Genomic DNA, 60,948 nt, shown 5'->3' with positions numbered 1-60,948 from the left:
ATAATGCAGAAGAAAGCAACCTTCAAAGTGTAGAGCTCCATGGGGTTGTCTTTGTCCGCTGGTGTGGAGGTAGAGTGGTCCGGGCAGCTGCCCTGGTGTCAGGGCTCGGCCAGCTGTGGTCGCGCCCCCGCCGGAGGCCGATGGAGCAGGTGGGACCGGCCGGGCTCGCAGGGGCGGGCTAGGTCTTCCGGCGCCGGCACCGCCTCTTGCCGAGGTGATCTGGTCCTTTCCGGGAGGGCCGTTTCTTGCCCCGCGGGTCCCAGCCGGGGTTCTGGGAGGTGGGAGACAGTTCTAGCCGAGTGGCCCTTGTTCTGTGCGAACGCGGGCGCGCCTCGAACTCCCGGGCCTGGCCAGGCTGGGCGCGGGGCTCCGCTCCTCCCGCGTCCCTGGACCGTGGAGTTTCGCCGGCACTGGCGGCGGGAGAAACTTAACCCGGCCGGGAAGTCATTCCCGCGTCCGACAGGGTCTCTCGATGCGGAGCCGAATAACTTTGTGTTTTTGCGTTCAGCCTGTGTCTTGCGGCTCGTGGCGCGCGGGGAGGTTTCGGTGTACCTGCGGAGGGCGTACCTGTGCGTGAGGAGGAGAAAGGGCAAGATCCAGCCTGAGTGACCCGCGTGCCAGCCTCTCCGTGTAAGGTGAGGCTGGGGGAAACCCTGGGCTCCGGGCTGACTCAGTGGTGGCATCAGTCAGCGTCTGCCCCGGTACTCTGCAGACCTGGGCCTTGGGGGCACCGAAGGGATGAGACTTCCCAGGCACTGCCCTGGCAAAGTCCCCTGCTCACGGGGGGGGTCGAGGGTGAGGGAGCAGACAAGCCCATCACAGAGCAAAGGTGGCCGCATTGGGAAGGAGGCTGGGGTTGGTTCGTGTTGACTTCCTGAAAAAGTGGAATCTTGAATAGCACTGAGAATGAGGGAAGAACCTGGATTGGGGGCAAAAGTGAGAAGAGGGATGGCCTGTTTGACGGCTTGTGGGGGATACCAGAGGGGGTTTGTGGAAGGAAAGAGAGTTGGACCAGAGCTGGGAGTTTTCAGATGGGAAACTGCTGGATGGAGTTAGACTAGAGGGCAGAAATGAGCAAGAAGCCCTGCTCATCCTAAGAGTATATATAGGATAAATCAGTCCAGCAATCCTTTCAGGATGAATTGAGCAGTTGCTGTGTACTGGGAACCAGGTATACTGAGATCCCACTGATAATAGGATACAGTCCCTGCCATTAAGGAATTGTTTACTAGTAGGAGAGATGTGGCTCAGATGGTAGAGCGTCTGCCTGCAATACGGGAGACCTAGGTTTGATCTCTGGGTTGGGAAGATCTTCTGGAGAAGGAAATGGCAACCCACTCCAGTATTCCTGCCTGGAGAATCCCAGGGACGGAGGAGCCTGGTAGGCTACAGCCCATGGGGTCGCAAAGAGTCTGACAAGACTGAGCGACTTCACTTCTTCAGGAGAGACCAGACAAGATTAACACCTGTGAAAAGATAACTGATGATACAGGCAGTCTTGGGCTGACCGCCAGTGAGAGGCAGAGCCAGCTTGATCTCCGAGTGGTCTGTGGACTGCCTCCCTGACTTCAGGCGCAAAGAGACAAACCAGTACGCTTTGAAGAGAGTTGCCCGCCCCTCAGGAATTAAGATGTGATGTGAAGCTGGAATGTTTCTGGGGACTGGAGACCTTTAACCTGTAGAAGGAGTAAGGGGGTGATGGCAGAGTTGCCTTTGAATATCTGAAAGGCTTCTTTGTGGGGAAGGGGTGGGACTTACTCTGTGTGTGACTCTTGATATCAGAATTAAGATTAGCAGTTTAAAGCACTGAGAGACAAAGGCCTTCCATAGAGGGAGTCTCTGGGTAGAACTTTGAAAAGACTGGAATGACCTGCTGGGAGAGGTGGTGAATTCCCTGTCAGGGGAGGTGTGTAAGCTGAACCTTCTCTGCTAAGAAATTTGGCGGTCCCCTCTCCTTCCCAGCTCATACGCAGTCACTGGTGAAGTTCTGGTTCTCACGTCTGTCCTTCCCTTCCCACTCGCTCCTCCAGTCCTGCTGTAGCCTTTCGTCATCTCTTAGCAATAACAACGTAGTAATTAGAGCAGCTCGTGCTGAGTGCTTAGTGCTTGCCAGGAACTGCTTCACGTGCTTTACAGATGCCAGCTCACCCTACTCTGGAGAGGACACCTTCAAGGTAGCCATTGTGAATATCCCTTTTTTATGGATTGGGGAACTTGAGGCACTTAGGGGTGAGGCAACATGCCCTGATCACACAGTGAGCTGATGAGAGAGCTGGGGTTCCAACCCAGGCAGTCTGGCTTTAGAGTCCCTGCTCTTAACCACCAGCCTGCTGTGTTTACACGTGTCATTTTATTCCATATTTACAGATAAGAAAGTAGGCTCAGAGACTGAGTGGCTTAAGGTCAGAGCGCAAGTTACTGGAAACCTGGGATTCAGACCCTGGGCCGTTGGATGTGGAAGCACCACACTCTGCACATCACTCTGCCACATCCCACTGCACTGGCTGGAAGTGGCACGACGGTGGTGGCCTCTAACTGGACTCCTTGCCCAACCCTTTCTGCCTTAAACTAACAAGCTTTTTTTTTTTGATATTTATTTACTTGGCTGCACCGGTTCTTGGTTGTGGCACGCAGGCTCTTCGATCTTTGCTGGGGCCTGTGGGATCTAGTTCCTTGACCAGGGATCGAACCCAGGCCCCCTGCATTGGGGGCACACAGTCTTAGCCACTGGACCACCGGGAGAGTCCCTTAAATTGGCAAGTTTTTACCTCGGAGTATGTGAGATTTGGTGTGTCTGTGTCAGTCAGGTTTCAAGTTCAGTCTTCTTAGCTTTCACTGACTTCTCAGAGCAGTCTGTGACCCCTCAAAGAGTGACGAGCCATTCTTCATCTGTCGGCCGGAGTTAACTTTCTGATGGGCAGATTCAGTGTTGGACAGAGATGAGTGGACTCTCCACCGCCCTCGGGACAGAGTCCGGATGCCTGGTCATTCAGGGTCCCGGGAGGTCAGATTCCAGTCTTTCTTTTCTTCTCACTCCCATCATGGCGTCTCACTCCTCTGGTGAAGTTTACCTGCCTGTCTGTCCTCCATCCTGGCAGCTTTGCAAGGGCTGGGGCTGGCAGGGGTTCACAGTGAGCATGTACTGTAAACCACCCTGGATACCGTCACGGAATTCAGGCCAGAGCTGGGTGTTTGGACTGGTAGCTGTGAGGCTCTCCCCATCTCCCATCCCAAGAGTCTGCGGCCCTCTGCCAGCAGAGAAGGGCCGCGATGGCAGGGGACAGGGCTGGGCCTGGAAGGATGTGAGCAGGTGACACGCCGATCAGGCAGAATGTGTCCTCATTCTGACCTGGCTCCTCTGGCAGGGTGGCCCCTGGGTGGGGTGAAGCTCCACCGTCTCTCCTCTGGTCCCTGACGTCAGCGTGGGCCACCGACTGCAAGATGAACTGCCGATCGGAGGTGCTGGAGGTGTCGGTCGAGGGGCGGCAGGTGGAGGAGGCTATGCTGGCCGTGCTGCATACGGTGCTCCTGCACCGCAGCACCGGCAAGTTCCACTACAAGAAGGAGGGCACCTACTCCATCGGCACCGTGGGCACCCAGGATGTGGACTGCGACTTCATCGACTTCACCTACGTGCGTGTCTCCTCAGAGGAGCTGGACCGCGCTCTGCGCAAGGTCGTCGGGGAATTCAGGGTAAGGTGGGGTGCAGTGGGCGGCAGGTGGCTGCTGAGTGTCGTCACCTTCTTGCTGCTGGACCAGCTCGCCCTTCCTAGGTGGGCCTATCAGGTTCTTGCAGGTTTTCAGGAACAGGCGTGTTCAGAGCTCCTCTGGGTGAGGAGTGCTTGGTAGGCGGGTAGATGAGGGGGCCTTGTAAAAGTACCAGCAAGGAGGGCAGGAAGCCCCTGGAGCACTGGTGGCCAGGGCCCCTGGGCTGATCATCGCCTCTGCACTCTTGACCTCCTCTCTACTGACACCTCTCTGCTTCCACATTTGGGCCTTTCTCATACGAGATTCCCTGAGAGGGAGTGCTGCTGGGCTCAGGCAGTGGCTGTCCCAGAGAAGGGTCCGTGGGCGGTGTGGCAGGTGTCTGTATGGGCCTGTAGGGGCCAGGAGAAGGGTGGAAGGGACACGCCAGGCTGCTCACATTGGTCATCTCGGGACGGGAATGGAGGTGTGATTTTTAATTCTGTCTTCATTCAGGGTTACAGTGTTTCACTGTTTCAGTGAGTGCATAATTTTAAAATTTAAAGTAACCAAGGAAATCTCTCGTAAGGTGCCCTTCCTAAGATCGGAGGAGGAGGGTTGTCTGTCTGGCTTCCATTCTATAGACGTGTGATCCTCCTAAGGGGTGGACTCTACCAGCCACAGGATACTCCCCACCCTCCCATCGCTCCAAGCCTAGAAAGGGCACGTTCATGAGTTTCCCAGTCCCCCTTCAGGGGAGTCAGAGGTATTCAGACTTCTGTCCTCCAGATGCTTATGAGAAGCTCATGAAACAGTGGACTCTTAAGGGCTTGGAGTCGAGCCAGCTCTACCACCCACAAATGTGTGATCTTGGGCAGGTGACTGCTCCTCTGGACTGCAGTTTCACTATATGTAGATTTGGAACAAAAGCTGTACCCATCTCATAGGATGTCTGCACCACGAGGATTAAGTGAGTCAAATATGTCAAGTGCTGGAGAGCCATCACACGGGAGACACTGTAGAAGCGGTAGCTGTTGTTACTGTCAGCAGAGGGAATGGGAGCTTGGTTTGTCAATAAAGGAGAGACTTACTTCCTGATGGGCTGTTAAGGAGTTGAGGGAGGCATCCTTACCTTTGGGTTGACCCTAACTCAGAGAGAAAGGTAGACAGGTGCTTTGGGGTCTTGGCTACACTGGGAGGAAGCGTGTGGGCCATCGCACCCCATGGGGGGACGGGCAGATTTATTAGACCAGGTGGCCCCATTTGCTTCTCCGAGGAGAAGAGGGAGAAGCTCTAGATGTGGCCTGTCCTTCCCCTCTCAGCCCGCTCTGTCCCTTGGCTTCTGTCTCTCTGTTCAAGGATCGCCGGGCTTTTCTTGAGAAACTGTGAGTTTAGGTTGTCTTCGAGGGAATGAAGGAGGAGTCTGCTTAAGAGGAACCATCTGTGTCACTTCACACAAATCCTGTACTCTCTGGGTCTCGTTCCCTGCCCTCCCTGGAGGTCTGATAGAGAGAGCGATTCTCTGGGGCGTAGGAAGCTGGCCCTTGCAGGTGAGAACCCAGGGGAGGCCTTGGCCTGCTCACTCTTGCTCCTCCTTCCCCAGGATGCTCTGCGCAACTCCGGGGGCGACGGGCTGGGGCAGATGTCCCTGGAGTTCTACCAGAAGAAGAAGTCTCGCTGGCCGTTCTCCGACGAGTGCATCCCCTGGGAAGTGTGGACGGTCAAGGTGCACGTGGTGGCCCTGGCCACGGAGCAGGAGCGGCAGATCTGCCGAGAGAAGGTGGGGGAGAAGCTCTGCGAGAAGATCATCAGCATCGTGGAGGTGATGAACCGGCACGAGTACCTGCCCAAGATGCCCACGCAGTCAGAGGTGGACAACGTGTTTGACACGGGCTTGCGGGACGTGCAGCCCTACCTCTACAAGATTTCCTTCCAGGTCACTGATGCCCTGGGCTCCTCCGTCACCACCACCATGCGCAGGCTGATCAAAGACACCCTGGCCCTCTAGGTCTCTCCAGGGCCTCGGTGCTCCTTGACGGCTTATGGACCTTGGCTTCTGGGGATCGTGCTGTTAGGCCCCTGGGGCTCTGGAACCCGCTCCGGGTCCTTGATGAGACTTGGAGGGGCCTCCCTGGCTTCCTCACAGTGTGGTTGCCAGTCCTTGGTCGTCCTTGTCACCTTCACTGACGGTCAAGTCTGGCCTGCACTGTCTCTCCATACTCCTGGTTTTCGGGGGGTGGGGGTCCCCTTTCCTGCACTGTACAGAGCAGCCATCACTAGGATGGTGAATAAAGCTGAGAATGTGAGTTTGGGTTGAGCTGTCTCTCCCTTGGTTGGTGTTCTGCCCTGAAACATTTTAATGCTTTCTGGCAGAACTTCGAGGAACACATGAGTGTGTAGAGGGCATTATTCCAAGATGGGGGTGCATGATGGGATTGAAGATAGATTAAAGTTCATCGATCTTGTACTTTGTTAGACATTCACATAAGCAGGTGTGACCACGGTCAGTCCCATAAATGATGACACAGATCAGGATCTGCTGCTTTTGGAAATGGCTGTGCTATTTCTCCTCCCTTCCGAAGGAAGCTATGACCTTGACCTGCCTTTTATATTATCAGATGACCCCAAAGAATATCTCCTCTTATCCATAGAGCACACACAGGCCCCCACTTGACAGAAAGCTCATTTGACTTGGTGTCTTCTCCCTCTGGAGAGAGATTGGCCACCTTGAGACTGGTGTCTCGTGACACTTCTGGTTTGGGCTGACATGGGCTTCTGTGGTGGTTCAGACAGTAAAAAATCTGCCTGCAATGCAGGAGACCTGGGTTTGATCCCTGGGTTGGGAAGATCCCCTGGAGAAGGAATGGCAACCCACTCCAGCATTCTTGCCTGGAGAAGTCCATGGATGGAGGAGCCTGGTGGGCTACAGTCCACGGGGTCACAAAGAGTCAGACATGACAGAGCAACTAACGGTTTCACTTGGTATCTCACATCCGTTTCTAGGCAAACATTGTCAAGATGAGTGTGCTTTTCATTGATTTATTCTTCCATATTTTACAATGCTTTTTGTTACCCAGGGGCAAGCTCTAACCAAACTAAATGAACAGTGTGTAAGCAAGCAGCAGTGCTAAAGGAGAAATGGCCAAGGTCTGGGGGTCTTGTCCATGGTCCTGGAGGAGATAGGTGCCAGGATGGCCAGGAAGTGTTTGCACATTTTTCTCATTTCAGGCTGCTTTTTGGCCATGTGTTATTTCATGAGGAGTTTTGTGATGTCATACCCTTGGCCTCTGGGGCACTGGTGAATTGGAGAACTCAGGAGGTTCTCAGGGATTTGGAGATGGGGAAGGCCCATTGTCAGCAAGTCCTTAATGAGATGTGATCCTACCTGGCTTGCTGTAGTCTGGGGGGCCTTTTTCTCCTTAGACCAGCTCATTTCCTCTGAGGAGTTGGCTGACTCAGCTGTTTACTAACAGTGACTGTTTTAAACAGAGCTCAGGGTTGTTACAGGAGTTCTCAGGAGACCTGGGCAGGAGTGTCTTTCCTCCATCCCAGCTTCCCCAGACTTCATGCTTTTCTGCAGCCAGGCTCTGCTCCAGACTTTCACCCTGGCTTGGCTGTGGCACACCCAGTTGGCAGCAGGCTCCCTTTAGTGGGCAGTTCAATAGCACCTCTATCCCCTTTGGCACTGTGACTTCCCAGGGCTAGGGGACTGGTTTATTCAAGGTCAGGACAGGAGCCCTGGTGACTCAGATCTTTCCCCTTGATCTGTAACTCTCCTTGACCTCAGACCTGAGCAGAGGAATGGGGCAGGCCTTAAATTCCTCCTCCCCTCCATCACACCTGGGACCAGTGGGGTACTGGCCTGCTTAGCCAGACCTAGGAGAAAGGGGTGATGAAGGCTATGCATCACTAAGGTTCTAGACACTGCTCATTTGCCTTCTGTCCCAGTGGCACCTAGGTCATTGGTTGTTTTTAGTAGCTAAATTGTATCTGACTCTTGTGACCCCAGGGACTGTAACCCGCCAGGTTCCTCTGTCCATGGGATTTCCCAGGCAAGAATATTGGAGTGGGTAGCCAGTTCCTTCTCCAGGGGATCTTCTGACCCAGGGATCAAACCCACATCTCCTTCACTGGCAGACAGATTCTTTTCCACTGAGCCACCAGGGAAGCCCAAGCAGCATTTAACTTTGGCCCTGGGACAAAAAGCCTAGGAGCAGGGATGGCCCTTGCTTGTCCTGTGTCTTGCTCAGTGGGGCCAGCACCGTGGCCAGCACCTGGAATGTGGTCTAGAGTGGCTTAAGGGTTCTGAGAGAGGGCTGTCTCCTGACCTTTTCTAAGCGGGAGGGAGAGCCCTGGGGACAGGACTCCTGGCTTTGTCTGGTTGGGTGCATGGGCCGGTTCACATGAATAGGCGTGTGGGCCTTTGGGCTGAGAAGTACACCGGCCCCCGGGATTCTGGGCGGTAGCTACCAGTCCTTTGTCTAGAAAGAGCCTCCTCGCTCGGCCCCAGGGGTGGGGGCTCACGGCGCCTGGGGTCCGCCCCTTGGGCCCCTCCCCGACGCAGCCGCCGCCCACCCGCCGGCCTTGGGCTCCCGCACATCTGGCGGTCCTCAGCGCCTCTGGGCAGCCGGCACCAAAGCATGAACAGCTCGCAGGCGGGCGCCACGGCCCGGGGCGCCTGGCAGAGCTCCTGCTGCAACCAGTCGGGGGTGCCGCTGGAGCCCCCCGAGGGGCCGCGCGCCGTGCAGGCGGCGGTGCTGGGCGTGCTGTCGCTGCTCGTGCTGTGCGGGGTCCTCTTCCTGGGCGCTGGCCTCCTGCTCCGCGCCCAGGGTTTAACGGCGCTGCTGGCCCGAGAGCTGCGCTCGTCCCGGGAGGGCGAGCCCGGCGGCGCCAGCGTCGATGACGACGACTCCTAGGCGCCCGGCTGCGTTCGGGGGGTCGCGGCCTCCCGGCGATCCGTGGACTCCATGCCAGACTTTGAGGGAGCGGTCCCCCAGCACCCGACGTCTGCAGCGGGGAGCCCTGCCCGATGCTGGTGCGCTCGCACAGGTGAGAGTGCTCACAGGTGACAGAGACGCAGCCATCCCAGGCCCCCGGCTTCTTCTTTCTCCCCTCCTCTCCTTCCAGAAGCCTTTCCCCCCAGAGGAGATTCGAGTATGATTCCTCACTGTGGCCTCCCTCTTGAGGCAGGGATGGGGGTGTGGGTTGAGTTTAGGGCAGAACCAGGGGCCTGGATGACCCTGGGGGATGGAGAGGTGTGCTGCCCCTCCCCCTCAGGTTGGGGGGAATGCACGTGGCCCAGAGCAAGCAGCTTTGGGGTGTGCTTGTGGGGGTAGGTGACAAGGCTCCTAACAGCCGCGAGACCTCAGAAGCACGTTGCTCCAGGAGGCTGGAGCTGAGGGTTCCCAGCTGTAGGGGCTCCATCTGGCCCTCCTGCCTTTCTCTCCCCAAGGACAGGAACCATCTGGAGGGAAGGGCCTGGGTGGCCTAAAGACAAGGTAATTCTAGGCCAAGGCTGTCTCCGGCCGAGCCACAGGGGCCAGTGAGGGAAGCCTTCTCTGCCCTTCTCTATTTAGCGTCGCACCTAGGGGTTCCTGGGAGGTTTTTCTGGGCGCGGCTGTTCACTGGAGGTGCCCCTGATCTCACTTGCCCCTTCCACTGTAGAGCTCTGCTCCTGTCTGCCAAGGCAGAAGCAGGGTCCTGGCTGGCCCCTGAGAGGGGAGGGCGGGGTGTGTAAGGAGGGGCTGGTGGGGGTGAGGGGCCTGAGTGGGCAACGTGGAGCTAAGCAGCTGTGAAGGCGACGACGTGTGATCCCTCCGCAGAGGAGCCCAGGATTTGGTGTTAATCCCGGGCAGCTGTGCCGCAGTGGACTTGCTGAGCTGTGGACTTCTCACCTCAGGCACGCCGCCCCCACCCCCTTGGAGAGAGGGCTGGCCAGGGCAGTGAGGGGTGTGTGTGACTGCTCCTGGCCCAAGGGCAGCGGGGCTGGGTGCAGGGACATTCCCCACCGCCCTTTGCTGTGTCCTGGGGGAGGGGCTGGAACTGCTTCTCTTTACTGTATCCAGTTCACCTGCCCCCTTGCCCACAACATTCCGCTGTATTTCCGTCCTGTCTCCCATCTCCAGCCTGTGCACTTTCCTCCTTCTCCAGCTGGGCCAGAGTCTCCATGTCTGCTGTGAGGCCTTCGTTTTACAAATGGGAAAGCTCAGAGGGAAGAAAGTGACCTGCTCGAATGAATGACAGAGCTCAAACTGGACCCTGGGGCTCCTGATTGATTTCGAGCGTCTGGGTGGGAGTGGTATCCCTGAGCGAGGACCCTTTGGGTCGCCCCTTTAGCTCTGTTCTCTCTTGCCCTGATTTTTCACCACTGTTTGAGATGCTGATGCAAAATATGGCCTCTCTCCCCAAAAGAACGAACCTTCATACCACACACATGGCACCCCAAACACCCCTCCCCCTTGGTGTCCTCTCTCCCATCCCTACTTCCCCCGCAGCCTTGCTGGATACCTTCTCGCTGCTGCGAATGGCCTTCCAGGTGCCACAGCAACTCCCAGGTAGCTGGGCTCAGCTTTTCTGGCCTGAGCATGAGGGTGGGGTGAGCTCAGAGGGTCAGCTGGAATATGCATCTAAGGAAATCCAAGTGGACAGGGCAGAGGGACCAGAGGTCAAGATGATGACTTGGATTGGCCTTTGGGTTCAAGTCCTGGTGGTGTTAGGGGTGTAGGGAGATTTGATGGCAGGAAAGGCTGTGTCCCCAGCATCATGGTGTCCGCCCACAGCCAGGCAGGGCTGGGGACGGTGCAGTGGGGGTGAAGAAGAGGGGGTAGGCAAAGACTTTCTTCATCCAACTTCCTGTCTTTGCTGTCCCTTCAGCTCAGTGCCTGGGAAGCTGGCCCATGGTGTGTGCTGTGGAGGACCTCAGTGTTCCTGGAGGAAGAGCCTGAGATGTTTACTAAGAAACTCTGACTCTGGTCAAGGCTGTCAGACTGAATGGGGAGGGAAAGAATTCAGAAAATTGGGAAATGGGTGCTGTCGTCACGCCATCTGCCAGACTCAGGTTGGGAGTGGCAGGGATGATGACTGCAGGTCGGTGTGCCATGGAGTGAGGCCAGGCGTTTGGATCCCAACAAGCTCCATTAGCCTGCTCTGTCCTTGATGGAAAGCCTGGGTCCACACATGCGTGGACATCTTGGCTTACTCTTCCTCTAAACCCTGAGTCTCACCCTGAGGTGGAAAGAATTGTCATTCCTTGGCTCCCTCTCCAGCAAAGATGGGGGCGGCTATCTAGTACAGATTCCCGAACCTCGCATGCTGTGTGTCCCAGAGCGCTTTCCTCCAGGCTACCGGCCACACAAGGAACCTTTGATCCACATACAGTACAGATGACAGCCTGGGAGACGCCTGGACTGTGGCGAGACCGCAACCTGGGATTCCTGCACGCAGCTGCTGCCTCTGACCCGCTCCATCCAGCCTCCTGAAGTGCTCACGGCACTGGCCTGGGTGGCCAACCCGCCTCCTGGCAACTGCTGTGCGTCCTGGGCACTGAAGTGGCCATGCCCTCAGGATGCTCAGTGCTTCAGACGCTGACAGACTCGTGCCTGCTGGGCCTAGTGCCGTCTCTGGTACTGGGTGGCTGTGGACTGACAGGCTAGTGACTTGTCCCTGCTGAGGGCGGTAGGCCCGTGTCCCAAATTTGAAGGTGTTGGGTGCCCCAGCAATGCCTCATCACTGCCCCATCACTTCCTGTGGCTTGTTATTAAATATGCTGGTAATGTAAAGTTGGAGTATACAGTCAGCGTTTGCAGCTCCTGACTCTTGGAATTAGTGGTAAACCTGGGCCAGTGGTAAATAACCTGCCTGCCGGTGCGGGAGCCATAAAAGATGCAGGTTGGATCCCTGGATCGGAAAGATCCCCTGGAGGAGGACATGGCAACCATTCCAGAGTTCTTGCCTGGAGAATCCCAGGGACAGAGAAGTCTGGTGGGCTGCATACAGTTGCAAAGAGTTGGACATGACTGAAGCGACTTAGCACGCAGCATGCTGGGCCCACTCCAGCTTGAACTGTTTCTGGCAGATCCTGAAATAGCAACCCCAGCCACAGCCCCTCTCCCTCGGTCTCTTCTCAGTGCTAGCTTTTCCCTCTCCACACCCAGGTCCACACCTACTGGGAGGTAGGAGGTGGGGCAGTGACTCTCACACCGACACTCTACTGCCTCCCTGTGGTCAGTGTGGGCAAGGCTGCCGGGAGAAATACCAGTAACCTCAGATATGTAGATGGCACCACCCTAATGGCAGAAAGTGAAGAGGAGCTAAAGAGCCTCTTGATAAGGTGAAAGAGGAGAGTGAAAAAGCTGGCTTAAAACTCAACTTTCAAAAAGCTAAGATCATGGCTTTCAGTCCCCTCGCTTCATGGCAAATAGATGGGGAAACAATGGAAACAGTTACAGACTTTATTTTCTTGGGCTCCAAAATCACTGCGGATGGTGACTGCAGCCATGAAATTAAAAGCCTCTCGCTCCTTGGAAGAAAAGCAGTGACCAACCTAGACAGCGTACTAAAAAGCAGAGACGTTACTTTGCCAATAAAGGTCTGTCTAGTCAAAGCTATGGTTTTTCCAGTAGTTGTGTATGGATATGAGATTTGGACCAGAAAGAAGGCTGAGCACCAAAGCATTAATACTTTTGAACTGTGGTGCTGGAGAAGACTCTTGAGAGTCTAAAGGAACTCAGTCCTGACTATTCATTGGAAGGACTGATGCTAAAGCTGAAGCTCCAGTCCTTTGGCCACCTAAGGCGAAGAGCCAACTCTTTCAAAAGACCCCGATGCTGAGAAAGACTGAAGGCAGGTGGAGAAGGGGATGGCAGAGGATGAGATGGTTGGATGACATCACTGATTCAGTGGACGTGAGTCTGAGCAAACTCTGGGAATTAGTGAAGGACAGGGAAGCCTGGTGTGCTGCACTCCATCGGGTTGCAAAGAGTTGGACATGACTGAGTGACTGAACAACAACAATTGGGGGTCTGATCACAGTTTGGCCAGAGCTTGTGCCTCAACGTGAGAGTGAATTTTGTGAGCATATGCATGGAATTCTATACTTCATGGAATACTTATAGGTTATAGGTTCATTCTATAAACCTCCATGAATCTCAATCTCTTCATCCCTAAAATGGAGGCAACAATGTCATAAGGATCAAATATATAGCGTGCTTGTCCATAGATAAAAGGCTTTCTACACTGTGATTATAGTGTGATGTTATTTTTTTCTCCAAACCTGACCATCTCCAGAGAAAAGGTGTAGAGACACCCACCCACCCTGTTTCTGGGAACATGTCATTTGTCTTTTCCATGAGCTTTTTTTTTTTTTTTAACTTTTTATTTTGTATTCAGGTATAGCTGATTGTTAACAGTGTTCTGATAGTTTCAGGTGAACAGTGAAGACAGAGAAGAAGATATATGACTTCACTTATATGTACAAACTAAAAAGAAATGATACAGATGAACTTACAGAAAGAGACTCAGACTTAGAGAACGAACTTATGGTTGCTGGGGGAAGGGATGGGGGGAAGGGTAGTCAGGGAGTTGGGGATGGGTATGTGCACACTGCTATATTGAAAATGGAAAACCAACAAGGACCTACTGTATTAGCACAGGGAACTTTGCTCAGTGTTCTGTGGCAGCCTGGATGGGAGGGGAATTTGAGGAAGAATGGATGCAGGTATATGTATGGCTGAGTCCATGAGTGTTTATTTATTTATATTTTTCTCTACGGCTTTTTTTTTTTTAATAAGTGGTTACATTGCGGGTTCAGTGTTAACATGTTCCACCAAACATTAAACTGGTGTTTCCTGAAAACGGGGCCCCTGGCTAAAGCGTGTCTCCAGGTTCCTTGGTAATTGACAAGGTAGTCGCTTGAGTATTGAATGACTGCTCTGTGCCAGGCCTGCTCTGGGGCTGGAGATGAGATGAATGAGACAGAGGTCCGCCTTCAAGAGGCACACAGTCCAGTAAGAGCACTGCTCACAAGACTGAAGTTAACACAGACAATAAGAAGTGCCGAGTGTCGACAAAGCCAAGAGCAGAGAGTGACTGGCTCGGCTCCTAGAGGAAGTGGTACTGAGTGAACATTCACCGGGCAAATAAGGGGAGGAAGAAAATTCTGGGCAGAGACACAGAGGGGCGTAGGGCTGGAGGTGCCCTAGAGGCAGGTAGGTAGAGTAGGATGTGAAGAGGCGTGAGACCGGAGGGGTGGCAGCCTGGATGGGAGAGTTTATCCTGGAGGCAGCAAGGGGTCTGCAGGGGTCTAGAGGGTTTTAAGCTGGAAACGACATGGTAAGATCTGGATCTTAGGGAATTGGGGGTAAGTCTGTGGGTGGGAGCAGGCTGGACATAGAGAGACAGCAAGGAGGCTGTGGTCACAACCTGGCAAAAATGATGATGCCCTGGACTAAAGTGGAAAGAAAGGGGGACAGATCCAAGTGATGTTTGGGATTCAGGCTTTGGTCACTAGCTGGATGTGGAATGAAGTGGGGGTGGAGGACGAAGCCCCAGCTCCTGGAATTAATTACCCAGGGGGTGGTGACGCCAGCCACCCATCGAGGGGCTGTGTTATCAGTTAGGATATTTTTGGTCTGAGTTTACAGGAAACCCTAAAGATATTTGGCTTGAGCAGAGGGTAATTAATTGGCCCACATAACTGCAGAGCCTAGGGGCAGTTCTGGCCTCAGGCCGGCTGTGACTCAGGTCTGACTGTGAGCAGCCCTGGTCTCTCTGCCTTCCATGCCTTGGTCTGCAGCCTCTGTCAGCCTCTGGCAGGGTGGTCTAAAGGTTGGGGCAAGGGCTTGAAATCTCGTGGCTGGACTTGAATGCTGGCCCCACGTTTTCTGGCTGTGTGACCTGGGCAAGGTGTTTAATCTCTTGCGGGAGTGAGGAGAAGCAGGGCGTTAGGATAAAGTGAGACCCATATGTGTAGAGAGCCTGGCCCAGTAACAGTGCTGTTATCAGCCTCAGCCTCCACGTGAGGCAGGAGGCATCTCAAGTTCAAATCTATCAGGGAAGGACGGGTCATCTCCCAGGTCCCTCAGGCCAAACCCTGCAGCAGTTGTGACTGTGCTAACCCTGGGGTCTTGTGTTGCTGGTATGGAATGTTCTAGGCCTAGGTCACATGCTCTGCTCAGACATCCCAGACCACAGGGCCCAAAGGAGAAGGATGTCTCCTCCCTAGATCTAAGCCTGTTTTAGTTCTGGGGTGAACAGAGGCTGGGTGTCCATAAACTGACTCAAGGGGGGCCGTGGGCAGAGGGGTGGTGGGTGAGTCCAGTTTGGGTGTGTTGAGTCTGAAGCACGGCAGCGGGGTCATCCAAGGTGTACAATTAGTTATGGGACTGGGGCTCACCAGAGAGACTTCCAGGCCAGGGTGTTGCTAGAGGCAGAAAATGGAGCTGTGGGAAGGGCCCGGGTAGGGCTGAGAAGAGAGGGGTCACTTAGAGGTGGGGCAGGGTCCAGGGAGGTGGGAGGGAACACGGGGAGCCAGTTCTCTTGGGAGTCAGGGAACAAAGGATTTCAGAACTGGGGAGTGTCCATGCTCCCATAATTCTGGAGTTAGAAGGCTTCTTTCTGGACCACCTGGCTTCCCTGAGCTACCCACCCCAACTCCCACTGCCTTAAACCTGGGTGATGGGGAGGGGTGGGAGGAGCCCCCATACGGAAGAAAGTGGGAACATGGTCCCTCTGGGCTGGCAGACGCACTGTAGGGAGAGAGGTGGCTTTCTTTTCTTTAGTTTACTGCTCTGTATGTGTGAATGCTCTAACACATACATACACACACGCACACGCGAGTGCACACGGCTCACCTAGGCAAAACAAAACAACACAAAGCCCACACAAATGAGCTCATCCACTCCACGGCTCCTGAGCCTCCCTTCCAAGTGCAGGGACCTCTGCACTTGCTGCATCCTGCTGGGCAGGCAGAGCTTGCAGCCACGCCCTCCATGCCCATGGTTTCTCTGTTTACCAGACCCCACAGGACCCTCTCCTTTGTCTGGCTGCTCTCTCTCTCCTCACGTACTAATTGCTACTAACTGCAAAATCACAACCACTTTCAACTCTGCCTCCACGTCCTGCCTCCCATCTCCCATACTCTGCTCAGATGCCCTCACCTCCTGCTGCTCACAAAAAAAAGGTGCCTTCAGACATGACTCCCTCCGCTCTGTCCCCAGACCTCCTGTGGAGCCAGGGGCTTTCCATGTGTCCCGATGAGAGGACCACCCTCCCACCCCACCATACCACACACACTCTGCATGCTTTCTCCACCTCTGCACCATACCCCCTTCACTTTAGTTTCTTTAATGCCCCTTTAACCACTCCTTCTTGGCTGGCTCCAGCTTCAAAACACTCAGGTTTCTTCCACCTTAAAAATAGCCCTTCTCTGCGCCTGGTGCGTGCGCCTCCAGTAACTACCCCGTGTCTTGCTTCATCTTTACAGCCAACCTTCTCCAAGGTTATCCACACTGGCCGCACCCCTCCTCCCTTCCCCCTGCCTCCTTTAACCCTCTCCCACCTGGCTTAGTCTACACTGGCGCTGCCTGGTCAAGATCAGCCCCGGGATGGCTGCTTGAGCCTGCTTGTCCGTTCTTTTCTCAGCTGCTCTCCTGGTCCCTCATCCTGCTGCTGACTGCTCCCTCCTCCTCACAGCGTCCCGGTGGCTTCTCCGACAGCTCCGGAAGAAGCTCAGAGAGAAGCTTGGTGACATGCAGAGGAGAGGCTGAGACGGTGGGCTCCAGGACAATACTGGGTCCACACCCTGGGTCCGCCACTCACTGGGTAACTAAAACCCTGTCCCTCGTCAGTGAAGTGGATAACACTTTGGGAAACCCCTGAGATGAAGTGGATTTCAGAGGGTGGGCCCAGGGCCCTGGAGCACCTGCCTGGGTTGAATCCAGGCTCCCCGGCTCCCAGCTGGATGCCCTTGGGGAGGTCTCGCTTGGCCCTGTCCCTGCCTCACCTCTGTCTGGGGGTCCCATGCCAGCACCTCCTCTCTCTTTGCCCAGGGCGTGCATGCTGAGTGTCTCAGAATGGTCTGAGGGCTTCCTCTTTCCCCGCCCTCTTGCTCTGGGTACTCTGTACCCTTTCCTGGCACTTGAATCGCCATATATAAACCACGGCTCTGAAAGCTGCAGCCCCAGCTGAACCTGGGTGCTGAAAGTTGCATTAATGACTTGATCCATTCTGCAGTGATTTCCTCAGCAGCTAATTCTGGCGGCTGCTGGAGAACATGTCGTAAATGAGACAGAGGGGCCCCTGCCACAGAGCCTCCATCCTGGTGGGAGGGGATGTTTGATGGACCTGTGAGCAAATCCATGAATGAGGTCACCGCAGAGGGTAATACAGCAGGGTGATGGGGAGGAGACCTGTGTGCTGACTTTAGGGCAAGCCTTGCCAAGGGGGCGGCGTCTGGGTCAAGACTTGGCCAGGAGGAGGAGGCAGCCAGGCCAAGGGCTGGGGCGCGGTGCTCCTGCCAAAGGGACCACGGGTCAAAGAGTCCTGCTGTGGGAATGAGATGGGCCTGTCTGAGGGTCTGAAAGGAGGCTGGCGTGGTGGGAGCTTAATGAAGCAGTAGGAGAAGAAGGCCTGTGCTCCGGGTGCACCATCCTTGCTCCTGGCCTGACTCCTGGCTTGGGACCACCTCCTCCCCAGCAGATGTCCTCGAATCGCCCCCCTCCTTCCCCTGCACAGCCCGACCACAAATGTGGTCCATTCTACCCCTGAGAAAACTTTGCTCCGTCTCTGGCTGCTGGCCTTACCTCTCACCTAGCCCCCATGTCCATCGGTCCTTCTTGGCCCCCACTTCTCACAGGAACCAGAGTGGTTCTTTTACAAAGGGGAAGCTCGTCAAGCTATTCCCTGCCAAGCTGGAGTCCAAAACATGGTCCCCAAGCTGCTGCTCTCTTGGGTCTCTGCCCCCTCTCCTCGTTGTCTATGTCCTCATTCCATCATGTCTTCTGGGCCTCTGATCGCCCTCCTCCCATTGCCCAACTGGCCCCTTCCCCTCCTTCAGGCCCGGGGCTTCCTGTCAAGCAGTCCCACAGCTCCAGGCTTGCCCCTGATGGTCTTTCCCCAAGTGTTCAGTTACACATCCCGGGTCCCCTTGTCAGGCCAGGGCTGCAAGAACAAGCCTGAGTGTGTTCATTCCTTGCTGCCTTTCCAGTGCAGTTGTAGTGCTCAGCACATAGTAGGTGCTCAGTCAGTACGTGTTGAATGAATGAAAGGTTGAGTTCTACAGAGAGGCCGTGGGAGGAGAGGATGGGGCGTCTGGCCCACCCGGCCCTCAAAGCTGCCTGCCCACCTGTGCACCCACACAGGCACCTCGGCCTCACCCAGCAGCGTCAGCCCTGCCCACCTGACATTCTCTCTGCCTTTGTCTGAACCCGTTAGGCCCTGACCCCGTCCAGCTCCGATTCCCTGCCTGCTCCTGTTCTACTCCACCCGCTTGGCCCTTTGACCTGCGGGTGCAGGAGGCTGCTCCCCTGCCCCAGGCCTGGGCTCCTTCTTGACTCATTTGTCCTCACTTATCAGATTACAGTAGCTTCTCTGGGAGTCGTCTGCACCCGAGACAGCCAGACCCGGGTCTAGCCGGACGCTGACCCAGATGGGGCAATTCCAGGTGATACGAAGTTCAAGGGTGGGCTCAGGTAGCTCGGGTAGCGTGGACAGCAGGTGACTGGAGTTTCATCAAAGGGCAGTGTGTTGGAGGCTTATCCATGCTTCACAGAAGGTACCCAGGGGTGGAGAGGGAGAAGGAGAGGCACCCACGTGCCATCTTCACTGGGTACAGAACATCAAAGGTTTCATTCAGTCATTAACTCGTTCATTCCACTAAGGTCATAAAGCAGTGGTCCCCAACCCCTGGGCCATGGGCTGGTACCAGTCCCGTGGCCTGTTGGGACCTGGATCGCACAGTAGGTGAGCGGCAGGCGAGTGAGGGAAGCTTCATCAGTATGTACAGCCGTTCCCCACTGCTAGCATTACTACCTGAGTTCTGCCTCCTGTCGGATCAGCAGCAACATTGGTTTCTCACGGGAGCTCGAATCCTACTGCGAATTGCGCCTGTGAGAGATCTAGGTTGCGTGTTCCTTATGAGAGTCATCCTGAAGCCAACCCCCTCCCCACCTAGCCCATGGAAGAATTGTCTTTCATGAAACCCATCCTTGGTGCCAAAAAGGTGGGGGCTACTGCTCTAAGGACTTACCCCCATGCCAGGCGCTGCTCTAGACCCTGAGGACGCAGCAGTAACAAAGCAGATAAAAGTCCCTGCTCCTGTGCTGCTGGCCTTCTTGTGAAGGGAGGCAGAAGATGAACACTGCGTGTAATATCAAATAGATATAGAATAGAATCCCGGACGTGTGTCGGTTCCTAGAGCTTCCATAACCAAGTTGCTCAGTTCTAGAGGCCAGGCATCCAAAACTGAGGTGCTGGAGAGCCCTGCTCCCTCCATGACTTTCCAGGAACCTTCCCTTCACTCTTCCAAGCTCACGTGGCTTTCTGGCACCCTTTGGTATTTCTTGCCTGGTACCCCCATAACCCCAACTTCTGTCTGCAGTGTCCTGTGCCGTTTGCCACGGGACACCCGTGTGCCTGGCTCCAAGTGTCTTTTTTCTTAGAAAGACACCAGTCACATTGGAATAAGGACCCTCCCTAGTCCAGTGTGGTCTCACTTTAACTTGACAGATTACCTCTGCAGTGTAAATCGGGTCACGATCCAGGTACAGTGGCTTAGGACTTCAGCACATCTCTTTCTGGGGGGGATACGGTGTATAACAAGTGGTAATAAGCAGGGAGAGTGCATGGAGGGTGTGGGGGCAGGGTGGAAATGATCAGAGAGGTCATGGGGAAGGTGATGTTTAAACGAGGAAGACTGGAGTGAGCAAGAGCGATAGAGCTAAGTGGGGAAAGGGCTCTGGGTGGCAGAGCAGCAGGAGCTGGCAGCCTGAAGAAGGAGGCCCCCCAACCTACCCCACCCCGAGTGGTTGAGGAACAGACATCGGGGAGGCCCAGGGAGCAGGGCCGTGGTGAGGACCGAGGTCAGGGCTAGATGAGGCAGGGGTGAGTGACAGGCTGACCAGGTCTTCCACAGAGACCCAGGACGTGCCCCCTCTCCCACGCTTTCTCAGGAAATCCCCAAAGAACATGCCCTATGCAACCAGAAGACAAGCGGGAAATGATGGTGCAGGGGTGAAGGAAGGCGAGTTCCCCACCAGCAGTGTTCAGGGGGACAGGGATGCCTGGGGGACTGGGCTCCCCAGCTCTCAGGCCCAAGCATCTGTTGACCGATGCTCTTCTCATCCGAGATGGCCAGCAAGTCACACAGCCTCTTCTGGAATGCTGTCCATGTCCCTGGCTGCCACCCTCCCCGGCCCAGATCACACTGGCCTTTGCTGCAGGCCGGAGATATCTCTATATTTTTACAATCTGATTTATTTAGGCTGCGCTGTGTGTTTGCTGCTGTGTGGGCATTGCCTCTAGTTGCGGGGCACGAGCTTCTCCTTGTGGTGGCTTCTCTTGTTGCAGAGTGTGGGCTCAAGGGCAAGCAGGCCTCAGTAGCTGTGGCTCCCTGGCTCTAGAGCGCAGGCTCAGTGGTTGCGGTGCACGGGCTTAGCTGCTTCGTGGCCTGTGGGATCTTCCCTGATCAGGGATCGAACCCATGTCTCCTGCATTGGCAGGTGGATTCTTTACCACTGAGCCACCAGGGAAGCCCTTGAAGATACATTTCAGCAAAGCATGCCGTTAGGGTTCCAAGCTGTGGGGGTAACGTAACCCCCTTGGTGCCTTGTTACCGCGTGAGGGTCCCTGATATTCTCGCCTCACTGGGCACCCTCTGCGTTCTTCTCCGATCATCTGTCTTGTGCAGATCTGCTCCACCGGCTCCAGGGTGCTGTCATGGAGGTGTTCGCAGCCCAGGCCTCTGTAGCCGCCACAGGGGGCGGGGGAGATCCCAGGGCATTCCTGTGCTAGGGTCTCTCTCCTCAGCAACCCGGACCCCTCAGCCCTGAGATAGCGGCTCTTCACCCACAGTTAACAGCACATGTGAACGCTCCTATTTTCATGGCTGTGAACCTCTTCCTTGCCAAACAACAACCTAGCTAAAGGTAAATTTACTTCCTTCCTGGACCGACTCTCATGACAAGAGCCGCCCTCTCAGCCGGAAAGTTCTCTGCCCGAGCCATCTGCTCAAATGTCAGCTCCAGTAGCGTAGGGATTTTTGCTGTTTCGTTCACTGCACACAGAAGGCTATGAGGAAATAGAGTCTGAACGAAAGGCATCGTCCCTTAAGTTTTTTCTTTGATCATGGGGTGGGGAGGAGGGAAAAGCTATAAATGGACCCTAGCCCCTTAGTTTTCTCAAGTGAAAGATGTGATAGTTTCCAGCAATGTGCTAGAACTTAGCTGAGGCACCTGGGAGTGGGACCGGGTGCTGTGCTGCTGGCACGCACAGGAGCTTTAGAGAAATGCCAGCAAAGTTTAAGGGGGACAGTGTGCAGACTTTCAGCTATTGTCATATTCATCTTTTGGATTTAGCAGCAATGAGGTTTTGTGAGGAAATCCAATAACTCCAAAGTGCTTTCAATGCTGTTTGTTTTTTAGACTTCACTGTTTGTGGGTTTGCAAAAAAAAAAAAGAGAGAGAGAGAGAGAAGTGCATTTCTTCCTCTGTGTGCGAGCAGGGTGTAGAGGGCAGGGCTGTGTGACTGGTTGAAGATGGGAGCAGCATGTTCCAGCACCTGGAAGCTCGGTCCAGAGGCTGTGGATACAGCGGGAGCAGAACCCACCATTTCAAAGGCACAGGTGGCGACGAATAGGAGCATCGTGCTGCCAGTTGGGTCCCAAATCTGAAAGTATCTTTTCATTTAAAATGTCTTGATTAAGCACCAAATGTTACAGGAATAGTAGGAGAAATGAATTAAAAGTAGAAACAATAGTTTATCCTTTTGTCATTTGAGAGAAATTATGAATATTTCAAAACCATTTGGTGGGAACCAGGGACTGACGCCCCAGTTCCTTTCCCCCCAGTGGCTAAGGCGGTGTTTCTTAAAGTGGGTGCCATGGTTTTCCAGCTGCAAGGAACTTTAATTGGTGTTGCTTGAAAACAGGGTTCTGTGGTCTAATAAATTTGGGGATTATTGTGTTAGGCAAAATTAAAGAGATTTCTTTATTGCAGTTCTCATAAGAGGCATTGCTATGCCAATATTATGATGAGTCTAAGAGAAGCGCGGAGCACTTCCCAGCAGATTTGACCAAAGAATTGATTTTTTCCCCCTTCTACTCCTCTTTTTTTTTTTTTTTTTAAAAAGAAGCCTCCCATGGGATCACCATTCCAGCCAACAAAGCTCCAGGGAAACATTGAAAACCTTCCTTTTGGAGGAGAAGAAAAACTTTGGAAAAAACCATAGATCACGCCACTTTGGATCATGCATTTCTCTTACTTTGTCAGAACAACAGTATAAAATTAATTTTATTTCCAAGGACTGTAATGCCACACTACTAAATTTAAATTCACATTTTTTTTTTTCCAAAGAGAGTTTTAAAAAACATTTCAGAACTACTACTTATGTGAAACAAATCTCTGCATGGAGCAATGGCCAAATATGTACAAGAATTTTGTACAGGATGAAAATGTGATGCCGGAATTTCAATTTGCCACAACTATTTTACCCAAAGTTCACCATGCTTCATGGTTCTTGTGACATGATAGATCTTGGCTGGTTTCCCTTCAGCAGGATGGTCATGAAGGAAGACCATTCCTCGAAGAGCTGCTTTGCTTGCTTTGGTTTAATCATTCTCTCCTGCCGGTCAGGTACCTTGTTGCCTAAAACGGATTGACTCAGAGATTGGGGTCAGCGGCCTGGGCTGTTGGCTGAGGAGTGGGGATGCGGGGGTGGAGGGCGAGGCTCAGAAGCTTGAAGGCCTGGTGGGCAGGCTCCGTGGGGGAAGTTGGCTGCCCTGGTTGAGAGATTGGTAATGTTTCGTGGGATGAATCTGAGCTTACCCGGCTACGTCTTTTCACCATGTTAAACGTTCTGAATGTAAATTTCAGAGGTGTAACTCTGGCTGCTGTGGTTATGTCTGGCGGTTGTCATGTTGCCTCTGTGGCTGGGCTAAAATAATGGAAGTGAAGAGATTCTGAAAGAAAGGTGTGGCAAAGTCATGTTGTAAAGGAGCCTGTGGGATTGCAGGACTGGTGTGAATTTCTTTCGGAACAATCTATTGTAACTACCAAATATCCTATTGGGGGATCAAATACAATACCAAGAGGGCTAGGCAGGAAAACTAGGGTGCCCCTCCAAGTGACCTGAGATGATTGTTGCATGAGGAATTCAGGCCTGATGGAGTCAGATCTTCTGACTGTTCCAGAGGAGATGGAAATCCAGATTTGGGGGGTATTCTTTGGCTGTGCCATGTGGCATATTTCCCGACCAGTGAGCAAACCCATGCCCCCTGCAATGGAAGCGTGGAGTCTTAACTGCTGGACTTCCAGGGAGGTCTGAAATCCAGATTTTTCAATAAATTCTACTGATTTTAAAATGGAGGTTCCATTAAAGAAGTGGTGTGAATCAATCCCACTTCCACCTGTGGTCTAAGCTGGCCTGTGGGCTACCAGTTAGTGACCAGTGGTGACTGACAAATCTCTATCCCCAGCACTAATTCTTTCCTGAGTGCCGCAGCCACATACAGAACTGCCTACCAGATGTCCGTACGCCTGGATGTCCCAAGGCATCTCAATTTCCCATCGTCCGAAGTTGACCTTGTCATCTCCTCCATGCCTCTTCTTCCTGGGTCCCTGAGCTCAGTGATGATACAGTAAGCCTCCCATCACCCAGGTCACCCTGGGAAGCCTCTTAACATCCATCTCTAGCATCCGTGCCCTCCCCTCCATTTCCTTGCCACTATCTTTGGCCGCTCACCCTCTTTTACCTGGACCACTTCCATAGCCACTTAACTGGTGTTCCCTGACTCTCCATCTTTTCCCTTCCTGTGGAGCTGCACTGTGTGGACACTCTCCAGCCTTCATGCCTGGCCACCTTTGGTCCTGCAGCCTGGAGCCCCTTGTTTACATGCGTAACCCCGGGTTCAGCACAAACCCCGCTCCTGTTTGTATCGGCCACCCCAGGGCCCCACACCTGCCTGCATCACTGTAGCTTCGCATTCTGGTGACCATCTGTCACCAAATTGTCTCTCTTTGTGAGTCTGGCTGAGGGGGGGTGATTAGGGGTGGGAACAGAAGAGACTGGGGAACACCATCCTGAGAAGCACCTGGAGTTAGCAGGAGGCTTTGCCTGCAAGGACACACCTTACTCACGCTGGGATAAGCAGTAAAGAGGGCTTATCAGCTCAACCAACTGGTCAGTGTGGAGGAAGGATGTGCCCCAGGGCTTGTTTGATGCAAGTTCAGTCTGTCAAGCAATGGCACCCCACTCCAGTACTCTTGCCTGGAAAATCCCATGGTCGGAGGAGCCTGGTAGGCTGCAGTCCATGGGGTCGCTAAGAGTCGGACACGACTGAACGACTTCACTTTGACTTTTCACTTTCATGCGTTGGAGAAGGAAATGGCAACCTACTCCAGTGTTCTTGCCTGGAGAATCCCAGGGACGGGGGAGCCTGGTGGGCTACCGTCTATGGGGTCACACAGAGTCGGAAACGACTGAAGTGATTTAGCAGCAGCAGCTGTCAAGACCTGGGGAGTCAGTCTGTCTCCAGGCAGATGTGGTGGCAGCATCCACCCGAGGCTGGCGCCCCCGTGTGACCTAAGAAGGCACAGCAGCCTCCTGGGCTGTGGCTTCCCCATCCAAGTCATGCGAGAGGGAAGATGGTTTGGGAGGCTCTCCTAGAAGGGCGAGGAAGCCACTTTCCAAGGAGCCCGGCAAAAGTGTCCTCGTCCCACGTCGTTCCCCTTACCATGTTCCCCCGACCCCTGTGCCCCCTTTACGCATGCAGTGGTGGAAGTGAGGGAGGGCCATCTGTCTCAGTTTGATCTCCCCCGTCTAAGCCCCAAACTCTGCAAATGTGGAACTGCTCTTCCTCTAAATTTCATTTGTGTGAACTGGTCCCAGGAGCTGCTTCAATTCTTCTGGGCTGGAACCACCAGCGACGGCACTGGTGAATGTCTAGCTCCCTCTAGTGGGGGTTCTGAAAAGGAACGGAATGAGAGGATTGCTGTCGCGGTCAGGTAGCACGGTGCCCCAGCTGCTCCAGCTCCCTCCGCAAGGGTGTGTTGCGACAGGCAGCCTGGCAGTGCCTCCTCTCCCTGCCCCACTGAAGCTGAGGGCGCTTTTCAGGGCTGCAGAACCCAGACCTGAGGCCCTAGGAAGGAAGGCACAGGGCTAGTGGGGTGGGTGTGCAGGGAGGATCCTGAGGGAAGGAGTAGATACCCTTAAGGAGAGGGAAGGACAGGAGGGAGAGGAAGGGGGAGGGAAGGAGAGGGAAGGGGCATTGGGAGGGGGAACTCTCTGGGAAAGTCCCTTCCTTGGAAAGGCTGGGTTTTTAGGTGCATTCCTTAGTGATCCACAAGGGAAAGTCCAAGTCAATTGGAGAGTTAACGGTTTTCTCTCAGAGAAGTTAATTCCCTTTTACCCAAACACTTCAGAAAAGAAATTTGCATATGGAGTAAATGTGCCTTTGGGGGAGATTTAAGGGACATGGTGGCAAAGGGAGCTGGTGTCACTCCCTCTCCTTCCAGGAAGTCCCCAGGGCGACTGATGGCTCCAAAGACGACACAGCAATAGCAGGAAAAATAAGCCAGAGGACATGTGCTGGGGAGATGAGAGACCCCACCTTCTGATGGCTCCCTGAGAGAAGGGGATGCCTCCAGCAAACGCCTGCCTTTTCATCAATGCTGGGGCTGGTGCCCTGGATCTCAACATCTGCTCCCTCCTCCTTCAACATGCCCTTTGCACTGCTGAGGCCAGAAAGCCAGAAATCACCCTCCTCAGACTCCCTTGCAGCTAGAGTGTACCGTGTGTGTGTGTGTGTGTGTGTGTGTGTGTGTGTGTGTGTGTGTGTGTGTGCGCGCGCATGTAGTCGCTCGTGTCTGACTCTTAGCGACCCCATGACCTGTAGCCTGCTAGGCTCCTCTGTCCATGGGATTTTCTAGGAAAGAATACTGGAGTGGGTTACTGTTTCCTCCTGCAGGGGATCTTTCCAACCCACGGATCAAACCCTGCCTCCTGCATTTCCTGCATTGCGGATTCTTTACCACTGAGCCACCTGGGAAGCCCACAGAGTACATCAGGTGTGGCCAAACAGATGCACTTGTACAGGGTTTGAAAGTGCAGTGAGCCCGTTGCTGCAGCAACTCCTGATCTGTGGATGGAGACATGATGTTATGTGTGTATGTCCTTGAACTCAACAGTTCCATCCGAAGCCTCCAGCTCCCTACCTCTCCACCTGCCAGCTGCTGCCTCCACCCAGGATTTTATAAGCACCTAATTCCCTGAATCCCACTCCTCCTTTTTAAGACCTAGATGGGCTTGTTTCCTACTCTGCTGGTACAGTAAGTATACAGAAGAAGCTGGTTTGAATGGAAAACAGAATGCTGAATCTGTTCCTAACAGAGACCTTTGGGTCTGAGAGAGAGAGGGACACAGTAGATTGGAGGAGAGGAGGTGGAGGACCCTCAGAGGGACAAGGTGGGACAGGAGTCCTGTTTCTTTCAAGTAAGGGGGATGAGGGGCAGTGGATACAGGTGTAGGTGAGGCAGAAGCTTGAGAGAGGACAACCAAATGGTGACCTTGCCAAGTTTACCCCTGGACCTCAGATGCCCCGCTTCTTTACTCCCCTTCCTCTTTCCGGGTATTCAGTCAGGATGGAGTTTTAGTGAAACCCAGTGGTCCAGGCATTCCCTCTGCTTCTCAGCCACTGTTGCTCTCTGGAAAGATCTGGTGGGCTCACCGGCTGACACTGAGGTATAAGAAGGGTCAGGCCTACAGCACAGTCTGAAGGGCAGCTGGGGCCCGGGGGGCTTGTTTTAGAATAAAGTCTCTTCAAGATTAAAGACCTGGAACTTCTCTGGCTGCCCACTGGTTGGGATTTTGCCTTCCAATGTAGGGGGTGTGGGTTTGATCCCCATTCGGGGAACTAAGATTCTACATGCCTCATGGCCAAAAAATCCAAAACATAAAACAGAAACAATATTGTAACAAATTCAATAAAAACATTAAGAATGGTCCCTGCCAAAAAAATCTTTAAAAAAAAAAAGATCAAAGACTAAAGCTCTTCAGGGGAATTTGGGCATCTGCTATTGGAAGAGGAGTTGTTTTTGACATTCAGACACTCTGGAGTCAGAGAGAGACGTCAACTGAAGAGATACCCTCAGGTATTATGGGGCTCGGCCCCTAAAAGTATGGCCTCCAATTCTTTGACACTCTTCCCGTTGAAATGGGACTTACGTTCGTTCCCTCCTTAAAACTGGATGGGCTTGAGACCACTGCACCAGTTGGCGCGGTGGACACAATACCATGTGACCTGTAAAGTGTTAGCCGCTCAGTTGTGTCTGACTCTTTGTAGCCCCATGTAGCCTGCCTGCTCCTCTGTCCACGGACTTCTCCAGGCAAGAATACTGGAGTGGGCAGCCACTCCCTTCTCCAGGGGATCTTCCTGACCCAGGGATCGAACCTGGGTCTCCTGCATTGGAGGCGGATTCTTTACCGCCTGAGCCCTTGTGATCTTTAAAGTTAGGTCATAAAGGCCAGGCAGCACTAGCTGGATCTCTGGGAACACTGCTTTTCTGATGTCCCTCTCTGGATGCTTCCTCTTGGGACCCAGTTGTCATCTGTAAGCAGCCACCTGAAGAGGCTCGAGAAGATCCTCCAGTTGAGGGGGCCAGCCCAGTTCAGCTTTTGAATCATCTGGTCCAGACACATGAAGAAAGAAGCTGGAGTGATGATGGCTCCAGCCCCAGACATCCATCCAAACCCCAGCCTCCACCTCGCCACACACCCTGTCCCAACCCCCTGACCCATAGATTCTCTGAACACAATGAACCAGAAGATGTTTATGCTACTGACATGGAAGATGTTGGAAATGTTGTGGCAGCTGCCTGCAGCCTGGGGTCACTGCCCTCATAAGTGCCCTTCTTCTGTGGGAAACCCCCCCATGTCCCATACTTGGTGCGGTGTTGGGGAACCAGGCCTTGATAGAATCACAAAGTTCAACTGCACTTTGTGAGCCCTGCAGACTGACTGTCACAACCCGTCACTCCGACTTGGGGCATGTGGGCTCGGAGTCCTGGCAGACGTATCAAGACATTTCCTGCAGACGGGGTCTCTCCCACCCAGAGAACAGCTTGTCTGCGTTGGGGTCAGTGGTGAGTAATTCTCAGTTTTGTAGGGGGAGCAGGCAGACCTGGATTTGAGACTGGCTCCACCTCTGCTGCCTTGAGCCCTTGTGCAGATTTGGCCACGTCTCCGAGCCTCAGTTTCCCCATCTGTCAAGTGTGTGGTCCCTTGCGGACCCCATATGTCAAGTGGCTGTGATGTGTGAAAAGCTGCGGTGGGAACAGCCATCCTTCTGCGTGGGAACTGGCCTCAGGGGAGACCGCTTGGTTGAACCCGGTGTCCAGGGACGAAAGGCAATGGCTTTTCCCCTGAGTTCCTGGGTTCGCTGGGGTATTAGTCGGGTTATCCATTCGCCATGCATCAGAGACTCAAAATAACAGTGACTTAAACAGATGAAACATGATTTTCTGTCCTATATCGTCTGGCAGGAACATTCCAGGACTGGTGGGGCAGCTACACAGAACCGGGTCTCAGGCTTTTCCTGTTGCTCCACAGCTGCCGGCGAGCACCATCCATGCTGACTTCCACCATCCACGCTGACTTCCACCATCCACGCTGACTTCCACGTCTGACTTCCAGCCAGTGGAAGGGGAAGTGGTGGAGAGAGGGTGTCCCCCAACGTGGAGGCCGGACTCACAACCTCCACTCACCACCTGTTGGCTGTGCTCAGGCACGCGGCAATAGCCGGGAGCCTGGGGTGCTGGGAAGCACAAGGGCACCCATGTGCCCAACGACAGATCAGGGCTCCACTGCTTCTACAGAAGAGGAGAGCAGGCATGAGGGTGGAGCAAAGAAAGTGTCTACTGTAGTGGGCATGGGGGACGCAGGGCCTGGCCCCCACCATCCTTCTGCCCACCTTTCCAACCAACTCACCTGTTGAGGGCATTGAGCCAGGAGCAGCATTGTAGATACAAAAAGACTAGACCCTGCTCTCAGGGAACATGATTTTTCACAAACCGAAGCTGGTGGAGGATGTTTAGGGCATGGCTTTGAAGGTCCCTGTTGTCCATCCAAGCCTGGGTCTCCGAGTTCTGGCCAGTCTGTTCCTGAAACACGCTGGTCCCTCCCCTGGAGGATGCTCCCTCCCTGAGTGTGGCTGAGTGCGGTGCCCTTGACACTGACCAACAGTTGCATAAAATACTTTCCTTTTCTGCAAAAACAGTTTTTCAGGACATAGGGGACCACATCACTCAGTGTTCCCAATACCCAGGACCACGTGAGCAGCTTTCACTAGAGTTCATTATAAAGGAAAACTGTTCCTACTGAGAAAAGAGCCTGCTTCCTGCAGATTGTAACACATCAGACTTCCCCTTCCGCCCTGGCTGCCCCGAGGCTTAATCACTGCATCTGCGGCCACTCAGTTAGCCTTGTACAATCTCGCTTTCCTGTGGGCCCAGCATTTTAGTTCTCTGTGTTGGTCTTACTGTTCCATCTTTAGTACTTGTTGCCTCCCACGTTCTCTCTAGAAAGAAGTGGGTTATCATTAGTGATGAAACAGAAAGCTGCTGCCTGCTGCTAAGTGGCTTCAGTCGTGTCCGACTCTGTGTGACCCCATAGATGGCAGCCCACCTAGGGCCCCTTAATGGGGAAGAAAATAAAACTGGTGGTTCCGAAGGGTAGTCTTATTGCTGTACCTGAGAGTCAGTGTTGACTCTGGTTTCCCAGCAGCTGGGGCAGAAAAGGGGTGGCTACCAGGCCTCAGAAAGCAGGAAGCAGGGCAGGGTTGGGAGAGAGGCAAAGCAGGGAGCCCTCGGCGGCGCCTGCGATTGCGGCACGGGCACTGATCTCAGCCCCATCACGCAGCAGCTGTGTGACCCTGAGTGAATCACTTCTCTGTGCGTCGGTGTCGTAATAATGATGGCTTCTGGTTTCATCACTTCCATCTCTGCTTCTGCCTTCACATTACCATCTCCTTTTCTATGCGTCCACGCCTCCTCCTCTGTAGCGAATCAGGACACTTGTTGTTAGATTTAGGGCCCACCTAGATAATCCAGGATGATCTCAACTTGACGATCTTTAACTTAATTGTATGTGCAAAGACACTTTAGCCAAATATGGTCAGATTCACAGATTCTGGGATGTGGGCGTACATCTTGGGGGCCACCATTCAATCCACTACAAGGACCAAAGTTTGGACCTGAGCAATGCATCTCTTAGGGTGAGACCAGTCCTTAGACAGGAGATGTGTGGGGGTGTTCTTCTGGTGGGAGAAGTGGGCTCCTAAAACCTCCACCTCATAGAGGTAGCTTTCCATGGAGCCGCTGCAGGCGTGTGGAGATACAAGCTCCTATGGGCGGAGGTTGGGCTTCTTGTCCTGGGTCTCTTGTGGTCCCTCAGGTCCCAGTGGGCGCTCTGTACACACCACTCTGGACTGATTAACTCCCACCTCCTTTGGCAGGGGGAGGGTTGGCCACATGACTCACTGGACAGACTCACAGCAGAGACAAACTCAAGGGGTCACTCCTTTCTCCCGCTCCTCACCCCTCCCAGCACAGGCCTATGCGGCCGGCTCACTGGCCAGCCTCAGTGCTCTCTTTGCTCCTAGCACCTAGCACACAGCGACCACTTTGATGGGGCAATCTCCTGCTCAAACACCTGCCATGGCTCCTCCTGAGTCAAACCTAAACCCGCTCCAGGCCTGCCACCATGGTGGACCAAGCTACTTGTCCAGCCTGAGAATCCAGGATTCCTTTCTGTTTATTCTCTTAGTTATGACCGACTCTTTTTCAGCCCCTATGGACTGCCAGGCTCCTCTGTCCATGGGATTTTCCAGGCAAGAATACTGGAGTGGGTTGCCATTTCCTCCTCCAGGGGACCTTTCTGACTCAGGGATTGAACTTGTGTCTCCTGCATTGACAGGAGGTTTCTTTACCACTGAGCCACCAGGGAAGCCCCCAGGATTCCTTTGTAAAAATTCATCCCTTTCTTGCTGTTCCCCAAGCCTCTGTGCTTTTCCTGACCCTGTTCCTTCCTCCTGGGATGAGTCTCTTCCTTCTAGCTGTCAACCTCTAGTGCTCTTAAAGGCCCAGCTCTATGCCTCTGCCTCCTGGCCACTTTCCCAGCTTTTCCAAGATAGAAGTGATCCCTTTGTCTCCTTCCTCCCTCTTATGACATCTCCCACTCTCCTTCTTGTCCTGTTGTTTATTGTCAGGACTCATTTCCCACAGAGTCACCTCTCTGCTGGAGGGAGCCATGTCTAACTCACTTTTGGATTCCCAGCGCCCCACACAGTGCTGAGCACATAGTAGGTGCTTTTGTTATTGTTTAGTCTTAAAGTCAGCTGGGCTCTTTTGTGACCCCATGGATTGTATCCTTCCAGGCTCCTCTGACAATGGGACTTTCCAGACAAGAATACTGGAGCGGGTTGCCATTTCATCCTCCAGGGGATTTTTCCCGACCCAGGGATCAAACCTGTGTCTCCTGCATTGCAGGCGGATTCTTTACTGTTGAGCCACCAGGAAGCCCTCTTGCTATTTTCCAAATGTATAAAATATCCATTGTAGATTTTCACATTAAACTTTGGTGACTCAAAGCCCAGAGTTCTCAGGACCGAACTGCCTGCAGCTTCTTGATCTTGGGGCTTAGTTCTATTCTCTGTGTGGCTGGTGTGTGGCCTCAAACCGAGATTTCCCTGTGGGCCTGTATCCAGGCTGTTGGTGGTTCCTTGTGGGTACACCTGAGTGCTGACAAAGTAGGTCTCAAACATTGTGAAGTTTGTCAAAAAGAAGTAATATATTTTAAAGAAAATATTTCATATCTATAAAAATTATATACAAAGTTTAACAGAGAATAAATTGAACAGCCACGTCAGTATGGCCATCCTAAGGAAAAGAATGTTGCCAATATTGTGAGTGATACACCCTTACATGCCTCCCCCAACAAGGTCTGTTTCAAGCCTACCAAACTCCAGCGGCAGGGACAGTTTAACAGTGTTCAGGGACTGTATGAAGCTGTCTGGCGAAGCATCAGATTTCAAAACTCTTGAAGTCACCTGTGTTCACATAAAGAAGCAGCAGCAACACAGTTTAGGGACACAGTTCTACAGGGAGACGTGTTCTGGCTGGCAACTAGATGAAGCGGGTGTGCAGTCATACTGCAGTACTGAGTGACACCTGCGTGGTGGGAGGTGGTTCGCGCTTGATGCTTGACATTCTAACAGGCAGTCCTGAATCCCTACAAGGCGGCGGAGGTGGGGGTGGGGGGTGAGGAGGGAGGAAGCTGGGGTTGGGGGCGGGGTGGGGCGGGGTGGGGCGTGTGCTTAAACTGCTGAAGTGCATATTTCTGCCCCTAGATGGCGCCACAGGACCGTACCCCTTCCCACCTGTGCGATCCGTTTGGGGGAGATGACAGAAGCCAGAAACCAGAGAAACCCTTTGCAAGAGAGAAACCCTTTCAACTGGGGAACGAAACACTAGCCCGCAGCTTGCTCTTCTCAGCGTGAACTCTGGTTGACCATAGGGTCTGCAGGACTCTGGGCCAATGCATAGGTGAAGATGACAGAGCCCAGTTTTGAGGACATTGGGGATAACAAAAGGATTTTATTACACGTAAAGTGTGTTCAGACACTGGAACAGTGTCTGACGCATCGTAAATGCTCGATGAAACTCGCTGTTCTTTTCCTTTTCAATTGGTATTGCAGGAACTTGTCATAGCCCCTGAGGGCAGGGACCCCAGCTTGCTTCTCACCTCTGCACCCCAAGTGCTAGGTGGGTGATTAGTTAGCTCATTCTATCTCCACCTGCTCCCATCTCATGGAGAATGGAGCTGCTGTCTACCATGTGGCTTCAGAGAAGACCAGGCTGGGACCAAGGTGGAGGTGGCTGGTTGAGCAGTCCAAGCATAGGCTGGGCTTCCTGGTGAGAGATTGGGCTCCTGGGTTGGGGAGGTGCACAGAAGGCTGCAGGGGGGACCCTGGCTGACGGCTGCACTGGGTGGCCCTGCCTGGGGGTCGTGTTTCTAAGTGAAAAGCAGATTAACCATTGCTGGGGCCTTTGCCGTCCTGCGGTTGTGAGAAGGGCTGGGGAGGTCTGAGGGGTGCAGGAGAAGAAGCTCCCTTGGTGAGGGTGGGAAGGGTCAGGGAGCAGGGAGAGGAGGGGAAGGGGAGGCCTTGAAGCTCCTGCGGCAGCATCTAGGAATGGACGAGCTAGAGGGTGGGTGGGTGGGGTATCTGTAGGTGGGCCTGGCCCAACTCAGCCTGCAGCCATGGGCCCTCTTTTCCCCACCCACTCTGCCCTCTCGTGATGGTCCCTGTTTCGGTTTGTGGGATGGCTCCTCTGCCCACCTGGCTGCCCAAACCAGACGCGTGGGCCTCACCCCTGGATTCTACCGTCCCTCCCAACCCTCAGCCACCAGGTCTACTGGGGAGACAGAGAAGTGTGGGGGGCCCCACCCAGCGTCAGGTGGCCTCCCCGCTTCTGCCGTGGCCCTGCAGGCTTTCCTCAGTGTGGCGGGAGGAGGCTCTTGCTACATCCTCGAGTCAGATCACGACAGCACCCTCGTCTCTAGTCTCTGTACCTTCCTGTCTCACGGTAAAGCCAAATCCTGAGTGACTGGCCCACGGGCCTCTCGAGCCTCGCCCCTTCTCTCTGTCGCCCCTCTCTGGCCACCCTGGTGCCCTGCCTCTCCTCAAAACCAGCCCTGTCCCCTCTGCACTCACCTTGTCTTCAGCCACACAGCCGCTGGACTGGCTCCCTCACTTCATTCAGTCTTCACTAACATCGCCTATGGATGAAGCCTTATTTAAATTTATCATCTCCCCTCCTTGCCACCCCCATTTCTTTTTCCTGTTTCATTTTTCTCCACGGCAACGACCATCTAACATACTATGTTTAGGACTGGCTACGTCATTTGTAGGCTCCATGCAGCATGAACACGTGGGCACCTTGTTAATAAAATTATTGAGAATTCCAAGTTAGGGACAGCAGTGTGTTAAAGTAACTGTGGGGCCCTGGGCAACTGTGTGGGTGCCACACCCATGAAGTGGCCCCCAATAATGCTGTACATATTTGTTTACTGTCCTTTCCCCCCAAATGAAATGCAAACTCCACGAAGGGAAGGCTCAGGCTTGACCACGGTGGTGCTGTAGTGAACAGAACATAGTAGGGGCTTCCCTGGGGGCTCAGTGGTGAAGAATCTGCTTGCCAAGAAGGAGACATGGGTTTGATCCCAGGGTTGGGAAGACCCCCCGGAGAAGGAAATGGCAACTCACTCCAGTATTCTTGCCTGGAAAGTTCCATGGACGGAGGAGCCTGGTGGGCTGCAGTCCATGGGGTCGCAAAGAGTTGGACATGACAGAGTGCACACAGTGATGGTATAGGATGTATTTGGTGTCTGGGATGGCAGGAGGGGAGAGGGTGGTCTGTGCACAAGGTGTCTGGGGAGAGAGGGGGAGGACAGAGTGGATGGAGCAGACTTGGTGCCCATCCCATCATCTGGAGGGCTGCCGTGAGGCCTTGCAGAGAGAGACATTCAGAGGCGCAGCACCAGGGGATGAAGGAGCCTTGGGTTTTGAAGACTGCTGAGATTCTGGGCCAAAACAGTGTGACCTCGAGGACTGGGAAGATGGTGGTTGGAGAGGGAAGCGCTGCTCTATGCCACCCCGATTCCACCCCCTCAAGACCCTGCCGCGGACCCGGGAAGGCTCAGTGGGCTGTGGGCAGAGAGCTCACGGATGACACTGCCCTCTGAGATAGGGCGTCTTTACGTGCTCCTGTCTGGCAAGGCAGTAACCCTGGGAGACCCTGGAAGTACCTTGGGAGCCACACAGGTGGGGCCCAAGAGCCCCTCTGACTTGGCACTGCTGTCTAAGTGGCCAGTTTTCACCCCCAGGCTGGTAAGGCCACCAGCCCAGTGTCTGGCACCTAGTATGTGCTCAATAAATGGGAGTTAGCACTATGTCCTCAGTGTGTTCTTAGGAGGGCTCTGCAGGGGGCTGAGGCCCAGACAGAGGGAGGCGGGGCGGGTAATGAGAAGTACAAGGGCAGGAAGGGACCCTAGGAGCAGCTAACTAACACTAATCCCATTGTGAGAAGAGACTTGCCCAGGGATGAGTCAGCCAGTGAGGGGCGACCCACGCTGTAATGCTGTCCCTGCCTCCCTGCCATGCTCATGGACTCTCCAGACCACCTCCTGCTGGTCTCTGCTGGAAGTCGCTCCGGTCCCTCAAGGCCTGCATGGCCAAGACAAGTCCTTTTGTCGCTGTCCCAGACCTGTAGCTCTGATCTTCATCCAGCCGGTGGCAGAAATCTGAGAGGACCTTCGATTTTCCTTTCTCCAGCCAGGGCCTGCTCCATCACCAAGTTCAAAGCGGGAACCCACGCTCCAGCCACCCATTGGCCTCCGGCTCTGCTGTTCTTCCCCTCCATGTTTGTGTTAATGTGGCCCCCAGACCTGCCCTTCCCCTCTCCTCTGCTCCTCACTCAGCCTCTCCGACTTGGTCCTGGGCACTCAAGAAGGTCATGGAATAGGGATCCTCGCAGGACTCTTTCTGGCCTGGGGTCTGGATGGGTCCTTGTGCCCTGACGGTCCCACACTGGTCAGCTGGGGGCGCTCCTGCGCCACGGAATCCCTTCACGCAGGCTCGCGGTGGGGGCGGGGAGCCTCTGCAGCCTCGCTCAGCGGCGTGGCCGGCCCAGCGGGTCTGGCTGGTCTGGGTGTGGACGGCGGGGGCGGAAGTGGGGGCGGGCGTGAGGCGCGTCGATGCGTTCTGCGGTGGAGAGGCTGTGGTGCTGGGTTTGCACACGCACTCGGAATGTCTGTGAGGTGCGGCCTGGTCGCAGGGCTTGGTTGGCTGTGGAGGTGCCCTGGGGTACTGGCTGCTTCCCCAGACCCCGGGACCCCGCTGTAGGGTTTCAAGGACTTAGGTGAAAGTCTGGTCTTGGCCCTGCCACTCTCCTGATCATTCCCCAGGGGTCCCCACGTCCACATCCACATCCACTTGGGGCAATTTCTCAGTTCTTTGGAGGGTGGACTTTGAGATCTAATATGCTCTCTGCCTGACTCAGAGGGTAAAGCGTCTGCTTGCATTGCGGGAGACCTGGGTTCAATCCCTGGGTTGGGAAGATCCCCTGGAGAAGGAAATGGCAACCCAGTCCAATATTCTTGCCTGGAAAATCCCATGGACGGAGGAGCCTGGTAGGCTACAGTCCATGGGGTCGCAAAGAGTCGGACACGACTGAGCGACTTCACTTTGACCTTGATGTGCTCTGCCACTTGGGCAATCACCCTGAGGTAGCCCAGTTAGTAAAATGGGGACGAGAACACCCACTTCACAGACTGTGGTGAGAACTGGAGCTCCAGGTGGGAAGCACTAGCTTCCCGCTGCTGCCGCCTGGTGTCCCGGCTGGGGAGGTGGGGAGGTGTCAGACAAGACCACCTTGAGCCCCAGGGATGGAAAGTTGTGGCAGATAGTCTGTGCTCTCAGCAAGCTGAAGGTGGAGGGTGGTAAAGGCCCATCACTAAACTGCAGGTCAGGAGGTGGGCCTGCCATCAGAAGGCGCCATGGTCTGGGCTTCTGAGCGGGGGACTGCTTTTGGAGGAGTTGGGGCTCCTGTTGTACCTGTGCCTGAGGGAGATAGGATTTGCTTCCAGTCTGGAAGTGGAGGGGAGGGCTCTCTGGGCTGTGGAGCATTGGAGCAAAGCCAGGAGGCTGAAACTGCAGGGCATCAGGGGCCAGTGTGGCCCGGGGAAGGGCACGTGGAGTGCAGCAGGCGTCCAGTTGTTGGGGTGGGTGGGTTGGCACTTCGTGGGAGTCTGGCTGTGAATTCCACAGCCAGCAAGGGGAGCTTTGGGAGGACTCTGGGCAGCTCGGATCCCTGGAGGCGGGAGGGCTCCCTCTGCTCAGCATGGGGGATGGGGTGGAGGGTGGGCTCAGAACCCGGGAGAGCAGCAGGAGTCAGGCAGAGGTGCTTGGGTGGGGACCTGGCTGGCTCCTGGAGGGATTGTTGCTGGTGTTCAGCTGCTTAGGTCGTGTCCGACACTATGTGATCCCACAGACTTTCAGCATGCCAGGCTTCCCTGTCCTTCACTATCTCCTGGAGTTTGCTCAGTCTTACGTCCATCAAGTCTTGCCCAGCATCAGGGTGAGATGGAAAGGAGGAAAAGCTCCTTCTCCCCTTGGATGGCGTTGAAGGGTATCAGGTTGGGTGACTGTGAGAATTTCCAGGGCAGAGGTCTGGGGAAGCCCTGGCCTAGAGGCCTGGTCCTCCCTTACCGCTACCTGAGCCCTGCCCCGCCTCTCCTGGTCCCCATTGCCTTCACATGCCCTGTATGCTTATCCAGGCTTCTGGGATAGCCCTGGACTGGCTGAGGTCTGAGATGGGGCAAGGCCATTTCAGCCCTAACCCTATTAGGCGATGTCTGATGAGTTAATGACCTCTCAGGGTCTCCTCTGCACACTGTGGTCTGGGGGGAGGTGTGGAGCCGCAGCTCCTGACAGTCTCTGTAGGGGCCATGTCTTCGGACAGGGAGAGGCAGGTTAAGGAAAGGACACACCCAGAATCATTTGGCTGCGGTGGGTGCAGGGCCTCTGGGGTACTGGCCTGCCTCAGAGGGGTCCTGGGGAGTCTGCAGCCTGAGGCCCTGAGGCTAGAGCTGAGGGAGAGACCTTCTCATCTGACTGCAGCAGCCACCTGGGAGTCTGGGAGGACAGCGGAGGAGGGTGCTGAGCTCGGCTTGTTTACCCGAGAGGCAGGTCCTGGCTTGCTGGGAATGCAGCCTGGGCCTGGGGGAAGGCGGTGGGGGCTGATACTAGCCGGCCAGCCTTGCTCCATCCACCGCAGACTGCAGAGGGAGGGCCTCAAACTTGGCCTACTGGGCGTGTAGACCACGGACAGGGCGTAGAAGGTGGGAGCAGGTGTTTGGGCTCCTAGGGAGCGCTAGCACAGGCCCCAAGGCCCTGGGTTTGAAAACTCCCTCCTCTGAGGTGTGGGTACCCCAGGGTCTGGGGTAGAAGAGTGGGCTGGGGGCTGTACTGCGGTGCATTCCTGAGCTGGGTGGGTCGACCACCACCCCAGATGGGAGGACAGGCAGGCAAGGGCCGGCCCAGAGTCTGAATGATCCCCCATCCCCACGCAAGTCCTAACATGGGGCCACTGGGTGCAGGGACTCACGGTGCTGGCAGAGGGCTTGCTGTTCATACTGGGGGCGCATCCTGTCCCCGGCCCCTGCCCTCTTGCCTCACCTCCCAGCTTCAGCAAATGGTCTCTGACCCACCACTGTGGATCTATGCCCCCCTGATGCCCCCAGTCCCAGCAGAGGTCTCTGATCGTCAGACAGTGGACACAGAGTGGGCTCAATGGGAGCAGTTAGGTTAGACGTGGGCTTGTGGGGAGCTTGGGGCTTGGGGAGCTTAGGGTAGTGAACTTAGGGGGTGAGAGTGGACACAAGGTGTGGGGTGCTGCTGAGATGTGGAGTGGGGTTTGGGGTTAGGAGGGAGCCTGGGAAGGCAGAGTTTGGAGGAATGTTATGGGTTTGGAGCAGAAAGTGGGCTGACATTGGCATTTCAGGCAAAAGTCTGAGAGTGGGTGCAGGTCAGAGCTGCGGCTGTGGATGGGATGGCTTTAGGGCTGGGTTTTGAGGATGGGGCAGGTTTGGAGGGAAGTTGATTGCAGGGTAGAGTTGGGGTATGGCTCAGACTTGGACTTTGGGTTGGGGTTTGTGTAGTGTCAGATCTGGCCGTGGGTCTAAGGTCAGAGGACAGGCCCAGGTTAGTATTATGCACAGTTTGGGGTTAGGTTGGATTGGGTCAGGATCAGAGTTTCCATGTTAGGGGCAGGTGTGGTTGCAACTGGTTGAGGGTTTGGGAGATCTGGTTGTCTGCCCTGTGGTGTCCCCCTGGGTCTGTCCTCTCCTTCCTGGTGGATTGCTCTCAGCTGAGACCTTGGCTGGAGACAGGGTCCTCAGGCAGGGCCCCCTCCAACGTCTGCACCCAGGTGGGGGCCTAAGGTGGTGGCATTCTTCAGCTGGGTATCAGCTAAAGCAGGGGCTCCATGTCACACTGGGCTGACCTGGCTCCTCTTTGCAGTGAAAGCAGTCCCTAACTCTAACCCTCTCCCTCCCTTGTCAGTGTGAGGGGCTCCCCTGCTCTCCATGGCAGATCCCTTGGGGTGGGACAGGCCTGGGAGGCAGGGGGCACCTGCCTGGGTGTGTTTGCCTGTGACTCAGCCTGGATGCCGAGGCCCTGAGTTGGTGGCTTTGTTCTCCTACTGGCTGGGCAGGGTACATGCCGTAGCCCTGAGTCACCAGGGTGTGGCCCAGTGGGCCAGGTGGCACTTTGGAGACACACACACAGAGCTTTGTGCACAGATGGCACTGGGGCCCAGACATGGGCGACCTGGGGGCAAAGGGGCCTGCCCAGCATGGGGCTTGCCTCAGTGCCTTTGCCTTGGTGGCGCTGTGAGCCCCTCCCTTGATGTTCCTTGGTGACCAAGGGCCCTGTGCCCCTGCACTCCCTCCAGTTAGGGCCTGGAGGAGCTGAAATGGGGTTTAGCGCCCGCAGTACAGTCAGAGATCCTGGGGAGCACCCTAACCCTTTCCCAGCTGCCCAATAAAACCTGTTTGCAGGCCATTATGTGCAACTAGACGTGGGAGGAAGGCATGGCAACGCACTCAAGTATTTGCCTGGAGAATCCCATGGACAGAGGAGCCTGGTGGGCTACAGTCCATGGGGTTGCAAAGAGTCGGACACGAATAAAGTGACTTAGCACAAGCATATCCAAACTGTCAACCAGTGGAAACAACTTCAGGAGGAGGAAACTATCACTCCCAGTTTACGGAGAGGAAACCAGAGCAGAGGGAGGCTCGCAGCTGCCCAAAGTCACACAGCTAGAGGGCAGCCAGCGGGCCTTAAAGCCCCTCATAGGATGCTCACTGTGCCTGCCCTGTGTGAGGTCTGGGGGGCATCAGTGACGGTGGCCTGGCCCCGGTCCTGAGGGTCAGTGCTGCTCCTCACTGGGACCCCTTGGACTCCACTCCTCACTCAGAGTCAGGCGGGGGTCCCGCACCGGCGGGTGGTGAGTGGGCAGCCCTGTTGCCCCTCCCAGCCTCTAGGCCTGGGTCCTAGGCCCCTCCATGCCTCCGAGGATGGAGACAGACACAGTGGGCAGTGCCCTGCCTGCTTTCTCTGGGCAAGAGGCAGGAGGTCCTGAGGCCGTGAGAGGCAGCTCCCCCCTTGGGGAACCAGGCCTCACTGTCCCCAGGGAAGGACAGGAAGTGCAGTTTCTACGAGAACCAGCCTCCCCGCTGCCAGCGCTGTGCTCCCCTGTCCCACCGCCTCCGGCCCCCAGGCTCCGCTGTGTGCATGCCCGGGTGTGAGGGGCAGGAGAGCCAGACTGGCTGTAAACCAGGGCTGTGGGGGAAGCAGTGCAGGTTAAGGGCAGGTGATGAGGGTGGGAACTCGGGGGTCCTGGTTCCCAGGCCAGGCTTGGGGCCTTAGACGGGCCTGTGTGTTGGCCGCCTTTCTCTGACAGGCCAGGGGGCTGCTTTGGGCCCTGAGGCTCAGAGAGTGCACTTGGGCGAGTGGGTAGGTGCGGCTCCGCCCCTCCACCCACAGCCCCACCTGGTTCTGTCAGAAGCTGTTTGAGGGAGAAGAGAAAGCACCTTATAAGGTAACAAATGCTGTCTGCCAGGTGGAGGCCAGGCTACCTCCCTGCCTCCAGGCCTCCCCACCCTGCTCAGGAAGAAGCTGGCGTCTGTGGTACCCCGTCCGGCCCTGCACCCTACAATGCCGCCCAGCTCCCATGGAGACCCTGGGTCCTGCCCGAGACCTGCTGTGGGGGAGGCCCGGCCTGCCCCACCTGGGAGGCAGAAGAGGCAGTCGGGACTCAGAGAGTCAGCTGTGTGACCCTGGCTAAGTGACTGCTCCTTCCCAAGCCTCAGTTTCCTCGTTCTCACTTTTAGGGTGGTGGGCTAGGGGCTGTGAATTTCCCTGAGGATCTTCAGCCCCGTGGAATGTCCCTTCACTTACAGACACTTAACAAGCCAAGACCATACCCACCCAGTCCTGGCCCCCTTCCCCAAGGCCAGGAGCCTTCACTGGGTGGCCCTTCTCTGTCCCAAGGGAGCTGAGGTTCCAGGGCAGTTCTCCTGGCCAGTTCTCCAGGTGAGGTAGCCTGGCTCAGCCTGCTTACTTCCAGCAGGGGGGTCCGGTGGAGACAGCCGGAGGAAGCAGGTACTCCCTCTTTAGACCCATCTCTGGTCAGTAATGCCCTCCATCTTCAGCTCTCAACCTTGAGGAGCTGACCTTCCCCAAGAGCCCCTAGCCTAGCCCTGGCCATGCGCTCCCCAGCCCAGCCCTGGCCGTGCACTCCCCAGCCCAGCCCTGGCCGTGTGCTCCCCAGCCCTAGGGGCACTGTGTGTTGTATCTTCCCATGCCGCTCATCCTGTTTGTGTCGGATGTACCATCTTGGAATTTCTCTCTGGAGATGAAAGATGAGAGCACTGACTGTTCCTGGAGCAGTTTTCAAGCATTGTCTCATTTGACTCTTGCGACAGCCCCTCTGCCAGGACCCTTTGGCAAGTGGGTTCAACAGAGGGGTTAGAGGCATAGTGGGGGCAGAGCCCAGGCCTGGAGGCAGCCCCTCGGCTGGCTTTGGCCCCCTTGTGGGCACAGTGAAGGGAGTGTCTCTTCCTGTTAGTCCTAGAACTTTCGAAGCTGGGAGTGTGCTTGGATGTTATTGAGTTCAGCTCCTCACTGCAGAGTTGAGGGGACTGAGACCCAGAGCTGGGACTAGAGCCTGGGACTCCTGACTCTCCAGCCCCACCGTTTCCCCAGGGGCAGGCTGTGTGCTCTCCCTGCCCCCTCCCCGTGGCTGGGCCTGGGCCTGGGGGCCTCTGGGGGCCTCTGGGGGCTTCTGGGGTCTGCGCTAGCTGCCCAGTGCACCTGGATGGCCCAGCTGGGAGAGGACAGGCTGAGGGCCGGGTCCCAAGCCTGTGCTGGGAGCAGGAAGGTCTGTGTTCCTGCATCAGGAGAGAGGGCAGAGGGGGAGGGAGAGGCCTGGGGCAGGGCTCCTCCACCAGTGATTGCACAGAGGGTTTTCAGGGAGCTGATGAAGCAGTTTCTGCTGTGTGAAGAAAACAAGGCCAAACCCGTGAGAGTAGCTGAGCCGCGCTCTCCTGTTCCCAACCTCCTCTGCGGGAGCGGCCCTGAGAGGCCTGCCTGCAGCCTCCTGCCTTAGTGCAGAAAAGACCCTCCTGAAACCCCTAGGTGGCTCCCCTTCTTGGGGGTCAGGGAAGCCCTCAGTTGCTTGCCAGTTTGGAATTCAGACAGTTCTAGCAGGAAACTCTCCCTGGTGCCTGGCTCTGGTCTCTCCTGCTGTGTGTTTAACCCCCCTCTCTTCTTATCCTGGAGAAGGCAATGGCACCCCACTCCAGTACTCTTGCCTGGAAAATCCCATGGACAGAGGAGCCTGGTAGGCTGCAGGCCATGGGATCGCGAAGAGTCAGACACGACTGAGTGAATTTACTTTCACTTTTCACTTTCGTGCATTGGAGAAGGAAATGGCAACCCACTCCAGTGTTCTTGCCTGGAGAATCCCAGGCATGGGGGAGCCTGGTGGGCTGTCGTCTATGGGGGTCGCACAGAGTCGGATATGACTGAAGCGACTTAGCAGCAGCAGCAGCAGCTTCTTGTCCTGTCCACTGGAGGATGTGACTGTCCGGTGCTCAGGCCACAGTAAGTTGGAGATCAGGATTACAGGTGTCCTTCCCACCTCTCCACTGTGAGGTCTGGGGAAACCTGAGGCTGTACTCTGAATTCCCACGGGGGTGCCCTTCTCCTTGCCCCTCCCCAGCCATCTGGCCGTGCCAGGGCCTTCCACACCTCAAGCAGGCTCCCCTCTCCAGGAAGAGAACCTGCCGCCTCAGGTTCTGTCCTTGCCTCTGCATCTGAGCCTGTTGCCAGCATTTTCTCTGTGTCCCGCACTAGCCTGTCTTTCCACTGCTTTGAGCAGTGCCTGACACCGGACAGTGCTCTGTAAGTGTCACGAGTTTGTTTAGGGCAGTTTCAAGTATTAGCACATGCTGAAAACCACGGTCAGCTGACTCTTCCTGACTTTCCAAATGGGAAACTCCAGGATAGACCCTGTAGGTCCAACACACAGGGCTTTAGGTTCAAAGTGCTTCACTGGGGCATCTGAACACGTGCTGAACTTGGACTGTCTTTCTCTTCTGGCCTGTAGCTGGTACCAGGCCCTGGAGAGGAAAAGAAGGAGGAGGACGCTGCCAGGCCTGTTCACGGCTCATCACCCCATCCTGTCACTGACTTCTCTGGGCCTGGACCAAGATTTATTAGGAGGTTCTAGAGGCCAGGAAGGCCAGGACAGGGGAGGCAGAGGGCACGGTTCCTCCTAGGTCCTGGTCTCAAAGAGGGGCTGAGAGCGGGGTCACAATCTGTGAACAACTGTTCATGCATTTGGTGAGCACTTGTTGTATACAAAATCCCACACGGGCAAGTCTGATGTGGCCTTCGAAATGGCCTTTTCCTGCAGCTCAGAAACCTGGGGCTCAGAGAGGGTCCTGTGCTGCCCTGGGTCACAGAGCAGTGCGTAATGGCTGGGACTAGAGTCTATGTTCCTTCCTCAGCAACTCAGCCCACAGAGCTGCCTGAGCACAGGGCACAGCGGCAGGGGCAGGGGATTCCAGAGAAGGGAAGGACAGGCAGTGCCCAGTGTTCTGAAGCACAGCTGCCCATGGTGGGGGGAGCTCGATAGGAAATCCACGGAAACCGAGACCCGGGAATGTGAACTTACTGACAGGCACAAAGTGTGTGTGTGTGTGTGTGTGTGTGTGTGTGTGTGTGAGGCTCTGGGCAGGCTTGTTAAATGTATATTTATAAAGCAGGAAGAATGGTGTTTGGTCATAATAGTCGCTGCACAAGTGTTCTGCTGTTGCTACTCTGAGGGGTCTTGGAAAAGACAGGCAAGGACTGCACCGACATTCCTGGCTGGGTTGAGGGCGAGGGGAGGGGTGGGCATGGAGGGTAGCATAACAGATGGGCCTGGAGTGTGAGCAGCTTGGACATCGCGGAGAGAAGGAGCCCCCAGCTCTGCCCACTTTCTGGGCCAGGGAGTCCAGGTACTGGACGCCACTTCTACAAGCCTGGCTGCAGGATGTACAGCCGGTGCAGTCTAGGGAGTGTGGGGCGTTGCCGGGGTGGCTGAGAGCCTTGGCAGGTAGTAGCCAAGACGGTAGAGCGCTAAACCAGGCTCTGGCATTTTTTCCCTGAAGGACCCCCCAGCCTTAGCCCCAGGCAGGAAGTGTTTGATGAGTGACCCAGGCGGGTGGTGGGACCAGCGAGGTGCCCCCTTCTCCCGGACCTGCATCCGCCTGCGGCAGACGGAACGGGGCGGTGCTTCACCAGCTTTGGGAGGCCCCTCCTCCGCGGCCCCCGGGCGGGGCGCCCCGGAATGCGGCGGGGCTCAGATGTGGCGGCGCCGCCCGCGTCCTGTCCCGTCCGGTCCGGGCGGCCCCGAGCGACCTCCCTGCCCGGGCACGCCCATCCGCGGGCGGGCGGACACCAGGTGTCGGCGCTTCGGGAACAGAGGCTTCCGAGCCCCGCCCTGGACCCTGGCGCCACACCCGGCCCTGTCCCCGTCGGGCGCCGTCGGGGGTGGCGCGGAGCGACTGCCGGGGACACAGGCCTGTAGTTCCTGAGGTTCCTAGCCCAGGGGCTCCTTCGCCTGCAGCGGCATGACACACCTGCCCTGATGGTGGGTGGCTGAGGCCCACGTGCTCAGCCCGGTTCTGGTGCCCACCTCCCCCCCAGTCCTGCTGGAGGCCGCTGGAGCTGAGTTGGAGTCCTGGCTCTGGGCCTCAGTTTCCTCATCTGTAAAGGAGCGCCATGACCCTGCCTCGTGGTACTGTTGCACTGACCCATAGGAGACACTCATGGATGGTGGCTCAGGACAGTGCCAACGAACGTTCCTGCCCACCTGCCCCTATCGGACTGACATCTTCCCAGTCTAGGGCAAGACTCCTCAGGAAGGGGCCCCATGGTCCCGGCACCGCACCCCACCGCGGAGAGGCAGGCTCTGGCAGTGGGGGTAGTGGAGGCAGGGAGGGCACAGATCCCACTGCTGTTTCACAGATGGATAAACAGAGGCTCCGGCTTCCCTGGCCGCTCAGTCATAGAGAATCCATTTGCAGTGTAGGAGACCCAGGTTCATCCCTGGGTCTGGAAGACCCTCTGGAGAGGGCAATGGCTACCCACTCCTGTATTCTTGCCTGGAGAATTCCACGCACAGAGGAGGCTGATGGGCTACAGTCCATAGTGTCCCAAAGAGTCGGACAGGACTGAGGACTTAACACTCGCTTTCAAATGGAGGCTCAAGTTCCTGCAATGCGTTTAGAGACAGAAACAAGACCGGAGCCAAAGCCCCCAATTCCCAGTCCAAGACGCTTTTTCTGTGGGTTTTTTTTAATCTCCACATTTTGGGGGATTGACAGCTGCAAAATCACAGTGGTGGAGAGGGTGTGGGTCTCAGAATACATTCAGGGTCCCTCTTTCCAAACCCAGGCCTGTCTGTGGTCACACCAGTGACATCCCTCTCATTCTGGCCATGCTCTAGGCCCCTGCAGTCCCCTAAGAGGCCCTGTGTGGGCATTAGTCCTCCTGTCAGCCTTAAAGCTAGGGCCTAGGAAGAACCTCTTTGCAGCTTGCCCTCCTGGGTGTGCCTCCCCTCTTTGTCTCTCTATCCCAGCAACCAGGCAGTCCCAGGACACAGCAAAGCTCTGAGTGGGAGATTTGCTAGAGCCCCGAAGAGGGTTCGGAGTGGTCAGAAGGCCCAGCTTCACTGTGGGCCTAGAGCTAGGCCCTTGCTCTCTCTGGGCCTCAGTCTCTCTGTCTGTAGAAGGAGGCTGTAGGCTACACTCACGGTGCTGTGTGTCACCCCGGCTGTCTGTCTACCGTCCACACCCCCACATCTATTTTGGAGGGACCTGGAAGTGGGAGGGCCTGGGTGGGTTGCACCCACTACCTTTGGGCCAGTTTACCAAAGGATGGGCCCTCACAGTCCGCAGTATGGGAGTACGTATACCACTGTCATTGCATGACATTGATGTCCCTGCCTGGTGCCCCTGCCTGCCTGGGGGTGAGGACAGGCATGGGGAGGAGTCCGAGTCATCCCTTTGGGGCTTGTCGATAGAAAGGCACACTTGCAAGGGATGTCCTGCTGTGTGGCTGTCCCTGATCCCAGAAGGGTCTTCAGAGCCAGCGTTGAGCCCAACTTGCTCTCTGCTCTGGACTCAATACAGCGAATTCCTCTTCCTCCACCCCCACCCCTGGCCTGGGCACTGTGGTGGCCAGGGGGTGGCCTGTGGGACAGGATTTTTTGAGGGGACTTAGAGTGCTAGGGAGAGGAGCTCACGGGGATACTGGCCGGCTTCCTTTTCCCAGGAGGCCATGTTCAGAGAATGTGTAGGGGCGGGGCCTCCCACCTCTCAGCTCGATAAGGGTATACAGTCTCAGCAGCCTTGGGCATGTGAGGAGATGGAGTTGGAGAGGGGCTGTCAGGCAAGCTGGAGAGCCCCCAGGAGGGCCCCAGGGTCCCCCTGTCTCAGGGAGGGCACCTACAGTACCAGCAACTTTACTGTGGGCAGGGCAAAGCCTTTGGTGGCTTGAGGGTGGGCGGCTCCCTAACTCCTCCATTTCATACCCTAAATGTGGCCAGGAGGAAGAGGGAAGGCAGTAGGAATGCAGGAATCCTCCTCAGGCCCTGTCCCAACAGGCTAGGGTGGTAGGACCAGGCTCCCGTGTGGGTTCACGTACTCCTCAGCCTGGCTGGTAGCTAAGCAGCCTGCACAAACAGCAGGAACACAGAGTGGCTCCAGGGTGCGTGCATGAGTGCGTGCCTGTGCTGGGGGCGTCCTTGCCTCAACCCCCGAGATGGGGATCCTTCTGGTTACCTTATAGTCAGTGTCACACGCAGGCCTGAGGATGGGGGTCCATCTGCTGCCTTTCTATTTGGCAGGCCTGATCCATTTATTAGCTCCTTTAATCCTTGCAACCCGACAGACAGGCACCCTATTACCAGCTTTATGGACTAAGAAACAGAGGCTCCGAAAAGCTGCACACACAAAAGATCGTGGAGTAAGAGTGGTAAAGCCAAACCAGAGTTTAGACAGGTCTTTCTGACTCTAGAGTCTAGTTTTTCCCCAGGCATGTGGAGACACGTGTGCCCATGAGGCAGGTGTGTGTGCCTATGTGTGCAGATGTGGGCTTTGATGGCAGACCTGTATCAGTCTATCTAAGGATGCTATCTCTCTGCACCTATAGATAGGTATAGGCGTGGATACCTGTGCCTAGTCATGGAGGTGTGCACGCAATACATATGTGTGAGCATGTGACTCACATATGTACACACAGGCATATCTGTGCATATGTGTTCACTTATACACACTTGAGTGCACATGTGTGCACACATGCACATGCTATGTACCTGTGTTCACATCTGCACACAGCCGTGAGCCTGCACATGTGAGGTCCTCTCCAAAGGCTGATCTTGCCCTCCTGCTCACCCACCTTGTGTCCCCTTCTCAGGCTCCTGACTCAGTGCCAAGATGGGATGCGTGGGACTTCCCTGGTGGTCCAGTGGCTAAGAATCTTCACTCCCCATGCAGGGGGCCTGGGTTGACCCCTGGTCAGGGAAGTAGCTTTTCTGGTGGCTCAGCTGTAAAGAATCCACTTGTCAATGAAGGAGGCGCAGGTTCCATCCCTGGGTCAGGAAGTTCCCCTGGAGAAGGAAATGGCAGTCCATGCCACTATTCTTGCCTGGGAAATCCCACGGACAGAGGAACCTGGTGGGCTACAGTCCATGGTGTTGCAAAAGTGTCAGACACAATTAGTGACTAAATGTCAACAACAACAAACAGGGAACTAGATCCTGTATGCCATGACTAAGATTTTGCATGCTACAGCTAAAAGATCCCACATGCTGCAACTAGGACCTGGGACCAGCAAATAAATAAATAGTTAAAAAAAAAAAAAAAAAAGAGGGGATGCACCATGGCCTTGTTGATGGCACTATGTCGTCTGGGGATTTGGAAGGAAAGCCATTTTGGGGAGGGACAGGATTGACAGGGATAGGGGTTGGATATGAGGAAGACGGGCGATAAGAGGGATTAAGGCTGGTGGGTGGGGACCAGCCTGGATTTTCTTCAGTCCCAGGGAGGGCAGAAGACCCTCTGTGGGCTGGCCTGGGAGCCCCTGTCCTGTACCTCCTTGCTGGCCTTCTCTACCCTGCTCTCTCAAGGCTCAGCTCCCCACTACCCAGGAAGATGCTCCAGGGGCCCTGCAGGAGAGTACCAGGGCCGGGAGGAGGGGCCTGTGAGGCCTGTGCCCAGTCTCCATACTGCGTGTACCAGGCAATCCCCCCTCAAGCTAAGATGGGACTCCCCTGTGCCTCCTGGGTGTGGGGGAGAAGGGCTGAGGCCCAACCCCAGCCCCAGGAACTGACCACTACACCGCCCCTGCACCGACGCCCTCGGGCTTCTGATCCGCGGACGTGCAGGCGAAGCAGCGGTCGGCAGGGGGCGCTCGGGGTCCGCGGATGGAGATGCGAGGCGCGCCCCGAGGGGGATGGGTACTAGCAGGGCGGGACTGAAACACAGGTAGGACTCACCTGAAGCGGGAGGGGGCAGTGAGAGGGAGAGCACCGACTTTGTGCCAGGAGGAACAGTTCCAAAGAGGGACAGATATACACCCTCTTCATGAAGGATCTGCCCCTCCCCGCCCCCAATAGAAATCGCGACCCTCAGGAGGATAGGCACAGGATGCCCCCTCCGAAGTCTGGCGCCTTCTGGGCTGGTGTTTGAGGCCCCCGGGCGAGCCAGAGGGATGTGGGAGTGACCCACTGGCCTGACAGGGAGTGCTGGGCCTCTGTGGCAGTGAGAAGGGGGCAAGAGCCCTGGACTCAGATTGGCTGTCTGATCCAACTGGGCCCCATGGGGACCCTAGGCAGGGCACTCAAGCTCTACTGGAAAGGGGGCAGTGTCTGCTAGGTGCCCAGCACTGGCCTTAACACAATGGCCATGGAGCTTAATACAAATCGCCAGAGTCTCCCTCGCGGCAGACCTGCACATTTCTTCTATAGATCTTTAATGAGCACTTGCTGAGTGCCTGGCCCTTTGTGAGACCCTCTGGGTACAGTGATGAGCACTGTGGCGTGGGGTAGCACCTGCCTCCAGGAGCTTAGGTTCAAGTGGGTACAGGCATCCTATGGTTTGTCCTTTGATTCTCCAAAATGGAAAGAAAGTGAAAGTCGCTCAGTCGTGTCCGACTCTCTGTGGCCCCATGGAATAGTCCATGGAATTCTCCAGGCCAGAATACTAGAGTGGGTAACCTTTCCCTTCTCCAGGGGATCTTCCCAATCTAGGGATTGAACCCAGGTCTTTTGCATTGTACACGGATTCTTTACCAGCTGAGCCGCCAGGGAAGTAATGACAAAACATAAAGGTTGATATTGAAAGTTCTCTTATTTCTTGTCAAATACCAGGCTGGGAAGATTCCAGATCTTACTGTTCTGCTCTGGTCCTCTGTCTCTGACCAGAGAAGTCAGAATCTGACTCTCTGCCTCAAATTCTCCATATGACTCAGTGGAGGCTAGAGTCTAGTAATGCCCTCGAGGCTGGGCACAGCCTGGCCCCCAGATTGACCAGTCTCCTCTCATTCTACCCCCCTGTCCCTCCACTGCCGCCTCCTCAGTGGCTTCCTTGCAGGTCCTCAAATATGCCAGGCAGGTCCTGCCTCAGAGCCTTTGCCCTTGCTGTTCCCAGGCATTCATGCGGCTCCCTGCTTCACCCCCACGTGCGTTCTGATGAAATGTCCCCTTCTCAGTGAGGCGTTTCTTAATCTCCTATGACTCACCCCACCCGCAACATTTCCTACGCACATTTCCACTTAATTTTCCTCCATGTTGTTGTTGTTATGTAGTTGCTAGGTTGTGTTTGACTCTTTGTGACCCTGCCAGGCTCCTCTGTCCATGGGGTTTCCCAGACAAGAATTACTGGAGTGGGTTGCCATGTCCTTCTCCAGGGGATCTTCCTTACCCAGGGATGGAACTCACGTCTCCTGCATTGGCAGGTGGATTCTTTACCACTGAGCCACCAGAGAAGCCCAGTTTTTCTTCATAGCATTTATCACTTCCATCTGGCCACCTGTATCTTTTATAATATATTTCTTTCTTATCTGTCTCTCCCCATGAAAATGTAAACTCCATGTGAGCAGGGATTTGGGCAGATTTGTTTACGCTGTCTTCTCAGAGCCTAAAACATGTGTGGTACACGAGGTGTCAATAAAATATTTATCAAGTGAGTGTTGAGAGCTGGGTCTGAGTGGCACGCATCTCTTGGTGACAGGGGCTGATGGCAGGGAGGTGCCTGACTTTTAGGCCTCAGCTGAATTGCAGCTGCCACAAACCTGGGGGTGGGGAGGAGGAGAAGGCAGGAGTGTTTTGGTTCTTTCTTGCTCTTTTTGGAACGGAAGTTGAGTGGCTATGGTAATATCCACCAAACACACCTTAGTTGAAACAGGGCGATGCAGGTCTCTCCCTTTGAAAAAAATTAATTACAAAAATACAGCAATGTTTTCTTTGGTGTTTTCTTCCTTTCCTTCCTTCCTTCTTCCTTCCTTTCTTTCTTTCTGTTCTTCCTCAACTACCTCCCATCTCTACCAGCCACCAGTCTAGTCTCTGTTTTGGTGAGTCTGGTTTTCTTGAATTCCTCATATGAGTGAGATCATGCAGAATCTGTCCTTCTCTGTCTGACTTCCTTCTCTCAGTACAATATCCTCATGGTTCATCCATGTTGTTACAGATGGCAGGATTTCCTTCTTTCTATGGCTTAGTATATGTACCACAACTTTATCTCTGCAATAGGTTATTTCTGTATCATGACTGGAAGAAAGTTGTCTGAACTGCAGATATCTCTTCAAGATAGTGATTTTGTTTCCTTCAGATACATACCCAAAAGTGGATCATGTGGAAGGTCTATTTTTAATTTTGGAGAAACTTCCAAACTGTTTTCTACAGTGGCTGAGCCAATTTACATTCTCACCGACAATGCACAAGCTTTCCTTTTTCTCCACTTCTTTACCGACACTTGCCGTCTTTCTGATGATAGCCATTCAGGCAGGTGTGAGACGCTACCTCACTGTGGTTTTGATTTGCGTTTCCCTGATGATGAGTGATGCTGAACATCTTTTCATGTGCCTGTTGGCCATCTGAATGTTTTCTTTGGAAAAGTGTCTATTCAGTTCCCCTGCTCATTTTTAATTGGATTATTATTGTTGTTATTTGCTAATAAAAAATCAGATTGGGGTATAGCTGATTTACAATGCTGTGTTAATTTCAGGTGTACAGCAAAGTGAATCTGTAATACATATACAGACATCCACTCTTTTTAAGATTCTTTTTCCTTATATGCCATTAGAGAGTATTGAGTAGAGTTCGCTGTGCTATATAGTAGGTCCTTCTTAGCTATTACTGTTATCTGCTATTGAGTTTATATGAATTCTTTGTATATTGATAATTCAGATATTAACTTCTTAACAAAGATATGATTTGCAAATATTTTCTCTCATTGTGTAAGTTGCCTTTTCATTTTGTTGATGGTTTTTTTTTTGCTGTGCAGAAACTTTTTAGTTTGATGTGTCTCACTTGTTTATTTTGGGGAAATGTCTGTGTTTCTGAAGAGGGTTCCCAGCAGGGGGCTTGTAGGGTTACACATTCTCCACCGGGTCACACATGCAGTACACCTTCTGGAAGCCAACATGGGCCTTGGCCACCTTGTCAGAACAATAGCCTGGTCTTTAAGTTCCAACTGTTCCCAGTAGAAGGGAAACATTTCACCCGTCCATTCCCTGCCCCATGTCCAAGAACCAGCCTCTAGGGCCCTCACTTGAACTCTTGGGTTTGAGTAAGGCCAACCTTTCAGCCCTAGGGATGATGTTGAATCTGTGTTTCTCTCTTCTCTCTAGATAAGGAAATGGAAACTTATCTCTAGAAGGAAATGGAAACCCACTCCAGTATTCTTGCCTGGAGAATCCCATGGACAGAGGAACCTGGCAGGCTACAGTCTATGGGGCTGCAAAAAGTCGGGCATGACTGAGTGTCTAAACAACAACAACAGTAAGTCCCCTACCTACGAACCTTCAAGTTGCAGACTTTCAAAGATGCGAACATGCATGCTAGCCCCTGTATGCCAGCTGTTGTACCATACTACTGTATTTTTCAAGGTACTGTACTGTAAGATTAAATATATTTTCTTTATTTTTTTTGGCTTGTTTTTGATGTACGTATTGTTAGTGTGAAAAGTATTATAAACCTATTAGAGTACAGTACTATATAGCCAATTGTGTTAGTTGAGTAACTAGGCTCAGCTAAGTGCAGCTGGCCTTAGGAACAAACTGGACTTATGAAGCTAGTCTTGGAATGGAACTCGTATACAAACAAATGCCAGGGACTTACTGTACTTCAGCTTTCTTGTGTTACTCTTTACACCTTCAGTACGTACACTTTCAGTTCTTTGCATTGAGTCCTGTCCGTGAAATGCCTAGTCCTTCTCCAGGGGATCTTCTTGACCCAGGGATGGAACTCATGTCTCCTGCATTGGCAGGTGGATTCTTTACCGCTGAGCCACCAGAGAAGCCCAGTTTTAATCCCAGCTGATGCATTAAAAAAAGGAAAATCAACAAGACAAAGCAGGTTGTGCTAAACACTAGGAAGAGCACAAGGCAGGGTAATAATGGAATAGAAAATGAGAAGTAGTGTGGAGGCAGTAGGGGCTAGGGGCTATTTTCAGCGGGCAGGGCTTTCTGAGGAGGTGATGTTTGAGTCGACAAACGAGAAGGAGCCAGACCTAGGGGGTGAGTATTCCAGCTGCGGTCAGGGTCTCTGGGGCTTGTGGGCTGTGACAGCCTCTCAGTGGAAGCCTGCCCTTGTGGGTGATGATTGAGGGAGTGGCAGCGAAGAGAAGAGATGGCTTAGTTTGTGGCCCCAGCTCGGAGGATTTAGCCCTGGGAGCCTGACATTTGGTTTAAGTATCGGCTTGGAAACGGAGTCACGTCCCCCTTCTTCCCGCCCCACCCTCTCTGGGGGAGGGAAGCCTCTGCGCGTGGCTCCCGCTCCTTAGACGTGCTGATCTTGCCGCGGCCAGTAGAGGGCAGTGGTTGCTGAGGTGCGCGCAAGCTGGCGGCCGACCTTTCCCCTAGTGTTAACTTGGGCGGTCAGCTTTCCCAGGGAACCGGGTTGGGTCACTTCCCTTACCTTCTCTAATCCCCAGTGCCCCTAAACAGATCTCTGAGCCCTGGCCTCTTCTTGGAGGGGCTGGGAGTAGGGGAGGGAGATGCAGGTGAGGCTGGGCCGATGTGCAGACCCTCGCCTAACCATTCCTGGCCGAGTTCCAGTTCCAGTGGGCTAAGGGAAAGGCTCTCACAATTAGCATACTTGCTATTGTTACAGGAAAGGGGGACCCCTTTCCGGGCCCTAGAGTCAGCTCTCGTCTAACACTAGGAAACGAACTGTCCAAGGAGACACACATGAGCTGACGCAGCAAGAGGATTTATTGGAAAGGGTGGCCGGCCAGGATGGGGAGGAGGGTAAGGGAAACCCAGAGGACTGCTCTGCCATGTGGCTCGAAATCTCCGGTTTTGTGGTGATTGGATTATTTTCCAGGTTGCCTTTCACCAGTCACTGTGACTCAGGGTCCTTCCTGGTGGCCCATATATCGCTCAGCCAAGATAGGTCCCAGAAGGACCTTCTCCCAGAAGGATTCTGGGAGAACATGTGGACTGGAGTCTCTCCTGTCTCCTCTTGACCTTTCCCAAATTCTTCTGGTCTGTGGTGGCTTGTTACCAAGATCTCTGGTAGTAAAATAACTCATACCAATGGTTACTGTGGTGCCTAGCCAGGGTGGGCAGTGTCATACTTCCCCTAACACTATTATTTTTATTTTAAAGCATTTAGCATGTGTCAGGCACCTTTCTTTTATCATGCGTCATCTCTTTAAAACTTCACACCAGATTTATGAGGCAGGTACTCAGTCTCCCAGAGGTTGCCCAAGATCACACAGCAAGAGCTAGGATTTGCTCTACTCGCCACGTCTCAATTCCTCTCCTGCTGCCTCCAAGGAGGGCATCTTGCCCAGGGAATTGAGATGAGTAGGGAAGGGATGAGCAGAAGGGGATCATCGAGGGGCTGACCTGCTGGAGCACTCATCTGCTCCTTTATTCTGCAGATGAAGAATCAACCCCAGAGAGGGGACAATGCCTTGCCAAGGGTCCCACAGAGATCACATGGTTGGCCACAACAGAGGGGACTTGGGCGCTACAGGGGACCATGAGTTGGATCCTGGGCAGAAGCTGGAATTCGCTGGAGGGCAAGGACACCTCTATACCCCTTTGTACCCCACTCTTCCCTGCTGTCCCCAGTACAGGGGCAGCACATGGCAGATGCTCATAAAGTCCTCCACAGTGAGTCAGTCTTGCATCCCTCAGTAGCTGTAGTCATCTGCCATTCATGACTTTATTCATGTACTCGGCATTTAGCAAGCTCTGACTGAGTGCTCGGCACCCTGCTAGATGCCAGGATGCACAACTGAATAAAACACGGTGCCTGCACCTGTTGGCTTCTCTCCTGGTTACAGGGGGTTAGTGCGGGTTGCAGGGGTTACCCCCCTTTACGACTCATGCACCCATGGTTTTCCTCATTCCTCTGCTCAGCCTGGCACTTACGGCCTGCTCTCTGCCCTGGCCAGAGGCTGAGCAATCTGCTCTACTTCCTCCCCCAGGCCATTTCCACTCCCTTCTTCTTTGCCAGCCCAGATACTCCCTCCTCCAGGAAGCCCTCTTTGACTGAGTCCCCCGGCTGCTCGACAGACCCCAGTGCTGAGGTCTTGAGCTTTGCCTGGGTATCTTTGGTTCTATCTGTCTCTGTTTCTGTGTGAGGCACTTCCTGCCTCCCTTCCACCATCAGGCTCTGGAGTTTCCCAAACACAGGGACTGCCTTCCTTCCAGCTGTTTCTCCTCAGGCCTCAATAGACCAGAAGAGGCAGGAGGGGAGCTCATGCTGCCAACTTTTAGCACACAGAGCCTGCCTTGGGCTCTGGACCCCAGAGCCTCTTGGAGGAAGAATTCTCTGGAATCAGTAGGGCACTGTCTTGACAGTCCTGGCCTGAGACCCCTGAGCCCTAATCTTTCATGCTGAGCCTGGGGACTCAGGCTGGGCTCCAGCTGTTGGGTACCCACTCAGCCCCAGCACCCTTTCAGTTTGAAGGTTGGGGCCTTTAGTATCCACTTCACCAAGTCCCGGCCTTGGCTGCTTTACGTCCCTGTGGTGGAAGTCTAGAGGTGAAAAATGGTTCCAGTGAACCGACATGCTTTCTTTTACCTGCTGGGTGACCAGAGCTATAGTGCTTGGCCTTTCTGGGCTTCTGCTAATGATACCTGTCCTGCTCGTCTCACCAGTGTTTGAGAGGACTAGAGATCAAGGAGAAGAAAGAGCCAAGCCCACGTAGGGGCTTGTTTTTGTTGTTGTACTCAGAACAGGGGTGGTACCCTCGGCCAGGTGTTTACTGATTCACTCCAGAGGCCAGGAGTGGGAAGGAGAAGGAGGGAGCTCTTATGAGGAAGGGGAGTCTGGCTCCAGACTTCCTGACAACTAGTCAGGATCTGCCAGCAGGAAAGGGGCAGGAGAGTTTCTTGTTTGGATAGGGAGGCCACAGTGTCTCTCCCTCCCTGCCTCCATTGCTTCCTTCCTCTCTCCCTCTCCACACCCTCTGCCTTCGTTCTCTCTCTCTCCTTCTCCTCTCTCTCTCTTCGTGGAGTTACAGTGCTCCTTTAACAGGCCAGGCATTGCATTGACGCCCGGGACACAGAGGCCAAGGAGATATGCCTTCGCCTTCATGGGACTTACACCATTCATTTATTCTTTCTTTCATTTTACTTTGACTGAAAACTTGCTATGGTCTGGGCACTGTGCAAAGCCCTGGGGAGGTAATGGGATACAGTCCCTGCCCACAAGGAGTTTAGAGGATAAAAAGCACACAAAGAGGCAAGGAAGCACTGCTAAAGTAGAGGATTAGGGAGGCTAGGATGCAGAGATAAATTCTTCTGGATTTAAGTGTGTATCCGAAAATGTCTGTGAGAGGAGTGACCCTATGTGCAGAGCTTTCTTAACAGCTTAACAGTCAAAGAATAAAATTGTTTTAACTAAAGGCTAATAAATAATGCTACATGTGAAGCAGTCAAAATAGTACATAAAAGGAAATTTATGGTCTTTAGAGAATCTTATATTGAAAAAAAAGAAAGATGGAAAGTTAAAACATTTAACTCAAGAAGTTGAAAGCTGATAAATTCAAAGAAAGCAAAGGAAAATAAATTACAAATAGGTTTTAAAAATGTAATATTTATTATGAATTCAGTGTCAGAAATTCAAATTAGTGTTCAGAAATTCATAATTCAGGAGTTAATAGAATAGAAAACAGAGATAATATAAGTAGAGAGCTGGGCTCGGTTCCAGGACCTTCCTGCATAGGAATGGGGTTTGTCCATCATTTCTTCTGAGTTTTGAGAGCAGAGCCCATCTCTTAGTGGCCCAGGAGAATGGATAAACCCTGAGTGGAAGTCTCTAGTCTCAGCCCTGGGGCATGGCTATGCTGTACCCTGAAAGAGCTAGCTCCAGGCCTGATTTTAGTTTCCCAACTAGTCTGTTAATATCTGTTAATAACTAGTCCATAATATCTGGTGTGATAACAATAACTACATCACTGGTAATCCTTTATTCTTGTTGAGCTGTTACAGTTCAGAGTCCTGAAGCAAGATGTGCTAGTCTTGGTAGGAATGAGCCCAGCTAGCTTGTCAGATCCCCAAACATCCTTTTAGGTAAATAGGGAAGCTGTGTGTTCCATTTTACAGATGGGTAAACTGAGGTTCCCCTTGTCTCATTCCAGTGACTGGGTGAGCCAGGACACAAATGCTTCAAAGGCTTTACTTCACCCCCAAAATTCCTGTCCTTGAGACACCTCTTCTTCCTGTTCCAATTCCTGAGTTCCCTAAGCAAGCCCCTCTCCTCTCTGCCTTCTGCACTTGGAGAGAAAGTCCAGACTGCTACCTTGAGCAGAGAGCGCCTCTCTTGACCTGATAGTGAGTTTCTCCAGGTGGAAGGGTGGGGAGCACTCGTAGGTGTTTTACTGCAGGGCTGGGCTTGGAGAAGGCCCTTGATCCTTGTTTGCTGATCTAGAATTTGATTTCGCAGGATTAGGCCTGTACCTATCAGAATATATTCTGGGCTGTGCCAACCCGCACAATCGGGCAGAAGGCTTCAGAGGGAATCCGCCACCACGTGGGGAATGCCCCATGTCTGTGCTTGCTGAGGTGGTCACATGGTTCCTGGGCATACTGGGAGGTACTGGAACGTAGGTCAACACTGGTATAGCCTCCTTGTAGGATGGCAGGGCAGGAGAACTTTTCCATGGCCAAATTGCACTGGTCTGAAGGTATAACTAGGTCCTTGGACTCCCTTTCCCATAACTGGAGGATTTCCAAAGTCCTATGGTTAACCTGTTTGACCAATGATTGACCAATCCTGAGAGGGGATATAAAAGCAGACAGACACACAGCTCTATCCATGAACAATCTCAGCACTTTATTTCATCCCTTTGCAGGGAGAAGGGGGCATTACCCCAAGAAGTCAGCCAGTCGGGTGGGTCGGCTAGAACATGTGCTGTCTCTCCAGGTAGTATAATATATAGCATTGATTATGCAGAAACAGGAAGGGAAGCAATAAGTTAAAAGCTATATAAGTTATGAAAAAATAATATATATACTTTTAATATCGTATATCCCCATTGAGGATTTGCTCCCATGGAAACCAATAAATAGGTGGAGAAAAAGCAGCAATCAGCACCCTTTAGAAACTTGAGGGATAAGTATATGTCTGAGTTCTCTCAAGCCTGAGCGTCAGTGGCCCTTCAGCGACCCCCACAGGCCTGGAGGACCTTCTGGCCTAGAAGGGGCCCAGGGCCTTGGGCCATCCTGTCCTGGAAAATGAGATGAATGAATCAAAGACTGGGTCCCGTAGAGGAGGTGAGGCAAGGGGGAGGTAGGGAGAGGAAAGGGAGGAAGAGAAGGTGGCCTACGGGGTGGGAAGGTGGAGCTGCCAGATTCCCTGCAAGGCCCTGAAGGCGAGTTAAGAGGATGAAAGAGGAGCGTTCCTCCAAGCCCCAAACCTTCCTGTTGGATCGCTGCTGCAGAATTTCTCTTTAGTTAGTCATTGGGGCCCCCAACCTGACCTCAAGGGCTCAGAAGTTCCTGGACCTGAGTGGACAGTGCCTTCTTCATGACCCTGCTGGCAGCAGAGGGGCAGACGTGGAAGAGGAAGACGGGAAGGACCTCTGATCCACATGTGTGGGTGCAGGGGAGGGGAGGGCCAGGCTGCTTGGCCTGATGGAGGGAATGGAAACCCTCAGGAGTGGGACTCATGGGAAATGGGCCTGGGGTTTCATGGCAGGGGCGGCAAGAGAAGTCTCCAGGGCCTGGTGCATACCCATACCAGGTTTCAGGCTGGGAAGCATCTGGATGGGAGGCAGAGAGCTCAGACTCCAGGCAGGGTGGTGAACCCCAGGATGACAGAAAGGAGAAAGGAAGGTCCGGTTCTCCTGCCTGGTCTCTCCCACTTCCCACTTCCCCCGACAGGGAGTTTGTCATGGCAAGAAAAGCTTCTAGAAAAGGTGCTTGGGAGCTGGCTGGACAGCTGTCCAGTTCTGACCATGACCTGCTGGGAGGGACTCACAGGAGGAGGGGAGGGGCATGGGTGTCTGGGCTGGTCTCAGAGTTCTGGGCTCAGGTCCCAAACACCCAGGGAGCCTCCTCCCCTCACTCCCTAATACTGTCAGGTCTCCGGGAAGCCCAGGCAGTGCAGGAAATCCAGGTACCTCCCCAGGAACTCTGGATAGTGGAGGGTTCCCACGTAGTCCCCATCAGCCCCTGGTTCGAGGCTAGCCGGGGCTAGGGGAGTGAGGGCACTCACTTTGGTTCCTAGTCAGAGGCAAGGCAAGACTTGAGATGTGAGTTTAGGGCAAGGGTTGGGCAAAGGGTCAAAGGCAGCTTGGTTAGAGGCCCCTGTTGTGCGAGGAGCAAGGAGGCGGAGGCAAAACCCCAATTCCAGTTTACCCAGGCAGGAAGACCTCTGGCCAGATATTGGAAGGGTGGACTCCGAGTGACTTTGAGTAACTGGTGACAGTCCTGTCATACCCCCGCAAAAAAGCAGTCACTGTTTTCAACCCTCTTCTCCATTCAGGATCAGGTTTGCCTCCCTTCCCAACCTAGAGGCTCCAAGCTGCTTTCTGGAGTCTAGCTTTATGTCCTTGCTGCTGCAGGGAAGTGGCCTGGGGCTCCTGGGGTATGGACAGCAGCCTTACTCTGAGACCTCGGACTCCTGCGAGAGAAACTTTTCTGACATTTCGGTGATTTTGATCACAGGGCCTTTCTTGTTCTTCTTTTTCCGAGAGGGAGCTCTTGAGAGGCTGGACTTGGAGACAGCTACAGGGAACATAAGGGGTGGGGCAGGGTAGGGGCTGGAGGTTTGGGAGGCATTTAATATCATGCCTTTAGGGCCATGATCCGCCCCCCCCCCCCCGCCACTGTCCCCCTCCCACCACGGGTTCTTGGGGCAAGCAGGCTCACCAGTTCTGCATCTGGCCTGCACAGCACTGACCACAGTGGCTGAGGGCATGTCCATCCTGTGGGAGGAAGAGATGGTGGGATGTGAAGGGAACCTGTGGCTCAGCTCCTCTGGGATTAGAGGCCTGGGGATTGGCAGGCAGAGGCCAATTCTTGGCTGTCCCTCTCAGCTCTGGGCTGCCCTGCTGTGTGACTTTGGCTAGCCAGCTCTGTCCCCTCTCCCCTGCATGAATGGCTATCACTTGCTGAGCACTGATTGGTGGCAGGTATTTGCACACGGGATTGTATGCACAGGTGAGGCATACTTATCATCAGTCCATTTTCCTGATAGGAAAACTGAGAATTGAGTAAATTGGACTGAAGTTCCAGTTTGTAAGTGGCTGAGCCCAGGACATGGCCCAGGACATGAACCCAGGCCTGCCAGGCTCACTGCTGGGTGAGGGGGCGGGTGGTACTGGCTTCCCGTGGGGCTTCCAGTCCTCCCCTCTCCCAGGCCCACCCCACTGGCCCTGCTCCTCACCGGCTCTCCTCGCCCTCCATCAGCTTGCGGTAGGTGGCGATCTCAATGTCCAGGGCCAGCTTGGTGTTCATGAGCTCCTGGTATTCTCGCAGCTGCCGCGCCATGTCCTTCTTGGCCTGCTGCAGAGCGTCCTCCAGCTGGGCTAACTTGGCCTTGGCGTCCTGAAAGGCCAGCTCACCCTGTTCCTCGGCCACCTTGATATCCTCCTCCAGTTTCAGGCACTGAAAGTTTGGGAGGACAGAGAGAAAGAGGGGTCAGTGAGCAAGGAGGGAGGGAGAGAGCGGGTCAGGGCCAGGAGCCCGCTTCTGTCCTTGGTGGACGTGTGCATCGGGATGACTCGGCACGGCGTTCCTGGGCGTGGTAATGGAGTGCATCGCAGCAAGAGGCCATTCAGTTAGACCCAAGGAGACACTTTCCCAAGGCTACCAAATATGGCAGGGCTCCACAGGAGCCTGTCCCAGCTGTCCTTCCAGGATGGCACTTCTCTGAAGGCTCGTCCTGTCTGGAAGCTGGGGCTTATGCTTCCCTTTGCTTCTCTCCATAGAGCTGGGGGGAGGCGGGGGGCTCTGGGTGTGTGTGTAGGGGACCCTCCAACGTTCCAACAGCCCTGGCCAGTTTATGGAGCACTTTTACCGGCCAAACTCATGTGGTCCTCAGAGCTGTCTAAGGACAGATGAGGAAATTGAGGCACAGGGATGCTAAGTGACCTGTCCAGGCTCACAAAGCCAGGGCTCACATCGACACAGCCTGTGTG

The 60,948-nt window shown here is 54.4% G+C and overlaps 3 protein-coding genes across 4 annotated transcripts in view; 2 read left to right on the top strand and 1 right to left on the bottom strand.

The window, feature by feature from the left end:
* Nucleotides 1–232: 232 nt before the first annotated feature.
* Nucleotides 233–5,936, top strand: ATG101 (autophagy related 101). Its single transcript, XM_068971160.1, has 3 exons — nucleotides 233–635; nucleotides 3,366–3,693; nucleotides 5,288–5,936. The coding sequence occupies exons 2-3, from the start codon at nucleotides 3,442–3,444 to the stop codon at nucleotides 5,690–5,692; spliced, it is 657 nt and encodes a 218-aa protein (XP_068827261.1). The 5' UTR covers nucleotides 233–635; nucleotides 3,366–3,441; the 3' UTR covers nucleotides 5,693–5,936.
* Nucleotides 5,937–8,324: 2,388 nt separating this feature from the next.
* Nucleotides 8,325–8,600, top strand: SMIM41 (small integral membrane protein 41). The gene has a single exon (XM_068970003.1). It carries the CDS (start codon nucleotides 8,325–8,327, stop codon nucleotides 8,598–8,600), a length of 276 nt encoding a protein of 91 aa, XP_068826104.1.
* Nucleotides 8,601–59,408: 50,808 nt separating this feature from the next.
* KRT80 (keratin 80) overlaps nucleotides 59,409–60,948 on the bottom strand; it is a 21,379-nt gene continuing 19,839 nt past the window's right edge. The window contains exons 7-9 of one of the 2 annotated variants that reach the window (XM_068971860.1): nucleotides 60,195–60,415; nucleotides 59,678–59,733; nucleotides 59,409–59,533 (exon numbers count right to left, since the gene is read on the bottom strand). In XM_068971860.1, the coding sequence (XP_068827961.1) occupies nucleotides 59,409–59,533; nucleotides 59,678–59,733; nucleotides 60,195–60,415 (402 nt within the window). Of the gene's footprint in view, nucleotides 59,569–59,677; nucleotides 59,734–60,194; nucleotides 60,416–60,948 lie in introns of both variants that reach the window. The other variant, XM_068971861.1, reaches the window with a different exon arrangement.

Source organism: Capricornis sumatraensis, chromosome 4 (assembly GCF_032405125.1).
Source record: "Capricornis sumatraensis isolate serow.1 chromosome 4, serow.2, whole genome shotgun sequence".
Taxonomy (NCBI): Eukaryota; Metazoa; Chordata; class Mammalia; order Artiodactyla; family Bovidae; genus Capricornis; species Capricornis sumatraensis.
The sequence above is the reverse complement of the archived record's forward strand: the minus strand, read 5'-3'. Positions and strand labels throughout refer to the sequence as shown.

Bases quoted from the DNA above. Each gene is read 5' to 3' on its own strand.
- ATG101 (XM_068971160.1), top strand. From the start codon at position 3,442: ATGAACTGCCGATCGGAGGTGCTGGAGGTGTCGGTCGAGGGGCGGCAG. The intron at 3,694-5,287 runs GTAAGGTGGGGT...CTCCTTCCCCAG, and splicing joins AGGTCGTCGGGGAATTCAGG to GATGCTCTGCGCAACTCCGG.
- SMIM41 (XM_068970003.1), top strand. From the start codon at position 8,325: ATGAACAGCTCGCAGGCGGGCGCCACGGCCCGGGGCGCCTGGCAGAGC.